Genomic DNA, 72,089 nt, shown 5'->3' on the forward strand with positions numbered 1-72,089 from the left:
TGTGTCACAATTAGAAAAATCAGCATTTACCCTCCCCTCTCACATCACTCTAGAGAATATCTTGATGGTGACATATCAGGTGACCTCAATCTGTTGACCACCCTAAGCAAAAAGTAACCCCAATCAGCGGATTTAAGCATGTTTATCCCTAATCCTAAACCCTCTCAGAAACCTATATAAGGAGGCCTTCTCTCATTCAAAACCAACACTTCACCAAGCAACGAAGCTATGACGACATTGCTCACAACGAGGAGCTATGGGTGGAGCTCTACTCTCTCTCCCTCTCTCTCTCTCCCTCTAGTATGGTACATTACTAGCCCTAAAACCTAAATAAGGAGTCTTCTCTCATGCTCCATGGCCACCATCCTCGCCATCATTCTCTAAGGTATTGATGTGTTGCTAGTAGGATCATACCTACTTGCTGGGTTGATTGTTTTTGACAAGGGATTATGCCATCCTTGGCTTGCTTCTCTATATCCTTGTTATGTATGATCAGATGCCGTTGTATTGTTAAGCTGATGTCTTGTGTATATATATACATAAGGTCCCTAAGCTTCGTTTCTATGTGTTTTGCCATATGTTTTGATGCCATCATAATGCCAGAAGTCTCACTTGCCTATGTGCACTATGTGTGAGGTCCCTAAACCTCTTAATTTAGGGTGGTGCCCCCTTTGTTTTGTTCTTTGCTTGTTTGCATGAGGCGTGGTTTGTGGAGTGTGCACGAGTACAGAGGCCACCCGATTGCACTGCTCTTTTTCCCGCTATCATTTTGGTGCCCCCACTGAGGAGGGCTACACAGACCTTCAGTCCACAAGCAATGAAGATGTGCAATCTACAACATGGACGAATGGCGTGAGGAGTTTGCAAATTGGAGAACAGAAGAGGAGGAGGCTTTAGAGGCCTTAAAAGCTTTCATCGAGGTCTTGTTACCAAGTTGCAGTGTCATTGAAATTCAAGAAGTAAGTTCTTCTACATGCCTTGTTCGTGATCGTCGCCAACGAAGGAGAGTGAGAAGAAGAGCTTGATATACCTCTCCTCTCAACCTATGAGTGCTCCAGAAACCTCCAACGCACACGAGCTTGAAATATTCTACATCAACATACACGAAGGTACTGTGACACACATTAAGGGAAGAGAAAGCATCACCAGACCTCTCTTTCCTGAGGAGCCGACTAAGAGGAGGAAGATCACCTCTACACCTAAGTGGCCCAAGGCCGTAGCGCGTGCTCAAGCGTAAGGTAACATTTGGCTTAATCTCATTAATAAGGGATTACATGACCACTACAGGCAAGAAAAAGGCTAGTGAGCAACCAACTTCAACCTCCAACTTGCAACCACGACTCTCACCCTAAATCCTCCTGAAGCAAAGAGGCGAAGGCTTGCCTACAAGATTGCCGCCCGTCTGCAAGTGCTCCTAGTGCACTTTGTGAATCCAGACACCACCAATCCCAAGCCAACCTCCTGTCCGCGTGAAGATCACTTTGGATATTTTCCAAAGTGCTTTGGAGACCGGGTGAAAAGCCTCCCTGCCCTACCTTTGCTGCTAATTTTCAAGAAGTTATCTCAATCTAAGGAAACTATCTTAGTTGATGATGTGTTGCACATTAATGGTGTCACTTTCATTCGTCATGCTGATTATGGTAATAGCATCCAATTGTTGCTTGCTAAAGGGCTCAGCATTGTACAAAGTGTTGCCATCACGCCTTACGTCTTCACAGATGCATCAGGAAGAGTCGAAGTGATCCGAGGTGCTGACCTTCTGTGGCTGATCAGGCTCATTGGTCCCAAGGTGGTGCAACTAAGCTAGGCTCTTGTGTGTAAGTATGGATGCCAATAATGAGAATGATGATCCCCGCATGTTTCCTTTTCATTTTGTGCGTCATATCCGTGTGAATATTTGTATTGATAGAAAAATATTTTATCAGCAAAGAATAGCCCTGTTGTTTGGAGCCGAGAGACTTGGGGAAATCTTACGCTCTCCTCATCCTGTCATTCTACCCTTACTAGACTATTACCATTCCTTTGATGTGTCGATCTTCATCCTATTTTGAGCTAAGTTGTGCTAAAGCTCCAAATTGTAATTACCATACTCTATTTTAAAATAAATTGGAGCTGTTTGTGTAATTGTTTACTCTCTCACTTGTGGCCTTCCCTAATTTTTATGGTAAGCCTGGGGAGGTTGCTCCAGACTTTTTGGATAATTTGGAAATGGCCTTTCTGGCATCAGGAAGGGATGACGAAGCTACTAAGTTAAGGGCCTTTCCTTTGGTCTTGAGGGAAGGTGCAAAATTATGGTATCAAACTTTGGCACCTGAAGAAAGAAGAGACTGGGAGTCCTTAAAGATGGCCTTCATCCAAGAATTTCGCCGCCATGAGCCTCCAGAGGAGATATGAAGACAGCTCTTAGAGCTACACCAAACATCACCCAATGACTATAGAAGCTATGAAGGAAAGTTTTCCAACCTGTGGGAGAAATGGTGTGCATCACTAGGTGAAGGAGAAAGGGCGCCAGAATGCCTAAAGAAGGACTGTTTCCTGGCAGGGCTTTACCCCATCCTTCGAGAAAAGGTAAAAGGTAAATTCCCAGATACCTTTGATAAAGCTATGACTTATGCAAGGGAGAAGGATAGGAAGTTAAAATTCCAAGCTCAACTACAAGGGGGAATGGAGCCTCCACCGCTAGCTCAACCTACGGCAAGGGTAGTAGCAGGGATAGGAGCAACAGACCAAGAGTCCTCTCAACAAGAATTACTTCAACAAATCACCAATCAACTAGAGAGCCTGTCCATCAATCTGGTGCAAGGTGTAAGGGCTCCCCAGCCAGGAAATGAACGAAATAGACAAGAAGGACAAAGGCAAGCACGTGAGTACATTTGCTACAACTGTGGAGAGGTAGGTCACGGCATATATTATTGCCCTCGTCCACGACGCTATCAAGGAAATGGTAATCAAAGACGGCCTCCTCGCCAGCAAGTCACTCCTCCTCGAGCTAGGCCACTAAATGGACAAAATGCACACGTGGCTCCACCAATCCAAATATTGAGACCCCCTCCTCCACCACCACAAGCACCAGCAGAGATCCCTCCACTACCATCGGAAGGGGAGGACAGGGCTGTCTCTGTCATAAGTCTTGACAATGGTAAGGATAAAGGGAAAGAAAAAATGGAGGAAGTTGTTGCCATGCCAATAAAGAGAGTTAGGAGACAAAGAACTGATGAAATGGAAGCTTCAGAGCCGGATAAAGGGAATGAGGGTTCCTCCCAAGTGATAGGAGACAAGAAAAGGAAGAGTAGGTCAAGGAGGCACATAGGAGTAGGAGACTTTCCACTTGGGGTGGGATCCATACCTTACGACCTGGTAGCAGATGTGAGTAAGCAAGGACCAAAGATTTCATGGCAGCAACTCCTCCACCTTTCCCCAAAGATGCGTAGAACCTGGTCTAAGATGGTCAGCACCAGGAGGGCTAAGGCAAAGTTAGTTGGGTCTATTAGTGCAAGAGGCATGAAGGATATCGTGCCAGTCATTGATGCAGAGATTAAGAGTCAGCGAGTCTCCAATGTGTACGTAGATGGTGGAGCCGAGATTTGTGTTATGATAGAGAAATTAATGCACAGGTTGGGTTTGGAAGTAAACGAGCAAACTTCCTTACAAGCTAAGATGGCAAATAATGTAAGGGTGGCTTGTGTGGGAAAGGTTAATGGAGTGAAGGTTTCAGCTTTTGGTGTGTCAATCTCAATTGATGCTTATGTGATCCCAACTAAGGGGGAGGGCTATCCGCTAATCCTTGGAAGACCTTGGCTTATGGCTATGAAAGCTAGGCAAGATTGGGAAACAGGTTCCCTTGAGTTGCGACCAAATCATAAGGTAGGTGGCAAGCAACAAAAAATTGTGTATGACATGAAGCAGGGTAGACAACAAGACCTAGAGATGGAGACTTCTATGGATGAATGGAGCACAAGCAGCTGCTCTTCATCTGAGGATGAGTCATCTGAGGAGGATCCTAGCTCTTTGGAAGTCATGGGTATAATACTGCGAAACCCAGAAGGAGAAGGTGGTCAAGACTCTCTAAACAAGGAAGAAGCCGCAGGCTTAGAGGAGATGCTAGCTAAGGACCTACTAGAAGAAGAGAGAGAACCCTATTTGCAGGTACTAAAGAAGCATGTTGGCCTCTTTATAACTGATTACGAGCACATTAAAGGAGTGACGGTAACCCAACACCATATCCAATTAAAGGAAGGTGCCGTCAACCTTGTTGGTGATGAGGTATTTGCACAGGTTGAAGCTCTAGTAGGTCATGTTTCTGAGTATAAAGAGATGCTTGTGGAGACGTTTACAGAGGGTTTGGATACAGGTTTGAAAAGTGATCAAGTTTGCTTGGCTATACAGCAAGTGGAGGCAAATGGCAGGGTCTTGCTATGTTATGTGATGCTATGGATACATGTGTTATTGGAGGTTGCTTTACATATATTTTTGTGTCAATGGCGAGGTTTTTTTGAAGTGGACTATACCATGGAGGGTTCTATAGCAGATGGTAGGATAGCTGCTTATGATTCAGGTTTCTCAAGTGATGGCAAGTATGCTTATAGTGGACATGAAGGATTATGGATGCAGGGTGACGAAGCTCCGTGCTATAAAGAGCTGGAAGGGTGGCCTGTCTATTGGCCTACAAGTGCAAAGGAAGGCTTGGATATACATGTTTTACAGGTTGATGGCAATGAGCAATGCTTTACTTTTGATCCAGGTGGATTCTACACCATGCGTGGGGGAGCTTTGAGCTTTCCATTTGACCCTGGAGGGTGATGCAGTAGCAGATGCTTTTTTCTCTATCTCTATCCTATCTATATAGCCACTATACTATCATTTTTCTTATGCAGTCTATAGCTCTATGTTATATAATTCTCTCTATACAGTCATCTTTTACCTAAATAATACTATGGTTGAGCATGAATGCTCAACGAGGGGTTGGGCAAAAAAATTTTAAAAAAAATAATTAAAAAAAAGAGAAGAAAAAAAGAAAAAAAAAGAATGCTACCAGTGAAAGCGGATATTGACAATGGATGGGGTATGGCTTTCAAGGGTCTAGGAGACCAGTTGTTAGTCATGGATGGATACAATTATTCATCAGAAAGGACTAAACAGGGTGCATTAGCCAAGAAAGCAGTAACATGGCAAATTCAATTGGTACCAGGTGGGTAAGTATTCAAGAGAACCCTATTGTAGCACAACCTACAGCTAGAGGCATCAAATACCTCTAGCTTAAGGGGGAGGGCTATATGATGCATGGTTTTTAGGACCCCTTCTGAAGATGCAATAAAGGCACAGTCAGTTGTTGGGGAGATGAGGATACTCTAGTCCAAGGGATCTCGAAAGAGAAGAAAAATCTACTTCACAAGCACCAAAGAGTAAAAAGTGCCATGGACAGAAGATACGTGGGAACGAGCTCTTATGCATGCCTACAACCTATATCTTACAGAATAGCCCATTCTAGGTGTGAATTTCTAGTGAAATTTACACGAGGATGTTCGTGTGGACTCACAGCACAGCATACTCAGTTTTCACTTTTTTACCGACAGTAAATATTTTTTACCACAATAACTATTTTTCACCTACATGGTAAATACAAATCACTTTTTACCTACACTAATTTTTTTACCCATGGTAAATATTTTTTACTGCACCATAAGTATTTGGTAGGTAACAGTTCACTGTTACTAGAAGCAGTGATTGGGCATCAACAATGCAGTTACAGGAGGAGAAAAGGGGAAAATCTTATGGTAAAGGTGAGTCAACAGGGATAAAGACTTTTGAGTTGAAAAGAGACATGCTGATCTTTTCAAAGAACACATGTCAAAAGAAGCCATGGTTGAGGATTTTTTGAGAATTTGATATTCAGGAGGACCCAGCAGGTCCCCCCCTAACATGTGCAGAACCTCCAATTTCAACAGCCACCTTACCTGCTCTTAAATGTTGATCAAGGCCTTATCCCCATGTGTCACAATTAGAAAAATCAGCATTTACCCTCCCCTCTCACATCACTCTAGAGAATATCTTGATGGTGACATATCAGGTGACCTCAATCTGTTGACCACCCTAAGCAAAAAGTAACCCCAATCAGCGGATTTAAGCATGTTTATCCCTAATCCTAAACCCTCTCAGAAACCTATATAAGGAGGCCTTCTCTCATTCAAAACCAACACTTCACCAAGCAACGAAGCTATGACGACATTGCTCACAACGAGGAGCTATGGGTGGAGCTCTACTCTCTCTCCCTCTCTCTCTCTCCCTCTAGTATGGTACATTACTAGCCCTAAAACCTAAATAAGGAGTCTTCTCTCATGCTCCATGGCCACCATCCTCGCCATCATTCTCTAAGGTATTGATGTGTTGCTAGTAGGATCATACCTACTTGCTGGGTTGATTGTTTTTGACAAGGGATTATGCCATCCTTGGCTTGCTTCTCTATATCCTTGTTATGTATGATCCGATGCCGTTGTATTGTTAAGCTGATGTCTTGTGTATATATATGCTACATAAGGTCCCTAAGCTTCGTTTCTATGTGTTTTGCCATATGTTTTGATGCCATCACAATGCCAGAAGTCTCACTTGCCTATGTGCACTATGTGTGAGGTCCCTAAACCTCTTAATTTAGGGTGGTGCCCCCTTTGTTTTGTTCTTTGCTTGTTTGCATGAGGCGTGGTTTGTGGAGTGTGCATGAGTACAGAGGCCACCCGACTGCACTACTCTTTTTCCCGCCATCAGAGCTCTCTCCCTTGATCTCGAATCCAAGAGCTCTCTCCCTTGACCTTCAATCGAACCAAAGCAAGTGCGAGCTCTCTCTCTCAACCTCCAGACCAAGCCAAGGGCGAGCTTTCTCTCTCAATCTCTAATCCATGCAAGGGCAAGCTCTCTCTCTATCGACCTCAGCAAGGCTTAAGCAAAGGCTTTGCAACCAAGGCACCCAAGGAGACTATTTCTCATCGGCTTAGGCAAGGAGGGATCAAAAATTTCTTGTCAGCAGTCATAGGAAAAGAAATAATCTCCGACATAGACAGTGATTGAAGACAAATCCAACAGATGGAATCATTACAATAGGATTTTCCTCGTCAGCAGGCAAATTAGTTTAATTATCTCTTTTTTATGAATTGCGGAGCCGTCAACGGCTCGGAGTGATCTGTAATGGGAGTTTAAGCTCCTTAACTGTCCTTACCATTATTTAATAGTGTCGTTAACGACACTTCTTCTTGATTGCGTATCAGTTTCGTCGGTGTTACTAATTTTCAAGCAAGGTTTGTGCGTTAACAGTATTACCGAGTTATTAATTGCTGCTGTATCGTACGGTGCAATAATTTTTTTTCTCTCAATTTTTCCACAGCCAGCAGCCCGGTGCTGACCTGGCTCAAGTTTCGAACACTTATCCCCCGACAGCGCACTTCCATATTACAATTCCTGTTGTTAGTAGCACTACCATGGCAAATCTCAAGCCTTATGGAGCTTAATCCTCACAATTCCGACCACGAGTATTGATATCCCGCTTTTGTCACGCCTTGAGAGAGAGAGAGAGAGAGAGAGAGAGAGAGAGAGAGAGAGAGAGAGAGAGAGAGAGAGAGAGAGAGAGAGAGAGAGAGAGAGACTTCCTGTTTTCTCATCTACGAAAGAGAGAGCTTGAGTCCCGGTTTTACTCTTATGCTTGTTTCCTCTAGTTGATCATGAGAGAGAGAGCAAAGTTCCTTCCTTGAGCTTCTTGCCCTAACCTTGCTTCAATAGGTCGAGAGAGAGGTAGCCTTAAAGTCCTCACTATCGAGAGATCGAGCTTCCCCATACTTATGGCCTAATCAACTTATAAAGGCTCTAATGGCGGGCATAAGTGAAAATTTTACAGTCTTGATCTAATTCGAGAGCATTAAACTCTCTTGAGTTCATTAGTGTCATTAACGAAAAACATTTGTAATCGAATTCCACTTCGGCTAATCATTAGCAGCTTAAACCATTCCGGTTGTCAATTTTTAAGCATTTAAAGTGTCATCAGAGTCTTTTGCTTGTGTTGTGCATCTTGTCTCTCTTATTTCCCACAGAGAATAGCCCGGTGCTGACCCGGCTCACCTCGCAAACCCATTATCCTCCGACAACGCACATTTTCTCGATAACATCGCCTCTTATATCTCTTACTCTTCTTGTCTAATTTTTGATTACGGCTGATCTCTAGTGAAGAGTCACTAGATGAATCGCTACTCGTGTCTTGTGCTCTCCTAGATAGATTTTCATCTAGGGTACCACTAGGACCTAAATGCTTTGTCCCCACATTTTCACTAAGATTTAACTCAGATTCTTCGTCCTCATAGTCAATTTCAATTGATGATTCTGACTCCGAATTGTGTGGGCTATAGTCTTGTGAGACGCTACTGGTTCCAATGTCAGTCAAGCCTTCATCTTTGTAGGTCAACAGAAGCTATATGCATTGCTTCTATCATATTTAAAGGTATGAGTAGTGGCATTTCATCCCCGTCAGGTGTTACCCAGGTCGTCCCCCTATTTCCCAGGTAGAACATCCATATAAGGAGAATCTTCCCCAACATCAGTGTCCACTTTACATGTGTAACAATAAAGCAATGGGGCCCAGTGAATTGCGGTGTCAGATCTATGATCAATTATAAATCTCTTGCCTAGAGGATGTGCTCAACCAGTTACAAGATCCACTTGAATGACAGGATCTTGCAACTGCAAGTAGACATGGTTTTTAGACCAGTCATGCACCATTTTTTTCTTCCCTCATGAAAGGACGTCCTAAGATCATCTCAAATGACATAGTGTGCTTGGAGAAATCCATAACAATGAAGGTATTTCTTATTTTGTGTCCAAAGACCTCGATCTTGAGATCTTCTAGCATCCCAATAAGTTTCACAATAGACCCATTGTGTTGGGAAGAAGAAGGGGGAGACCGGTTGCTTAAACTATTCTACACATGCTCACAAACATCACCATCAACCTGTCTACCTCTTTTCCCAATTTCCAAGAGCACACACACACACACACTTAGACTATGACACACACACAGAGAACATAGAATGGACATAGACAAGATTGTAAGAGTGTGTAAGAGAATTGTAAGGGATAGAGACTTGATTAGAGAGTATACAGCAAATAGAGCATAGCATAAGAGAGTAGAGATGAGAATCTGCAAGAGGAAGGCATAAATCTAGCCTCAAACTCCACGGCACCTATTCTTGTGGAGTTTGGTATTTAGTATATTATTTGTGAGTTTAAGGTGCCAAAATTTGAGGGCCCTCTTTTACAACCACTTCACTTTTGTAAATGAGTGAAGCTCATTAGTTCTTGCATGTCCCATAAGGATAAGTTCCTACTACAATTATTTACAGAGCCATAGTGGCTTATTGAAATGAAAATCTAAAATATTAGGCAAGTATAAAACGGCCATGAGTTATTGCATGTGCCTCTTCGTCAACTCCCTGCATTCCACTCTACAAAATCATCATCAACTCAATCAAAAAAATCAAATAGACAGCAAATAATTTACCATTATGCTAGCTATCCCAATTGCAGCTAACCACTATAACAGGAGGGTGCCCAGTCTCATAACATCCCTCCCACCAGGGATAGCAAATGTCCTCAGTTGCTCAATAGAGAAATCAATTGGACTCTACTCACACAAGTATTGGAATGAAACCTTTTAATGCTCTTTATGGTCAAGAATGTTTAGCATCAGTGACTACCACAAAGAATGGTCTTTGAAAATCAGGCAGTTGCAATACAGGTGCATTAGTCAAAGCATGTTTAAGTGCATCAAATGAGCTTTCTTGTAAATCAATGCATTCATAAGGTGTGTTTTTCTTCAACAGGAGAGTTCAATAATGAGATTTGTAAGCAAAATTATGAACAACTGTAATAACTACAAAGACCGATGAAAGAATGTAGCTCATGCAAGTTTTTTGGTCTAGGCCATGACTGAATGGCTTCAATTTCTTGGGGTCTACAAGTATTCCCTTATCCGATACAATGTGTCCCAAATATTCAATTTCAGATTGAAAAAATGAACTCCTTTCAGGATTCAAATACAAGTGATTTTATGCAAGCACATCAAATACACGTATTAAGTGCTCTTTAATTCTATTCATCATGCGTGTGAATGTGGCTAGTGCATTTGTCAAACCAAATGGCATGACAAGAAATTCATAGTGTCCAGTTTGTGTTCTGAAAGCAGTTTTGCAGACATCATGTTCAAACATTTTGACTTGATGATACCCTGATTTAAGGTCAATTTTTCTAAAGATGTGCTCCTTTCAATTTGTCTAACAGATCATCCACTCTAGGAATAGGAAACCTATCCTTGATGGTGATCTTCTTTAAAGCCCTGTAGTCGATACACATACGAAAGGTTCCATTTTTCTTCTTGACAAGAAGTATTGGAGCTCCGTATGGTGAACTTCTAGGTCGGATTAGGCCTCAGTCAAGTAAATCAGTGTTTTGAGTTTGTATCTTCCTATGTGCGGTTGGATTCACACAATGATAAGGTGCTCTACAAGGAGGTTCACTATCCGATATAATATCTATTTTGTGATCTTCTGGGCGTGATGGTGGAATTCTAGGTGGCAAATCATGCATGAAAGAATCTTTAAATTGTGAGAGAAAGTCATCGTGTATAGAGTTGCGTGAAGTTTCAGTTTCAGCAAAAATTTGATTTACCAACACTAGATATGTTTTTCCCTGTTTTTTCTGAATTGCTCTTTTGGCTTGAGTGTGAGAGAGGAGTGGAAATTTTTTATGTGCTAGTGTTGCTTGGATGGAGAAATTTTAAATATTATGAGTGAGAGACATAGTAAGTGTTTTATAATTAATCAACGGGTCAAATTCATGACGAAATGGCATTCCCAAAATCATATCAAGACCATGCAATGGTGCTACGAGAAATGTATGGTAAATTTACCAATGCAAACTTCAACAATGACTTGGGTTTTACAGTTAAAATATTGATTATTAAAAACAATTTTAACCTTGTGAGATGATGAGATTTCAGAGAGAGATAGTTGTTGTGCCAAGCGTGTAGAAGTGAAATCATGGCTACTACCATCATCTAACAGAATGGTGACACTTTCACCCTTAACAATGCCTTGCACTTTAAAGAAAGTGTGAGGAGATATAAGAGTACTTGAGGATGGGTTTTCATCGTTATCATAATCAGGATCATATCCCTCACCGTAATTAGCTTCCACTTCATTGTCGTCGGGATTAGCATCTTTGATGAGGTTAAGAGTAGCACCGTTTAGGCGGTTGTTGTTGAAGGGTTTTTGGCTTGGATTTCTATTGACTCCATTGGAGTGGCTATTGGATTGACCATTACCCTTAGCACGACCATTTGGGCACTTATCTGCATAGTGACCATATTGAAAACATTTAAAAGACTTCACCTTTTTGTTACCATTAGAGTTTGTAGCACTCACTCATTGGCACATTTGCCTTTAAGTGGGAGGTTGTTGGGATAGAGCTGATGTGCCTTTGCCCGAGACCAAATGTTCTATGTCCGGCCACCCACTCTGTGTGTACATACTCTACCTTATTCTTCATTTACCAAAAAGAATAAGGGGCTCCTCTTCTTCTCGAGACATCTACTTCATCCACACAACAGAGTGCACTTCTCCTCTTACCTCTCTCGCACTGCACCATGCACACATGCATCCGAGCACACTCACTCTTTCAGAGATCACACAATAAGTTTCAGACTGCTTGGAATGCTGTTGGAAAAAGTGCTTTTGACTCATTGAACAAAGGCTAAAACATGTATGCTTATGGTCATATGTAGGCCAAATGTGGTGTTCTTATGAAACTTAGTGTGCATGCAAGCCATCAGAGACATGTACGATGTCTCTTGGAACACATTGATTGCAAGATATGCCCAACATGGTTGCGCCAAGGTAGCTTTGGGCTGCTTTAACTGCATGTGAAGGAATACCTTTCGCCAATTACAATCACTTATGCTTGCACCTTGGAGACATGTGGCCTTGTGCAAGACCTTCACATCAGGTGAGAGAATTCATGATGATATTGCTAGTCAAATATGTTGCAGAAACATGTTATGCGTGGCAATGCTTTGGTCAATATGTATGCCAATTGTGGTGCCCTTACAAAAGCACATAAATATCTTTGATGCATTCTTTGTTCAAAACGTATTCTCTCAGAATTCATTCATCGTAGGATATGCCCAACATGATTGTGGCAAGGAAACTCTAGGCGGTTGATTGTAGGATATGCCCAACATGGCTGTGGCATCGGGCTATTTCAACCAAATGCAAAGGGATGGCCTTTCTCCAAATGCAATCCCTTATGCTTGCACCTTGAAGACATGTGGCCTTACACAAGACCTTCACATGGGTTGAGAGAATTCATGATAACATTGCTAGTCTGGTATGTTGGAGGAATAATTTGTGCTTGACAATGCTTTGCTCTATATGCATGCAAAATGCGGAATTCTTACAAAAGTACATATAGTTCTTGATGATATTTGTGTCTTAAATTTCATCTCTTTGCAATGTGTTGATTGAAGGATATACCCAACATGGATGTGGCAAAGAAGTTCTCGGCTATTTTAACTAGATGCGAGGATGGCCGTTCTCCAAATGTAATCACCTATGATTGCAAAAGACCAAAAGGTAGGGTAAGATCTTCTATCGATGAAAAGATGCGATGAGGATCTAATCCCTCTAGCATGAATCAACATTCAGCAGGTCACAAGGGTCGTTTTCACCATGTGCGAAGGATTTCGTTTCTTCAAATGTAGTCATCGATGCTTGCATCTTGAAGGCATGTGTCTATACACAAGACGTTCACACGAGTGAAAGAATTCATGATAAGATAAGGGCCATATGCATGACATTCACACGGGTGAAAGAATTCATGATAAGATAAGGGCCATATGCACGACGTTCACACAGGTGAAAGAATGCATGATAAGATAAGGGCATGTTGGAGAAACATGTTGTGCTTGGAAATGCTTTGGTCAATATGTATGTCATATGTGGGGCCCTTGTGAAAGCACATCAAGTTCTTGATGAGTTTTCTACTCAAAATTTTCTCTTTTGGAAATGCGATGATCACAAGATATGTCAAACCTCGTAGTGGCAAGGAAGCTCCGAGATGAATTTATTGAATGCAAAGGGAAGGCCTTTCACCACTTGGGATATCTTATGCTTGCACCTTGAAAACATATACCTTATAGAAGACCTTCACATCGATGAGAGAATTCGCAATAACATTGCTAGTGAGGGGCTGTTGGAGAAACATGTTGTGCTTGGCAACGCATTGTTCAATCGTATGCAAACTTTGGTAGCCTTACAAAAGTACATACAATTTTTTTAAGGGCTTTCTATCTTAAATGTGGTCTCCAGGAATTTGTTGATTGCACGATATGTCTAACATGGTTGTGGCAAGGACTTGAATATGAAATTACAATGCTGTCAAAAAGCAACTTATGCATGCTTTTATGATGCTTTGATGGGCATCAAAAGGCAATATGAGGTCGCATAAAGCAAGCACAGGGAGAGCGCATGGCACCAAGAAAGTCTCCCCCTTGATTGGTAGCACCCTTGAGGGCTTCAAAGTTGATGAGATTTAGGAGTCATGTGTAAGATTCTGAGTCGCGCTTAGTAGTGAAGTGAAAGTACATACCTCTAAAAGTCAAGTCTAGAGACCAGCTTACTGAACCTCTTTGATGCAAACTATCTACATTCTCTCCAAAAGCCTAGGCTTGGGCTTGCGATTTCATGTAATATCACAAGTAAAGACAACCAGTACACCCCATAGCTTATTTCTCAGCCTGAACATATGCAACAACCACTTTGTTAAGATAAAAAGCTCCAAGCATTCACCATGATGATGCCAAGAAAAATGACAACGACCACTCGAATCATGATGTTGTGATGGGCATTAAAAGGTAGCATGAGATGAAAAGCTCCCAATGAAGATGATGATGACCACTCCAATGATGATGTTGTGTTGGCCGTCAAAAGCCAGTGCAAAGAGGGGTGCAAGGCCATCGTAAAGCAAGCACAACAAGACACAGAAGGTGTGCACAGCACTAGGGAAGTCTCCCCCCTTGATTGGTAGCGCCCTCAAGGGCTTCAGAGGTGATGAGCTTTAGGAGTACTTATTTACAATGAAAAGCTCCCAACATTGATCATGATGATGCTGACCAATTCAATGATGATATTGCTGTTGTGTACAAAAACGGGTACGACAACAAGGATTGGATGCCTATATCTCAGTGCAATAAGAACCACAATGTCTAGTACCATATGGATACACACGTCTCCAATTATCGTGCTTTTCATGATAGCATGCCTACACCGGATATTGATAATGCTAAGAGCCAAGATGATCATCTTTACTTGTTTCTGGCTAACAATGTTTATTACGATGATCACATTAATTATGCTAGGAATGTGAGTAATGATGGATGCTTTCAATTCCGTGACTTATGTCAACAGGAAAAGAAAATCTTCACAAAGCAAACAAAGAGGCAGCTGGAGGTGGGTGCATCTTAATGTGCATCATAATTCGACGTCCTGCAAGAACAAAAAATCAAGAAAAAACCCAAGGTGTCTCATAGGAAAGAGCATAGAACTGGCAGTTGGGTGAGTTCAATATTCCAACATGAGAAAGATAGCTGTAACCAGTTGTTCAAGGAACAAACTAAGTCACTGAAGTGATTTGCAATTCTTGAAGGGTCTTAGAGCCTCAACACTTCATTACTACCACCATAGCCTAGTTCTCCTCCAATTTTTTCAACAAGAGTCCTAGAGGAGAAATGGCCTGTGGTCGGAAGGAGATGATGAGTGTGGTGGGGGTGTTGCTAGAGTGCTCAAAACCACTACACTTGCCCACCTAATTTGGACAGGTCCGCATGTCACCTCTTTGGCAGTAGTTATGTTTTCAATAGAAGACAATTGGTAGTGATTGAGATATATAAACTTTGCAATTTATAAGATAGCCCATGGAAACAACGTACTTCACTACATTCAGTGGGGCTTTTGAACCAAGAACTCATCACTACAATAAACCCTACACCGTCTATGACATACAATATAAAGTTACCTCTACTTCTCTTTAAGCTTAATCAATAACCTGTATCTTTTGTATTTGTCTTGACTCCTATTTTGTGACTGACGTAGAGGACATATATTCACAATAATGGATATTTCAACTACATGAGCATGACTCCATTCCAACAACACTGCAGGGTCCGTTATTTTTATCCAATTTTCTATGCCTATACGTTTGCTTAGCGCAACACATAAATGCTATGGGGTAGGGCACGACTTTCGTTTCTTATAAATTCTGGAGAGACCAACAGCGCACATCATGCAAAAGGGCCATACAAAAGTATGGTGGAGAGTTGGTAGGTTGCTTCCTGCTCAACCATGATATACATGAACTACCAAGCATGAAACAAAAACCACTTGTGGACACTCACGTGTCAAAACAACCAGCCCAATCTGAGTCCGAAAAAGCATGTAAGTCTGGCAGCAATGATCCCCCCTTGGGATAAAACAAGCCAAGATGTAAAGTTTTCACTAAGGTAGTGGAAAATCCTCTTGGCAGCCCACCAATGCTTAGACCCTGAGCTATGCATAAATCTGCTGACCTGTGAGACTGCAAACTGAATATCCGGCCTTGTGTTGCATACATAAATGAGGTAGCCAACAGCAGTTTGATAAAGAGTGACATCAGCAAGATCGCTAACATCATGTAGACTCAACTTTAAACCTGTTTCCATGGGAGTGGCAATAGGTTTGCAGTCAAGTCCAAACTTACATAGCAATGTCTCTATGTAAATTTTCTAACACAAGGCAATACCACCGTCACACTACTTAAATTGTATACCCAAGTAATGATGCAACAGCCCCAAATCTTTCATCTTGAAAGTCGCATTCAAATCAGCCTTAAATTCAGCAATATGTCTCTCATTTGGTCCAGTGATCAGCAAATCATCAACATAAAGAACCACAATGAGAAGTACATCACCCTCACGCTTTACATACAATGTGCTTTCTGTTGGACTGTTACGAAAGCCTCGTTTTACCAAATGAGTGTCAGCTTTCTCATACCAAGCACGAGGAGATTGCTTAAACCCATACAAAGCCTTCTTACAACTGCACACTTTGTCCTCTTGTCCTTTTATGACAAAACCGCAAGGCTACATTACATAAACTTCCTCAAATATGTCACCATTCAAGAAAGCACTAACAATGTCTTATTGATGTACATCCCAACGAAAATGAGCTGCCAATGCACATAGAAAACGCATAGTAGTCATACAACAAGTGGGAGCAAAAGTCTCTTCATAATCTATGCCTATTTGCTGTGCATAACCCTTTGCAACAAGTCGAGACTTATGGCGATCGATCTCACCATCCGGCTTGAGTTTCAACTTGTAAACCCACTTTGTACCAATGGCCTTTTTGCCAAGAGGCAAATCACAAAAAGTCCATGTGTCATTTTCTATAAGTGCATCATATTCTGATTGCATGGCAGCCATCCAATTTTTTGAATTCTGTGCTTCATCAAAAGACAGAGGCTCCTCAACATCATGTAAGCTAGACACAGCCAAAGCATAACAATCTGATGCATAAGATGCATGGTGAGAGCCTGAACAAGTACGACTAGACAAAGGTGCATCCAATTTACTGTCACGTAAAGTGTGCACCAGCAATTTTGGCATACCTCTAGTCTGCTCATTTTCAGCCCTTTCCTCATCAAGTACATCATGTACATCTGCATCAGTAAAATAGGCTGATTTGTAACATTTTCAGAAACCCCCATAGGCTGTACATTTGCCTCATTGGAACTTACGTTCGTATTTCCACCACCGAAAAGAGGCAACAAAGTGTCATAAATGTCCTGTGAGCTTACATTACTGTCTCTAGTACATGACAGCAATGGTTGAACAGAATCTTCCACAAACACTACACCCTGTGAAACCATAATACATTTTGTTTGCGGATGGTACAACCTGTAACCTTTGCTTTTAGCACTATAACCAACAAAAATACATTTGATAGCCTTATCATCCAATTTTATGCGTTGTGTTTGTGGCATGCCAAACAGCCAAAAACACGCATGTGCTCAATAGAAGGCTTTCTATCATGCCATGCTTCATATGGAGTAATGGACTGCAAAGCTTTCGTAGGACACCTATTTAGTACATAGGTGGCACACATGATGGCCTCAAGCCCAAAAGAATGCGGCAAAGCTTAACTTTTGACCATACATTGTGCCATTCCCGTAAGTGGCCTGTTTTTCCTCTCAGCAACACCATTTTGTTGAGGTGTATAAGGCACTGTACATTGGTGTTTTATCCCACATCTAACCAGAAATGCATTGAATTCATGAGACATATACTCCCCCCCTCGATCGGAATAGAGGGTTCCCATAGTACATTTCAAGACATTTTCAGCCATAGCCAAAAATTGTTTGAAGCACATAAAAACTTCGGACTTTGCTTTAAGCGGAAATACCCATGCATGCCTGGAGTAATCATCAATGAAAGTCATGAAGTAAAGGTAATTGCCCAAGGACGGAGTTTGCATGGGCCCACAAACATCACTATGCACAAGCTGCAACCTGCATGTGGCCCGAATTGAACCATCCTTTGGAAACTTAGAACGGTGCATCTTACCCAAAATATAGCCTTCACAAACATGTTTGACAGGTGCTTCAAGAGGCAGCAAAGAAGCAACCATATCAGATTTCCACAAACGCAGCAAATTGGCAAAATTCACATGACCAAAACGTGCATGCCAAAGTTTTGCATCTGAAATAGCCCTTGAATCTGCAACAGCATTTGCAAAATTTTGTCCACACTTGTCATACAAAGTGAGCTTATACAGCCCACGGCACAAAAGGCCAGATGCAACAATTTCATCAATCAAAACTAAGATCATGAACTGTACATCTGTCATCCACAAATTTGACTACAAGTCCAAGTCTAGCAAGTGCGGATACAGACAAGAGATTCTTCTTGATCCCAGGTACATAAAGTGCATCAACAAGTGTGCAGCAGCTGCCATTTGCAGCAGTAAACACAATCTTTCCAACTCCCTGAACTGGATAAGAGGCATTGTTGGCACAAGTGACTAAATTCCCATGAAGGATAGACTCAAGAGAGGTGAACAATTCATGATGTGAGGTAATGTGCTTTGTAGCACCACTGTTGAAATACCACACATGTGAATCTGCAGCAACTAACAAGCATGCATCATGGACAGCAGGATTGTAAGTGCACTCTGCGCTAAAAGCCCATTCTGCATCAACATCAGCAATGCAGTCTCCTTTCACAGAAGACTCAACAATGGCTGCATTTGTAGTGAAACCAGCATTTGCAGTGGAACCACCCTCTTTCTTCTTAGCCTCTTTGGCCTTCAACTTAGGACACAGCTTGATCAAGTGATCATTAGCTTTACAATAATGGCAACGCATTTTCTTTTTTCCCTTATCGCCAGAATTTCCAAACGAATTGCTGCCAGCAGAAGCATTAGGAACAGAATTTTTTCCACTCGCAGCAGAACCATAAGAAGTGGTTGTATTGCTGTTACCACCCTTTCTCTGAGAAGCAATAAAAGCATGTTCAACTGCACACTACCTAGTCCTGTTTTTTCTAGAAAGTGACTCTTGCAACAGCAATGTGCATAATCGATCAAACTTGACAACTCCAGGATTTCCTTGGGTCATAAGTCTCCAAGTACTAGCAAAATTTTGGTAAGAATCTGGTAAGGCATCAAGGACAGTCTACACAAGGGAACTGTCTGAAATGACTTCACCTGCAGAAATAAGTTGCTCATTGATATCCTTGACACTAGCAAGGAAAGTGTCCATATCATCTTCATCATGCATAATCTTCGACTCCAGCTCTTTATGCAGCAAAGCAATTTTAGCCTCATTGCGACTTGCATAAAGACCAACCAAAATATCCCAAGCCTGTTTTGCAGATTTTGCTGAACGGATGTGAGGAACAATGGTGCGTTTCACAGACAATGCAATCAATGCATGAGCCTGTGCATCCTTTACATCCCAATGAGATTGTTCTGCCATGGGCAAAACAACTCTAATAGTAGCAATCCTTGCAGCAAGACCTGCAACATCCTCAACATCGCCTACATCCTCAGAACCAGGACGTACATCAATGCCCTGCACAATATTCCAGACGCCCTTTGACATAAGAACGTGTTGCATCATATAAGACCACATAGGGTAATTGTCCACATCCAACCTGTCCTCAGCAGACAACAAACATCTTGAAGACATATGTGTTGTTGTCAGCCATGGTAAATGTTGCACCTGATGTGAAAACTGCGCAAAAATAGGAGAAATGAAGCGGGAGCAACACGTGCTATATAGCACAAACCGTAGAAGATTGTAAGGCACCTTTTATGCAAAAATCAGCACTGACAAAAAATATGCACAAAATGATGAAATTGCCTATGCCGACCTGCCTGTAGTGCAAACGGAGGCCGAAATGAGTCCGAATCAGAAATCTGAGCAGACTAAGCTCTACAAGCTTTCCCAAAATATTTGTCGATCTGCGAACGCTCGCCAAACCTCACTGTAATTGGAGAAAGTGAGCAGGCGTTTGCTAGAGCAGCAGCAGCAGCAGACGACGACTAAGCCCGGGAGGACGTAACCTGCTTTGATACCAATTGTTGCAATTCAGGTTGCAGAGAAACACGCACAGCTTGGAGAAGATGAAGGTAGCTCAAGGCACACAATAGAGAATGTGTTACTTAGTTTGCAATGGAAAGATAGATAGCCCTAGAGTGATGGCGTATATACAATGCTCGGGGGAAAAAACCTCCTAAAGAGGGAAAAAATGCCCTGGCGGTCCTAGTGTGTTCACACACATCACTACCGCATGTATATGGTAAAAGGTATGTATTCAATACTCAATGCACTCTGCACATGTTTACTTTGTTCTTAGGTGGGTCTACATACGTCCTTGTTTGGCAATGCATCTTATATATTGCACTCCAATGTTCTCCTTTGCATAACCGTTATGTAGCACAAGTACAGCCTTTTATCCTAGCATTTTCCTCCTCAAATATGTTTTGCACTAGGTTGTGTGATCGACAACCAAGACTCCTTACTCCCTCCGATTGTGACAACTCTCTCTCTCTCTCTCTCTCTCTCTCTCTCTCTCTCTCTCTCTCTCTCTCTCTCTCTCTCTCTCTCTCTCTCTCTCTCTCTCTCTCTCTATCTATCTATCTATCTATCTATGAGAAATAAGAGACATCGACTATGCTGGATATGGAGAGTAAATACACATGCATTTCATTTTTAAAAGTTTGTCAATGTCGTGAAATTGGACCATTTTACAGACAGCTATAGAGGTAATTGGTGATCATATACGCAATTATTTTTTAAAAATTTGTTAATGCACTTTGTAATTCGTTTCCTTCGGTGTGAGATACTTGATGTCAATCTGCGTATGTCCTGTTAGGTTCTATAGCAACGTCCACCAAGAAAGACTACTTATATCTTAAAAACATAAACTTTTAAAAAAAAATTTGCTATAGTAAGGCCAGAAAGACTAGTTACTTAGTGAGCCAAAGGCTCCTTTTGCACTATCTAGACGCACAAGCCACCACGTGGCGGTTTCTTTAAATAAATAAAAAAACACTGAATAAAAAACACTATCGTGAAAAGCTGTAAAAAATTTGATACAAGCTATTGCTTTTCAACAATAGTAGCGTAGAGTGCAGAGAGTGACGGTGTTGGCATATAATCCACATTTTCACAACGTGCTGCTCTTAAATTGTCGTGACTTTGCCTTTTGCAATGTGAACACCACCAACATCAAGGATCAACATCCTCCACCACTCTTCATGGACGAAAGGGGCCTCTTTCCTTTGCAACAAGCAGGAATTTATCACTTCACATGTGGCCACCATTGTCAAGACAGCATGAAGCTTGCCATCCACGTCTAACTGCTTCTATCTACTGTTGGTGTCACTAAGCCACAGCCCTTAAGCTCTCATTAATTCTCATGAACCCTCGACCTTTGCTCCACACCGGCTTCCACTCCTTCTCTTGGGGTCGGTCGTCGCTCTCACGTCTTCCGTCGTCCCCAGACACAGCTCCGCCACCGCCACCGCTGTCATAATAACTAATATCTAATTCTCCTAAATGATCTTCTCAGGGAAAGTACCACGGGAGAAAAAGCTAGAATATTGGTTAGGCTGGCAGACCGATCTCAGTAGGGATCCAAAGGAGGGAAAATAGGGATCCAAAGGGGGACAGTATGCAAAAGAGCAATGTGCATGAATGGTGCTATAAAGAGACTTCCAAAAGCAAAGGTTTCAAAATTTCAATTAAAAATTTCCATTGGCAAATTTTGGGAAATTTGGATGCTTGTGAGAAGACTCAAAAGTCTTCCCACATCCTTATCAAGGAGGGGGCGAGCCCTAAAGGTAGGGGAAGAGAGATAAGAAGTGAGAGAAACACACACACACTCTCCAAGATCGCTTTACACAAAGAGCATAGTGGACACATGTCAGGTTCCTAGCCCAGTTGCCCCCAATTCCCATTCAAATCCTATTGGATGGCCATAGAGGTGGACCAATGAGAATTAGGCTAGAGTAAATTTAGTCTAATTAATTTAAAAACACTTGATAAAAGAACCAATGAGAATTAAGTTCCCTAGAAGACTATTGGACGGTCTGCCAAGGGGTCCAATGAAAATTAAGCAGCCCAATGGCTTGCTTAATTCCTATTGGCCAGAACACTAAAAGGTCCAATGGGAATTTAAATGAATTAATTAAATTACTTAAGCTCTCACTAAAGGGGAAAGAGGGATACTTGTCACAAGGCTCTCCATTTGACCTCTTATTTCCTATTGGCTAAGCTTGGCATGAGCCAATTGATGGGTTCGAAGGCAATAAGCTCAAGGTGGCTTGAAGGTGAAGGCAGCCATAGCTCAGACAGCTAGAGAGAGAAGATTACACACCTTTTGAAAAGTGGACTCAATACACAAATAAGCTAGTAATACTTTTAGCATATGGTATATACAACATAGCTTGGGCTTTATTTATGCATAAAGCTGGAGTGGCTATCCGGCTGATAACTCTCCATGTGGCCCTTCTTATTAGGTTACAACTCATAGTGACGGGAGCAAAGCGAACCCCGAACCCCCGATGGCCTCTAAAACACCGGGGACCGAATGGCGCGCCTCGAGCCTGTCATGGTAAAGCAAACAGGGGGGCACCACCTAGCTTCAGCGGCTAGGACGCAAACAACACACCACCATAACAAAGTTTTCATCCAAGAGAGATGGATGCTTGGGAGTAATGATGAAGAGGAAAGGAAATGAGATCAAGTGAGAGAGAGAGAGAGAGAGAGAGAGAGAGAGAGAGAGAGAGTGAGGGAGGGGGTATAGCGGCTTAGTACTTAGGCACCACAAAAGGATGGCGAATCCGCACACCCTTCACACATACACAAGCTCACTCCAAACACAAGACTAGGTGGCGATTCCGCACACCTCACATGGGCAAAACATTGCAGGAAAACATACTCACTAAACCTCAAGCTTTATTTAGAGAATAAGGTGATGAAATGGGGAGCATAAGGTAGGGGAATGAGAAGGGAGAGAGTGGTAGATCACATGGCGGATAGGTGGGAGTTGATGGCGAAGACTCGCACGAGGGTTATGGCCATCATCCTTCATTTAGTTGCCCTTCATCTTCCATAGCCAATGGTGTAGAGGTCATGCTCAAAACAAGCATGGTGATTGCGGTGATGGTGATGGTGTGGGTGTGGGTGTGTGTGTGTGCACTAAGCACACACAGTGCATAGTGTGTTCTTTGGTGATGTTGTGTGTGTATTTAATGTGATGGTGACCCCTCTTTATATAGGGGAGGAGAGGGAAGAAATTCTAGAATTTAGAAATGAAGAAATCATTATCTACATAGGCCATGTGACTGTGGGTCCCACTTGTTTGGCTGTGTGTATATGTGCCAAAACAGCAGTCTCATGAGAGAGAGACTAAGAGAGAGAGATGGGTTGATGAAAAAAAGTGAGAGGTGACATGGAGAATAAAGTAATTACAAGAGGGGAGAGAGGGGAGTGTGTTCAGAGGTGAATCTGTGTGCAGATGTGTGTGAACACAAGAAAATCACGTAACCACTGGGTGGGGATGGGTCTGTGGGCACCTTTTTCAGTGAAACTGAGTGTGTGTGAGTGTGGGGGAGGCCATCTGGCTACAAGACAAGAGAGATTTCGAATTTTAGAGAGAGAGGGGGGTATTTGGATCATGGGAGAGTGTAGGAGAGAGAAAAGGGGGGGTGGGGTATACTGTTTTGGAAGATAGGAGAGGTGGCATGTGAGTTAGGGTGCATTATTGGTAAGGACAGGGGGTGGGGTAGCTTCAAGGGAGAGAGAAAGGAGAAAGGACAAGGGGAAGAGAGAGGGGGTTGACCTTTTGAGTGGAGGAGAGGAAAAGGGACACCCGACGAGGCAACGGTGAAGAAAAAGGAGGCAAGGTGGGGATGGGCTACCCCGCAGGCATGAGGTGGCCTATTTTACCTTTCTTATATATTAACATAATCATACTTTATTTTTTTCTTACTTTTTCCAATGCCTTTTATCACTCCCTCCATAAGAGAGGGTTTTCATGGGGTGGGGACGAGAGAAGAGGGGTATGTGAGCTTGGCTTGTGAAAAGCCCCCATCATTAGCCCTCCCCTTTTGGCTAGAGGCATTCATGTCTCTAGCTCATATGTTTCTTCTTCTACTTAGCTGTAGGATCCGATATCGAGTTGCCTTCTGAACTAGCCATTCCATTTGGCCATTGGTGAGATTTCTGGGATATTCATGAATCTGTAACAGGTCCGGGTGATAGCTTGTTCCTTGGAATAGTGTCGATTGATTAAAGGGGAAGCCCATGGCTTCCAGAACTTTGTGCCAGTGTCCTCCTGGATCCCAAGTGAAAAATAGGATCATTGTCTGCAGTGTCCGAACAATAAAATTTGCATGCCAAATTGGACCAAATTTGTAACCACCAATAGCGAGAGGGGAAATGAGCATCTTGGCTCCTGCAAAGACAGAACTGAAAATTATGATTCCCAAGAGTGTACCAAGAATCCACCATATATGGCCGCCTTGTTGGTGTGGTGAGCTCAAGTTGTCTTCAGAATCCTGCTTACTGCCATGACTAGAAAAAACTGCAAGCATATCATGCTTCTTTTGGGTGTGCTCAAACATGTCAGCTTCCTTTACTGATGCTAATAGCAAGCCACCTACCTTGCGGCTTAAATACAAGCGTAATCCACTTACCTTTCTCCAAAGAGAGGATGCACTATTTGTAAAAAATTGTACCAAATTGCGAAGGAGGTCTTCATTCTTGCATTCTATCAGGCTTTTGTCTATCCATGGCTCCTTTGCTCTTATCTCCATGCTGATCTTCTCTCTATATGTTATAGCGGCTAGCCATAGCCATAAGTCTGATGCATCCCATGCAAACACAATGCTGTGTTGTGGAGGAGTTTGGAACATCCTTAAAAGGTTGGCAGCATATTGATCATCAATCTTACTATGAACACCCTCACATAAACTGGAGGCATTACCCATCTCCAAGTTTATAACACCCTTCAGTAGACTAGAGGCATTACCCATCTCTAAGTCTATAACACTACACAATAAAGTCTTGCTCGGCTGCCAAGCCTCTGGAGAAATATCCAACTCCAAACCTTCAGTCCTACTTACCTCTTCGTTATGGTCCTTAAGTGAAATTGCCTTGATGCAAGATTCCTTTAGCTTGCTACACTGTCCTGGGTCCATGTTGGTGCACAGGCTTCTGTTTTCAAAGCCCTCCCCTTTGCTTGATATGTTGCCCACCTTCTGCAAAGCCTTGCTAGCAGGCTGGTTTTCCTCTTCTCTTGTATCTTTCATGCCCTTTGCATTCCTCTTACTCTGACGAGGCCTAATCAACACTTTACACCTTCTTACGCTTACTGCCCAATGCTGTCGATTGATCGCTTTGGTGCCTATTTCATTCAAGGTTAAAGATGTACTCACATTTGTAACACAATTTTCTTGACTTACCTCCCCACTTGGGTAGCATCTTTTGATTCTTTAACCTCTTGTTCCACTGCTTCAGTTCTTTGAATAAACTTCTCGCTTGATCCTTCTTCGGTTACCTTCATCTTGACCTCTTCTACAAGACCAATGATACTTGGTGTGCGGGTACCAATTGATGGTGGGCGTAGGATGATTGTAAGTGGTGATTGTGGTGGTGGTTGCATTGGTGACTGGAGTTGAACTGGTGTGGCTAGCTGTGGTTGCACCGCTGGTGGTGGGATTTGAACAGGTGGGATTGGTTGCCTGAGTGGCGGTGGTGTTCTTGGTGGAGAGATCTGATTCTGTCTCCCCCCTCTATTGAAATTCTGCCTCCTCGGGTGTGGGCAGTAGTACATTTCATGACCATCTTCCCCGTAGTTGTCACAGTGGTACTCTGGGTTCTGCCTTCGTTGTCCTCTTCCTTGTTCTGGGTTCCTGCCAGGTGCATGCCCTTGCTGTACCAGATGCACAGATAAACTCTCTAGTTGGGTGGTGATACGACTCAGCAGGTCTTGCTCTTCTGATGCCTCCTGCGGTTGGACTCTATGATTGGCTGTTGCAGTCACTGGGGTTGGTTGTATCGAGCTTGTTTCCTCTGACTCGTTTACTCTTGCTTGCATGCGTAGCTTCTTGTCTTTAAGGCGGGCTACTTCGACTGCCAACTCATATGTTGCAGGAAACCTTCCCTTCACCTTCTCTCTAAGAGGCGACCATAGACCAGCAATGAAACGGTCCTTCTTTAGGAAACTAGGCGCTCCTTCACCTTCCTCCAGCGAGGCAACCCATCTCTCCCATAAGTCCACAAATTTAGACTCGTAGGTGGCATACTCCAGCAGGCCTCCCTGCTTTAATTCTGTCAGTAACTGCCATAGCCTCTCCGAGGTTGTGCCTCCACCAAACCTCTTTACAAAAGCAGCCATTAACACATCCCATGCATTCTTGGTGGCCTGGGGCAATGCATTATACCAGGACTTGGCCTCTACTTTCATCAGTAGAGGAAAAATTCTAAGTCGTGAAGCGTCGTCATCTTTGTTGGAGACGATACAAGCAATGTCGAAATCATCCAAAAAGTCGGTGGTGAGATCCTCTCCCTTCTTTCCACTGAACGTGGGGAAAGAAACACTTGCCATGGTAGTGACTCAGGAAATTACAAACCTCTTTTTCTTTTTCTTTTTTTTCTTTTTTTTTTAACATTACATTAACAATAGCGGCTCATAGCAGCTTTTTTACAAGGGTGGGTGGATAGGTTAAAACAAGATAAAGATAGAAACATTAAAGGAATGATGGTAATCTAATATAGGGAGAATGATAGGGTTCGGGGAATTGAGGATTTCTCCTAGTACCGCCGCACCGAATAGGTGTACGATCTTCTGTTGGTAGAAGACTTTCCTATCTACATAGATATTCACATGCATATGCTGCAAGAATCTGAATGGGAATGTCGTTGGCCCGTTTTCCATCATGCACAGAGGATGAAATACTTACTTATACTCTTATCTTGCCAGTGTTGATGAGTCGGCACATCCACAAGAGGTCGTCGCCTTTCATGGGCTCTACCTTTCCTTCGTTGCTCAGCACGTACGGGGTGATGGCGACGCGTCTGACCACTCCCAGCCTCTTGGCTAACAACAATTGCAGGTAATTTCCGTAGTCGGCGTGTTGCATGAATTCTACTCCATTCAGTTGCAACTCGTCCCCAGCCCACTGGGTTTCTCCCGTGGTAGAGAGCTTCTTCAGGATAAGTTGTACAGGGAGAGGAGGAAGATCCTCCACTCTCTTTCCAAAACAGCGAGAGCAGTAGCTGAACCACTCTTCTCTAGGACATGGGAATCTTCTTACCACTTCTTCTTCCGGATTGTCGAAGTGGATTGGTAGCACTCGCATGCGTCGTGCAAATCGGTAGGCGACCTTTCGCCGCTTAGCTTCGGATGACCTCCTCTTTGGAAAACTGGGTACAACCCGGATTTCTGAGCTTGAAGCACTTGCTTGGCCAGATGCTTCTCCCTTCGGGGTCATGTGTTTCCAGATTGGATTATCTTCTCCTTGCCTTTGGCTCGAGCAGCCCCTTTAAGCCACTTTGGAGTTATAACTTTGACTGTAGTTTCTTTAGGGAAAAGAGGTCTCACCGTTTGCTTCCCTTCCTTGATGTGAATGACTTCTTTGCGATGAATGTCGATGTAGATGACTTCAGCCCTTTCGCTGCCTTCGTTGCTGGCACTCATTGACAGTGTGCCTTGGTTGACAACAGTGATGGCACTTCACCGACCTCCCACCTGATGCTCTCAATTTATAGTTAGAACGAGCGACACGAGATGGAGAATTTACCTCTTGAATGATGACGACACTGCAGCCTAGCAGTAGCACCTCAATGAAGGCGGCTAGTGCCTCCTTCGTCTCTTCTTCTTCCGTCCTCCAGTTAAGAAATTCCTTCAGCCATTCGTCCATGATTGATAGTGGGCGTCACTTTCAGCATTGTAAACTGAAGGTCTTAGAAAGCCCTCCTCAATGGGGGCACCAAATGACGGGAGCAAAGCGAACCCCGAACCCCCGACGGCCTCTAAAACACCGAGGACCGAATGGCGCGCCTCGAGCCTGTCATGGTAAAGCAAACAGGGGGGCACCACCTAGCTTCAGCAGCTAGGATGCAAACAACACACCACCATAACAAAGTTTTCATCCAAGAGAGATGGATGCTTGGGAGTAATGATGAAGAGGAAAGGAAATGAGATCAAGTGAGAGAGAGAGAGAGAGAGAGAGTGAGGGAGGGGGTATAGCGGCTTAGTACTTAGGCACCACAGAAGGATGGCGAATCCGCACACCCTTCACACATACACAAGCTCACTCCAAACACAAGACTAGGTGGCGATTCCGCACACCTCACATGGGCAAAACATTGCAGGAAAACATACTCACAAAACCTCAAGCTTTATTTAGAGAATAAGGTGATGAAATGGGGAGCATAAGGTAGGGGAATGAGAAGGGAGAGAGTGGTAGAGCACATGGCGGATAGGTGGGAGTTGATGGCGAAGACTCGCACGAGGGTTATGGCCATCATCCTTCATTTAGTTGCCCTTCATCTTCCATAGCCAAGGGTGTAGAGGTCATGCTCAAAACAAGCATGGTCATTGCGGTGATGGTGATGGTGATGGTGTGGGTGTGGGTGTGGGTGTGGGTGTGGGTGTTTGTGTGTGCACTAAGCACACACAGTGCATAGTGTGTTCTTTGGTGATGTTGTGTGTGTATTTAGTGTGATGGTGACCCCTCTTTATATAGGGGAGGAGGGGGAAGAAATTCTAGAATTTAGAAATGAAGAAATCATTATCTACATAGGCCATGTGACTGTGGGCCCCACTTGTCTGGCTGTGTGTATATGTGCCAAAACAGCAGTCTCATGAGAGAGAGACTAAGAGAGAGAGATGGGTTGATGAAAAAAAGTGAGAGGTGACATGGAGAATAAAGTAATTACAAGAGGGGAGAGAGGGGATTGTGTTCAGAGGTGAATCTGTGTGCAGATGTGTGTGAACACAAGAAAATCACGTAACCACTGGGTGGGGATGGGTCTGTGGGCACCTTTTTCAGTGAAACTGAGTGTGTGAGTGTGGGGGAGGCCATCTGGCTACAAGACAAGAGAGATTTCGAATTTTAGAGAGAGAGGGGGGTATTTGGATCATGGGAGAGTGTAGGAGAGAGAAAAGGGGGGGTGGGGTATACTGTTTTGGAAGATAGGAGAGGTGGCATGTGAGTTAGGGTGCATTATTGGTAAGGACAGGGGGTGGGGTAGCTTCAAGGGAGAGAGAAAGGAGAAAGGACAAGGGGAAGAGAGAGGGGGTTGACCTTTTGAGTGGAGGAGAGGAAAAGGGACACCCGACGGGGCAACGGTGAAGAAAAAGGAGGCAAGGTGGGGATGGGCTACCCCGCAGGCATGAGGTGGCCTATTTTACCTTTCTTATATATTTACATAATCATACTTTATTTTTTTCTTACTTTTTCCAATGCCTTTTATCACTCCCTCCATAAGAGGGGGTTTTCATGGGGTGGGGACGAGAGAAGAGGGGTATGTGAGCTTGGCTTGTGAAAAGCCCCCATCAATAGGACAAATGCCAATAGCAAAGAATATGCACATGCAAAGGTGTTTCCCATAGTCGTTGAAGAAGAACATGCCTATCTCAACAATCCTCCCCTTAGGCATGGACTATACTGAAGCAAGCTGGGTCGAGACTCAATGCCACATAGGCAAGCAATCACACAGACTATGGTAGTCACACAGACTAAATCATGGTCTCAAACAGACATGGTGTCACACAGACTCAATGATTCCTCCCCTTAAACATGAAAGGCGAAGGATAACCATATCTATAACTATCAGTGTCTACTCTTAGTAGCACCTCCCCTTGCTCCTAGTCGTCTTCATCATCTGATATGGTTTATTGCTGCAACCTGTGCATATTTTGTAGATGATAGCTTCACCTTTGGTTCTCTTCTTGACAAAGACATTTAGCATACATAACATCATGTGAATGATGTCAGCACGAGGGATTCTTTTGAGGAAGGTCTTACCTCCTCCAGATATAATTGGGGCAATGTCTAGTCCTCTCCTATCTCTTGTAGATATTTTTGGTAGACATAATGAAATGCAAGGCTTTGTTATCATGCCTTGAGTGCAGGAGAAAATAAAATGCATCATAAAACAAGAAGTATGCAATGCTTTTGTACAGATGCAAAATATGCTTGTGCAATGCTTTCAAAACCATTGAGACTTGAGAGAATGCGCAAAGTCAAAAGGTTTCAAAAAACTTTGAGCTCAATTGTGTGCCTTGAGTGGAAGCTTTTAGCCACACGTACTTTGAGAATTAGACTTTGAAATTTTTGAATGCCTGATGCAAGGCTATGCAATTTGTAGGGGGGTCTGAGATCGACTTGCTATCAAGTTCGCAGGCTGAACACGGGGTTGACTATGTTGGCTACAAAGGTGGGGATATAGGTTGTATTATGTTGAGGCGTGTGAGATCGAACAAGCTGTGCGTGGGTACAAGGGCTTATTTATCATAAAAGGTTACAACACATCAAAAAAATTGACTTCTGAAGAAAGTGGTGGTGCAGACAAGGAAGAACAAGGGAAGAAAAAGGCAAGAAAGAGGTCACCCTCTTCTCCATCCTCCTCATACTCTTCCTCTTCTGAAGAAAGTGATGGTGCAACTTTTAAACCACCTAAAAGAAGAGGCCATAGGAAATCCTATGCCGCATGGAAGACGTCGTCCAAGCTCAAAAAGTTCAAAGAGGGAGGAAAGAACATCTCTTTCCTTACCTACGATGGCACCTTTGGTGCTACAGACAAAGTCTTGGCCTTCATCCAACATGTGCATACTATAGACGCTTCATAGAAAAGTTCTCACAAATCATGGGACCATTACATGACCTAACAAAGAAAAAAGTTGGTATATATGGTCCACCAAGGAGAACAATGCTTTCGAAGATCTTAAAGAGAAGCTTATCTCTCAACCTGTGCTTACACTGCCGGATCTCTCAAAGCCATTTGAGGTCCAATGTGATGCTTGTGGTGATTGCCTTGGAGCTGTTTTGCTCAAGAAGGGCACACAATAGCCTATGAAAGTTGAAGGCTCGAGCCTGTTGAGCAAGCTCTAGGCAGATATGAGAAGGAACACTTAGCAGTTCTACATGCTCTAGACTCGTGGAAGTACTATTTATTGGGGACTCCTTTCATTTTGCTGACGGATCACCAAAGCCTTAAGTACTTCATGACACAAACCAAGCTCCCCGACAAACAAATGAGGTGGGAAATTTTCCTTTTACAATTTCATTTTCATATTTCTCACATTGTTGGCAAGCATAATCAAGTAGCCGATGCACTCTCAAGATGATCGAGAGTGAATGTGATATCCATAACAACTCACAAAGATCAATCTTCTATGATAGATGAGTACGCTATTGATCTCGATTTTAGAGATGTGATTTCAGCCCTTGCATTAGAGAAGAAAGAAGAACCATTTACCCTACAAGATGGTTATCTTCTCTATGGCAATAGACTATGCGTTACTAACTCACTACATGAGAAAGTAATGTATGAATCTCATGCTCCTCCTTATGCGGGGCATATAGGGATTCGGTCTACCCTAAAAGGGATAGAAACATATTTATATTCTCCTACCATGAAGGCAAACATACAAGAGTATGTTTCAAAATGTGTGGTATGCCAAAAGACGAAGTTTGATAGAGGGAAGCAACCTAGATTGCTTCAACCTTTGCCAATCCCTAACTCACCATGGGAGAGGATATCCATGGATTTTATCTTTGGATTTCCTAAGTCTATCCAAGGGAATACAGGAATATGGACGATAGTAGACAGGTTTAGCAAACAAGCACGTTTCATACGTGTCATAAAGAATATCAAAGCCCATCAAATGGCAACCCTCTTTGTATCACAAATCTTCAAGTACCACGGCTTGCTAATGTCCATAGTGTCGGATAGAGATCCTAGAATGACCAGTAATTTTTGGAAGGGTCTTTTTGAGAATTTAGGTACAAGGTTAAACTTCTCTCCGGCCTATCATCCCCAAACGGATGGCCAAAGTGAAATAGCAAACCTAACCATTCTTGATCTCCTAAAAGCTTATGTTACAAAAGTAGATCAAAAGTCCCAATGGGAGAATTACTTACCCTTAATGGAGTATGCTTACAATAACACTGTACATACGTTCACGGGAAAAGCACCTTGTGAGGTAATAGAGGGAAGATCAAAAAGTCCCTTGCTACTCAAGGTACATGGGAAGATCTTCGCTACAGATGAGTATAGCCGAGACCTACAAGAATCTTTCCAAAAGATTAAGGATGCTATCTCTATCTCACAGCAAAGGCAAAAGGCTGGTGCTAATAAGCACATAAGAGCTCAAGCCTTTAAACAAAATGATTGGGTCTTGCTTAAGTTTCCCAAGGCTCGACTAAGGCACACAACGGGCAAGAATACCATAGAACACCAAAAGTGTTGTGATAAGTTAGCAAAAAGGTACTATGGTCCCTTCCAGATTCTTAGACCAATCAATGAAATAGCCTATCAACTCAAGTTGCCCAGTCATTGGCTCATACACAATGCTTTCCATGTGAGCCTACTAAAGCCTTACAGAGGAGAGCCACCTCAAGAACCAACTATTGAAGACCCACCGGAGATCGAGGACCAAGAAGAGGTGTTGCAGCCCGAGTCCATTCTCCGACATGAAGACAAGGTATTGAGAGGCGGTAAGATTATCCGATGATATCTTATTAAGTTTAAGAACTATTCTTTTGAAGATGCTAGATGGATGCAAGTCATACAATTAAAGGATAAGCTAAACCTTGTCAATGCTTACAATGCTACCTAGAGTAAGCAATTGTAAATATGTTTAAATGAACAAAGTTTTTGTCTTATAAGGCTCTCTTTTTCTTTATTGTGCACAAATATTAAGAAGTATGCATGCTTAGGATCATGTTTGCGGAGACGACGTCTCCCGAACACCAAGTAGAGCTTGTCACTCTACTATGGAAGATTGATAGGACTGAAACACAGACATGCTTGCGATAGCTAAGGCTCTCAAGCGCCAAATGGATTAGTCATCCATTCTAGAACGGTGTGGTAGGGTAAAATAGGTATCCTCTACCCGCTAGCAAGCAGACTAATGACTAGGCTTTATCTTCTCTACCTCATAGTCGAGGACGGCTATGATTTCAAGAGAGATGTAATGTCATAATAATTAATATCCAATTCTCCTAAATGATTTTCTCATGTTAAACTGATCATTTAATAGGGGGAAGTGCCAGGGGAGAAAAAGCTAAAGTATTGGTTAGGCTGGCAGACCGGTCTCAATAGGGATCCAAAGGAGGTAAAATAGGGATCCAAAGGGGGACAGACTGCAAAAGAGCAATGTGCCTGAATGGTGCTATAAAGACAGCCTATTAAGACTTCCAAAAGCTAAGGTTTAAAAAATTCAATAAATTCCATTAGCAAATTTTGGGAAATTTGAGTGCTTGTGAGAAGACTCAAAAGTCTTCCCACATCCCTATCAAGGAGGGGGCAAGCCCTAAAGGTAGGAGAAGAAAGAGAAGAAGTGAGAGAAACACACACACGCTCTCCCAAGCTCCCTTTACACAAAGGGCATAGTGGACACATGTCAGGTTCCTAGCCCAGTTGCCCCCAATTCCCATTCAAATCCTATTGGATGGCCATAGAGGTGGACCAATGAGAATTAGGCTAGAGTAAATTTAGTCTAATTAATTTAAAAACACTTGATAAAAGAACCAATGAGAATTAAGTTCCCTAGAAGACTATTGGACGGTCTGCCAAGGGGTCCAATGAAAATTAAGCAGCCCAATGGCTTGCTTAATTCCTATTGGCCAGAACACTAAAAGGTCCAATGGGAATTTAAATGAATTAATTAAATTACTTAAGCTCTCACTAAAGGGGAAAGAGGGATACTTGTCACAAGGCTCTCCATTTGACCTCTTATTTCCTATTGGCTAAGCTTGGCATGAGCCAATGAGGGGCCGGCAACAGGAAATAGCAAGAGGGGTCGACCAAGAGAGAGAGCGGGCTGATTTTGCAAAGGTATTATCACACACACACTCACACAAACTCATGTGTGAAGTAAAGAAGACTATCTCCTTCTCAAGCTTTAATGGAAAGCTCATCATCTACTCCAAGCTTGCGAGAAGGGAGGCCTACACCAACAAGGCTTTGTGATGCAAATCCAACCAAGAGCCAAGCTCCAATACATGCTCATCTCCTCTACCATGATAATTACTAAGCTATGCTAAGCTATTAAGAGTGATTATGTGAGGAAAATTCTTCTTTCTTGTAAGAATACTTCTTCTTCCTCTAGATCTACTATCATACCCCGCTAGCTCTCACCATCTTCAAAGGTATGTGAGGTCCTGGGTCTGAGACTGTGAGGGAATTGATGTTGTGCTTTTCAAGTGTAAGCTTGGTGCTTGAAGCTTCCATCTCCATTGCACCAGCAACTTATTGAAGGAACACAAAGTATTGTATTGTAAAATGTCTCCCTTGATGGGGGAAACCTATGATACAAAGCCTTTTGGAGGGGGGATCGGCTCCATGTACATCCAATCCTCAACTCTTGTCAATAGCTTAATTTCTCTCTCTTTTTGAAGTATTGTTCACGCCTAATTCTAATGACATGTTATGCTTTTTTAATCTCTCTCCAACCAAGCACTCTTGCTGTAACATTTAATGTCCTAGTAACTTGTGTGTAGCGGAAAATAGCATAGACATAGTGAGCATTCCATTAGAATAGATTCCTAATCAGCATAGCAAGAGTGCTTGGATGGAGAGAGCAACAAAAATCATAACACCTAGCTAGAAAGGCATGAACAATACTTCAAAAGAGAGAGACATTAAGCTATTGACAACATTTGAGGACCCGATTTACATGGAGCCGGTCCCCCCTCCAAAAGACTTTGTAATATAGGTTTCCCCCATCAAGGGAGACATTTTACAATACAATTCTTTGTGTTCCTTCAATAACTTGCCGGTGCAATGAAGATGGAAGCTTCAAACACCATGCACACACTTACAAAACACAACATGTAATGGAAATGGCCTATGAACTTAGAGAATAGCGGAATTAAGAGAATTACAGTGAGAAATTTTGAGAGCATAGAGGGTGAACTTAATTGGTAGTAGCAACTTAATCATAGCACTTAATTAACTAGGCATGAGCAATACTTTTGCAAGAGAGAGTTTAGAGAATATGACAACAGTTGACGATCGGATTTATGAGGCGCCGGTCCCCCCTCCAAAACGCATTTGTATTATAGATTCTCTCATCAACAGAAACTTGGTACAAAACAATCTTTGTGTTCCTTGAGAACTCTTTGGCGGTATGAAGATGGAAGCTTCATACACCAAGCTTTTGCTTAATAGCGACAATCAATCTTAGCTTAAAAACAATCAAAAACTTGTGAGCATTATCAATCCTTGTGTTCCCTAAATCATTTGGGTGCATGAAGATGTAAACTTTTATGCATCAACTTGTGTTTAAAGCAAGAATTAATCTACCTTGCAATACAATTATTATACTTGCATGAAGTAATTAATCTACTTGCAATAAACCATTAGCCTTCTTGAAATAAGCATAGCGTAAACTTGTGGAAATCATTCACTATCCCAAGCCTCAGTCCCAAGACCTCAAACAACTTCGAAGGTGGAGAGAGTTAGCAGGGAATGAGGGTAGGGAAGAGGAAGAAGAAGTATTCCATAGGAGAAAGAAATAGTTCCTCACTTATCATCACTCTTTTTGCTTAGCATACATAATAGCATAGTAATGAAGATGGAGAAGATGGCAAGCTTAAGCATTGAAGCATAGCTCTTGGTTGGATTTGCATTCCATAGCCAAGAGTGTTGGTGTAGGCTCTCAACTTCTCAAGGAGCTTGGAGAAGGAGATGGAGCCATTGCACCTTGCATAGCACACCATGAGAGTGTTTGTGAGTACGTGTGGGTGAATATACCCCCTAAGAAACCCCCTAGCTTGCTTGGGTCGCGACCCCCCCTTGTAGCTCATGCTTGAATCTCATTGGACCCCTCCAAGCCTAGCCATTCACAAGCAGGAGGCACTACAAGCAGCAAGGGTAGACTTGGGACAAGTGTCCCCCTTTCCCCTTTGAGAGAGAGGACTTGATAAATTCAAAATCAATTAATTAAATCTCCTACATTATCACTTGACCCCTTAGGTGGCCAACCAATAGGCTTCAGGCAGACCATGAGGGCAACATGAGGAGGAACTTGACAAGTGTCCCTTTTGCTTTCTTTGTACCATGCATGCCTTGTGTGAGTGTGTGGGTGTTCTCTCTCATTCCCCCTCATGTAGGGCTCACCCCCTCCTTGTAGGGATTGATTATTTGACTTTTTGACACCTCAAGCCCCTCATGCATAGGCCCAGTTCTCACCACAAGTTTGGCCCTTAAGCACTTTAAGCTTGGGCTGAGTTCTCACCTCAAGTACAGCCCTAGCATCTCAAGCATGTCAAGCACCTCAAGCATCTTAAGCACCTCAATCATCAAGCACCTCAAGCACCTTAGTCATCAAGCATGACAAGCAGGACAAGCACCTCGAGCTGGGTCGGGTTTCCGCCTCGAGCTCAGCCCTAGCTTACCTAAGGGCAAAGGACTTTTACACACATTATTGGAGGTCTTCAAAATGAAGCTAACCCTAAGGTCTTATGCTCCATTGGTTAGCCTTGCTCTTTGATAGACCATCTCTCATTTGGGCCCCTTTTCTATTGGCCCCGTGTTGAGATAGATCTATAAGCACATCTCAATATCTTAACTCTTGTTCCTGTTTATTCTCCCACATTAAGTGATCAGTTCAATATGAGAAAATCATTTGGGTTGGTTAGATATTAGTTTTTATGACATTACCTCTCTCTTGAAATCATAGTCGTCCTCGACTATGAGGTAGAGATGGTAATGTCTCACCCATTAGTCCATTGGTCTTAGCGGGTAGAGGATCCATTTTTACCCGACGACATCATTCCAGAGTGGATGACTAATCCACTTGGTGCTTGAGAGACATTGTCTACCACAAGCATGTCTGCTCTTTAGTCCACATCAAATTTCCAAAGTAGAGTGAAAAGTTCTACTTGGTGTTGGGAGACGTAGTCACCACAAACATGATCCTAAGTATGTATATTTCTTAAAATTTATGCACAAAACATAAAAAGAGAGTCTTATAAGACAAAAACATTGATCATTTAAAATGCATTTCTTTTACATTTGCTTACTCTTCTGTGTCATTGTAAGCATCATTAACAAGGTTCATATTATCCTTAAGCTATGTTCTTTGCATGCAGTTAGCATCTTTGAAAGGATAATTCTTAACTTAAATAAGATACTGTCAGTAATCTTACCGTTTCTTAATACCTTGTGTTCTTGTTGAAGGATGAACTTGGGTTGGAGCTCGTTTGCTTCAACCTCAATCTTTGGTGCGTCTTCATTTATGGTCTTTATTGGTGGCTCTCCTTAATAAGGCTCGAATAGGCTCTCATAAAAAATAATATATATGAGCCAGTAGTTGGGCAATTTTAATTGATAAGCCATCTTATGGATGAGCTTGAAAATTTAGAAGGGGCCACAGTATCTTTGTGTTGACCTAGCATAATACCTTTAATGGCCTGTAGGATTCTTGTTGTCAAGACAAGGGTTCCGTAGGGGCAAGGCCCAAACCTAAGGACTAGGATGGTCACGGACTACGGCCAGGGGCCGGGCTAGACAGTGTGGACAGGGGATCCGTCTAGGGCAAGGGGCTAGGAGTCCGCCTATATAATGGGGGGTTGGGAGGAGGATCCTATGGTCTAGCATCCCTAGTCCTCTGACACTGGTATCAGAGCCACCCATTTTTAGCTTTTACATGTGCATGAGGCAAGAAGGAAAGGCGTGGAGAAGAGCTCTACTCAAACGGGCAAGGAGAAGCCGAGGTCTACTAGCTCGTGTGCTACAACTCTAAGCCGAAGAACAAGAACCGTGGGCAGCACCTCTTGAGGCGAGGGGAGTTGAGGGTCGACTTGCTCGAAACCCGGAGCTTTGGAGCTCTACGGGAGTGCAAGGCGGAGCTGGAGATAATCCGACCCTGTGGGCGGGCGCAGCCGAGCAACACATCGAGCCCCTTCTCCCTTGGTCTCTCTCGGTGGCTCTGCAGCACGCACCATCGCCAAGAATCGCTTGCATTTCACATTGTAGTGCCCTAAGGCCTTTGGCCTTGGGAAAATTCTTTAAGATAGGGTGCATGCCCACCCCGACACACACCCCATACAAGAGACATACGACCGCTCGGCATACACAGTTACCTCTCGGCATACACGATTTGGCAAGTCTGCAAATTTTAGCCATTTTTTAGAGCTCTGCAGGTTTTGAAAACCAGAAATTAAGGATTGAAATTCGCCAACGAAAGTTTGCATGATCGTTCATCATGTCTCCATTCGGCGACTTGCAACTTTTCAGACTGCATACGATGCAAGCAAGTTATTTAGGAAGCTCAAAATTCTTGACACCTTCAATTTTGTCGGCGATTTGAAGTTCCTCGGCAAATTCAACTCTTCACGAAGTCTACCGCGGCTTGGAATTCACCTTCTTTACGAGCGTCGACAAAATTAGCACGGTTAATCACCGGGCTCTGCTACGAGTTTATGCATTTGGTACGGCTACGAACTTTTTTGTACCCCAAGGTATTGTTTTCTCTTTTATTCGTACCACACAATTGGCCATGAGTACGGAAATTGATGATCAACATATGTTTGACTTCAAATACCTAGAGTCGGCTCCACCTATGGATGTCGTGTGGCCAGATACTCTCACGGAGGGTACCCACGTGGCAACAGGGATAGAAAATGAATACCACGGCAGTCTACCTCCCTCTCCGCAAGAATCGACACCTCCTCTTGAGAGTGTGTTTGATATTCTAGAGGATGATAGTAACTTGCCGGATGCCAGGGAGTTTGTCACTCGACAAGATTGGCAAACTTTTGAGGCCCGATTTTGCAAGCTAGTTGTACGGGTCCAAATATTGGCCACACAAGTTGAAATCTCACACAATTAATTTACAATATGCTACCCAGAATCAACTTCTCACTTGCCGACAACCCAAGAGGTTGTCTACCCACTAGTTATGACCAAAGAGGTCCAACATGCCAAGAGAATTCGGTTGTAGGAACAGATCTGGTCGTGACCCACGTGGTCAGGAAGCGACTATCACAATCTGACTTTCGACGTGCAGAAAGTCAAAAACTATGCTTTATTTGCTTAGGAACGCATCAAAAAAAGCAGCGTTCACATGTCTGACAACGTAAGCATAATGCATTAGTTCGTGATTCGACATAAACTCCAGTTTTGGTGCAGGGCACAGTAGTTATATGTCTTCATACGTGCATGTGTCTTTTTAAAGTATTTTCCGTTTTTTGAATTGGGTAGTGTTATGCCCCAATTTCTTTTCTGATATAATAATTTTTGGTACGACCAGTTTTATACTCTCTGCTTATACGATCAATTGAAAACATTATGAGGTGCATGCAAGATCAGCAAATTAGGGTGTATATGATACACATGTCACACGATTCTAAATTCCGTATTTACTTTGGACAATATTGTTTCTTGTGCAAAGCCAAATGCTTGGTCAATTTCATGTGACACAAGACTTCTAATTCGTGCTACGATTGATTTTGGCATCAAGAGCAGTGGCAACCAAGTTGGGAGCACCTACATTCATCGAGATATCAGCTCACCAAATCCCTCCCAATCTAGACTATGCCAGGCACTTATGGTTTTGGCTCTCATGTTTAAGGCCATCATTTTTTCCAAGGGCTTGAAATTCTGCATGCACGGCATGTTTGCTAAGTGGATTCTCTTCTATCGTCTTATGAAATACGCTTCCGCTATAACACTAGACACTCTGTCAAGGACAAGAAGCAAAGTGCCAATGCTAAGTCATCCTCATACAATCATGATCCCTGCAAGATAGGTAGGTCAGGATGTGTTTTGTGTTTTTCTGTTACCTCTCTCGATGAGAGAGTCATACCAAAAACTGTGGCATGCTTATAGGATAAGCTGCAAGCCAGACACATTAGCTGCACACTAGGCATAAGATGCACATGAGCATGGACACCGCATATACAAGGTAGTAACTTAAAGAATGTTCCTCATCCTAGCATGCTCTCTCTCTCTCTCTCTCTCTCTCTCTCTCTCTCTCTCTCTCTCTCTCTCTCTCTCTCTCTCTCTCTCTCTCTCTCTCTCTCTCTAAATTCTTTAAGGGAATAATGCAAAGCTTTCTGAATGATTATGAAATATGTTTTGCTTGTGAGCCAGCCTGAGCCAAGGTGCTCTCACTCTCAGCTAGAACTTGGCCAAGACGCCATTCAAATTAGTCTTATTTGGTTCGTCATTTGAACACTAATTGACATAAGGGCTATGAGCCACATAGGCTGGTTAAGAGCCGTTGTCAGATCTACGGTAAGACCCAACTGTTAGCATTCCCTGGGTGATTGTTCTCCAGCTTGAACAGATCTACCTAGTGGACTCCCCATTGATAATAATGGCCCAGCAAGAGCTTTCCATTACATATGTTTTGGGTATTTTGTAAGCACTACATGTTTTGGTGTGAAGATTGAGTTGAGTTATTTATGAACTTACACTCACATAGGCTGATCTATAACACAATGTATAGATGCAGCAAGCATTTCAAAAAGCATGGCTATCCATAAGAGCTTGGAGTCCCAACCGGCATGGATCTCCTGTTTTCTCTATAGCACTAGGCGTGCAAATAGGAGCACAGTTTTGTGGTATGACCACATATGTGATTAGTAAATCACACACTACGTGTTGATGGTCATTTTTGGACACCTTCACACTTTGTTTTTTGAGAACAATTATCTGTCAAGGGATAGTCCAAAGGTTCTTTTCAACCTTTCATCGAGGGGGTTGGTTTGGCAAGATATACACAGAGGTTTGGATTGCCAAGGCAACACCCAGGGTCACAAGTTCACTTTCTTTTTCTTCACTAATCTCTAGTGTTAGTTGCAGCAATTTTGATATGGTACGCTTACAGGTTGAGGGTTGTACTTGACTTCTGGCTAAGTATCAGGTACTTTTTACCTCCTCGTAAGTACATGTTTTTTCTTGGATTTATTTTCTTTTCCAATTAATCTTGTTTCCGTTATGTAACCGAGATGTTTGGGCTAGAAGGCTTTCGTCCAACTTGCTCTTTAGCCAAGTGACAAGGTCATGGACGAGCACAGCATTTGAGAAAATATTGTTATTTTCTCTCTTCTCTATTCCTCAAGATACCATAATGGGTTTGAATCTTGTTGAAACAATTACAGACTTACATGGTACGGTTATGTTTGGCACATGTTCTCACATGGGACACAACATGGTTTAGGAACTCAAGGAGTTCGGTTTAGCCAGTGTGGAGCAATGATAATGAGGGTCCCTCTCACTTGCATCGCGGAGTGTTCATAGTTCCCTCCACACACAAGTACAATTTATGCTTGATGGATATCGCTTTCTCTACCATCCTTATTTGAGACATATTTCACATGTTGTGAATATGAGTCTCTGGGACTGACACTGGCGCCTAATTCCTAATGATGTGTCGCAATGAAGTCCCTACGTGCTGGTCGCATCATTTATTTGACCATTTGGAGCACACCGTATCAGGAACAATTTCATTGGCCAGAAATTGTTGGGTACTTAGCACAGACTTGTTCCGATTACAAGTGTTGTGAAACCACCTTAACGGAGGGTCATTTATACATATAGCCAAGTATGCTAAGTTCATGAGAATGTCTCATGGTTGGTACCTAGGTGTGACTGGGTTGTCACATTCTGTTATCGGCCAACTTTTGTTGCCAGGATTTCTCGTATGTACCGTCGAAAGTCTCGTCATGGAATTGCGGTTTGGATAAGTTTGTGTTAAATTTTGTTATCGGCCCTAGTGTTTAACACTGGTTTATTTGGAGCGGCATGCAAATTCATGGACTTTATTCATTATACACCTTTTTGCACTACAAGTGCAATCTCTACTGCAACTTTATTATGAGTTTACACCCTGCCATACAAGATACTAGCTCAGGATGGTCTAAAATTTATGAGCTTACCCTAGTTCAACCTAGTTGGTTGTCTCCACTCCATATCACACATATGGCTGAATACTCAATGGTTGTGTCATAGTTTATCGTCAGTCGTGGAAGACTATCTGTAAGTGGTTGGGGGAAAGCACCTCACTCTTACTGTTGTTATTCATCCCGTGTTGGATGGTTAGCTTACCAGTATTTTTTGCTAAAGGATCTGCTTAAGAGCATATGTTAGCACAACGCATTCTGAATGGGCGATTCTCTCCCTATTCTAGAATTTGCTTAGGTTAGGTTTTCAACTTTGACCACCTGTTGTGGTGGGGTTGGATACCGTTTCAATAGTTTCATACGTTAAGGACTTAGTAGGTGTGCTGACAAAGTATGTTAGCATGTAACCTACATTAGGGGTGAACATGTAGTTCTATGTGTTCCAAAATGTTCATAAGTTTGATATGAGGACTCTCCCTATTCTATCCCTTCGTAGCTATGAGCTTTTCAAGATACTCGCGCAAGTTGGAAATCTTGCTCACAACTTCATGGAAAGTTAGGCCAAGGTTTTCTTGCATTATTCCAGTATCTTCAGAAAGTCTGAAACCTGGGTTTGTATTAAGACGCCTCTTAGCTGTGATAACTTGTTTAGCATTCTCAACTGAGTTCTCATGGAGTCTTCACGCTATGTTGGTTATGAGTAGGTTAACCAAGATGGTTGCAAAAGGACAACAATGTTGAAAATCAAGATGTTGCTCTTGGTTTCATTGAATCTCCTCACTGCACCAATTATCGATCATACGGACAACTGGCCCACGTATGGAACTTCATTAAAGAAAACATCAGTGTTCTTACACAGATATCACCACTTGTGTTTTTGAGGACAAAAACTCTTCCTTAAGGGGGGAGTAATGTCAAGACAAGAGTTCCGTAGGGGCAAGGCCCAAACCTAAGGACTAGGGCGGTCACGGCCTACGGCCAGGGGCCGGGCTAGATAGTGTGGACAGGGGATCCGTCTAGGTCAAGGGGCTAGGAACCCGCCTATATAATGGGGGGTTGGGAGGAAGATCCTATGGTCTAGCATCCTTAGTTCTTACATGTGTGTAATTTGCCTTAGATGAGCCTTGGGGAAATTTTGTAAGACCCAACTTTTTTTCTTTTTCTTTAAAGGATAAGGCTCTTTTGTGCCTAATGGCAGGAGCCTCTTTTGTCTAGCTAATAGATGGATATAGCCTATTTAATCTTCTAAAAAGATTTGTTTTGATCTCGGCTTATTCCGATTACACGTGCTGTGAAACCACCTTAACGGAGGGTCGTTTCTACATATAGCCAAGTATGCTAAGTTCATGAGAATGTCTCATGGTTGGTACCTAGGTGTGACTGGGTTGTCACATTCTGTTATGGTCCAACTTTTTTTGCCAAGCTTTCTCGTATGTACCGTCGAAAGTCTCGTCATGGAATTGCGGTTTGGATAAGTTTGTGTTAAATGCATGCACACTAGGTGTTATGGGCCCTAGTGTTTAACACTGGTTTATTTGGAGCGGCATGCAAATTCATATGCTTTATTCATTCTGCACCTTTTTGCACTACAAGTGCAATCTCTACTGCAATGTTATTATGAGTTTACACCCTGCCGTACAAGGTACTGGCTCAGGATGGTCTAAAATTTATGAGCTTACTCCAGTCCAACCCACTCTCAACCTAGTTGGTTGTCTCCACTCCATATCACACATATGGTTGAATACTCAATCTTTGTGTCATAGTTTATCATCGGTCGTGGAAGACTATCTGTAAGTGGTTGGGGGAAAGCACCTCACTCTTACTGCTGCTATTCATCCCGTGTTGGATGGGAAGCTTACAAGTATTTTTTGCTAAAGGATCTGCTTAAGAGCATACGTTAGCACAACACATTCTGAATGGGGGTTCTCTCCCTATTCTTGCATTTGCTTAGGTTAGGTTTTCAACTTTGACCACCTGTTGTGGTGGGGTTGGATACCGTTTCAATAGTTTCATACGTTAAGGACTTAGTAGGTGTGCTGACAAAGTATGTTAGCATGTAACCTACATTAGGGGTGAACATGTAGTTCTATGTGTTCCAAAATGTTCATAAGTATGATATGAGGACTCTCCCTATTCTATCCCTTCGTAGCTATGAGCTTTTCAAGATACTCACACGAGTTGAAAATCTGGCTCACAACTTCATGGAAAGTTAGGCCAAGGTTTTCTTGCATTATTCCAGTATCTTTAGAAAGTCTGAAACGTGGGTTTGTATTAAGACACCTCTTAGTTGTGATAACTCGTTTAGCATTCTCAACTGAGTTCTCATGGAGTCTTCACGCTATGTTGGTTATGAATCGATTAACCAAGATGGTTGCAAAAGGACAACAATGTTGAAAATCAAGATGTTGCTCTTGGTTTCATTGAATCTCCTCACTGCACCAATTATCGGTCATACGGACAATTGGCCCACGTATGGAACGTCATTAAAGAAAACATCAGTGTTCTTACACAAATATTAGCACTTGTGTTTTTGAGGACAAAAACTCTTCTTTAAGGGGGGAGTAATGTTAGGACAAGGGTTTCGTAGGGGCAAGGCCCAAACCTAAGGACTAGGGTGGTCACTGGCTACGGCCAGGGGCCGGGCTAGATAGTGTGGACAAGGGATCCGTCTAGGGCAAGGGGCTAGGAACCCGCCTATATAATGGGGGGCTGGGAGGAAGATCCTATGGTCTAGCATCCCTAATTCTTACACTTGTGTGTAATTTGCCTTAGATGAGCCTTGGGGAAGTTTAGTAAGACCCAACTTTTTTTCTTTTTCTTTAAAGGATAAGGCTCTTTTGTGCCTAATGGTAGGAACCTCTTTTGCCTAGCTAATAGATGGATATAGCCTGTTTAATCTTCTAAAAAGATTTGTTTTGATCTCGGCTATACTCCTTTGCAATAAAGATCTTCCCAGGTACCTTAAGCTACAAGGGACTTTTGGATCTTCCGTCTTTAGCCTCGAAAGGTATTTTCCCCTTAGAAGTATGTTCACCTTATTAGAGACATATTGTTGTTAGGGTAAGTACTTCTCCCATTATGAGCATTGATCTACTTTGAATCACAGGCTTTTAGTAGATCAAGGATTAGATCAAGGATCATTACTTTTGTGATTTTCCTTTTGGCCATCCGTTGGAATAGTAGGCCGACATAAGAGGGTTACTCTAGTTCTAATAGAGACTCTATCAAAAATTAGCCGTCATGGTAGGATTTCTATCCGACACAGTTAGATGTTGGCAAGCCATGGTCCCTCTATCATACTTCATCTTCTGGTATACCATACATTTTGAAACATACTATTGTATGTTCTCGTTTCTTGGTAAGCCAATACAAGTATGTTTTACTCCTAGCAGAGTAAATTCAAATTCCTCTTTGCCCCGCATATGGGACGAGCATGGGAAATGAGGAAGATATAGCCTATTGAGGTATGGAAGATGAACCATCCTCTAACGTGAGTGGTTGATTTTTCTTCCATTTGTAAAGGCTATTATCATATCCCTAAAGTCTGTGTAAGAAGCATATTTAACTAACATAAAAGATAGTTCATTGTAAGTTGCTATTGATACCCTATCTACCCTTGGCCATCGTGAAAGTACATCAGCTACATGATTGTGCTTGCCAGCAATGTGAGCAATGTAAAAATTAAATTGCAAAAAGAAACTCGCCCACCTCATTTCTTTATCGGATAGCTTGGTTTGCATCATGGATGAAGTCCTCAAGAAGTACTTCCATGTGTCTAGGGCATGTAGAACAGCTCGTAGCTCCTTTTGTATATTTCCAACATTCGTTCATTGGATTTGAGTCTTTGAATCTCGTATGCTATGGTATTCCCTTCGTGAAGCAAAGTTTTGATCGAAGGCAATCATCCAAGCATTAAATTGAACCTCAAATAGTTTTGAGAGATCCCGTAGTGTAAGCATAAGTTGAGAGATAAGTTTCTCTTCGAACTTTTTGAAAGTATTTTGCTCTCTTTGCAGTCCATGCATACTTAACGTACTTTTTCGTTAAGTCGTGTATTGGACCTGCTATAAGCATGAATTTTTACGATGACGCATCTCTAGTATGCACTCATACCTTTAGAGCTTCGCAACTCATGTAGACTCCTTGGATTAGGCCATCTTTTTATTACCTCTACCGTTTGTGGATCCATATAGATACCACCTTTAGAGATAATGTGACCTAAATATTGAATCTGTTGAAAATTTCACTTTTCTTTTGGTTAAAAGAAAGCCTAATCTCTCTCAAAACTTACCAGTTCATGCTATTTCCTTTTGAACTCCTCTTGTGGAGCTTATAAAGCTCAATAAGGAGGCTTATTAGGCAGTGAGCTTCGTGGTAGAAGCTCCATTGCATGGCCATTGTCCCCTCATTGTGGAGATAGCTCATGGGAGTATCATCAATAAATATATTTTGGAATCCATTTAGGAATTTAGACAACTCTAATTCCTCTTGATTCCCGTCTTTTTTATTGTTACTGGTTGAAACATTAAATTCATTTACAGACTTTCTAACAGAAATCATGTATATGACAATATAGATTTTCATTAACTTGTGAAAATCATGCATATTTATAAGGGATAGGATGCTACCCGACTCATAAACATGTATGTACATATCTCCTAGCGTAGGAAAAACGAAAGCCTTTTGCTATGAGCATCCTCTTTTGGAGTTTCCAGCATAGAAACTCAAGGCGGCTCGTTGCGTGCATTTCTTTGGGGACAAGCACGATAGACATTCCCTTGATGTCCACACTTGTAGCATTTGTTATCATTACGATAACACTCTACCTCTGTTGGAGAGAGTCTATTCTTACCTTTGTAGACTCCTTTCTCCTTAGCTTTGTTATCCTTGTTTCTAGAGTTGCCTTTGGAGGAAGTTTGAGCATTATTCCTCCCTCTAGGCTCATTTTGATCCTTCACTTCCATGGGCTTAGAGTTTCTCTTAACCCCTTGTTGGAAATTGCTATGAGAGGGCGACCATAGTATGGTGTATGACCGCCGATATGGTACTAGGCCTTTGCGAGTTAATATACTCGGCCATCTCTTCAGCAAGACCCGCATAGAGTTCTTGCTTTTGCTCCCCAAAGTCTACCTTTTTGTAGACAGTGGCTTTGAGAAGTAAATCCCAAAACATATCTACATACTTCTAGATAGACTCATAGGGAGAGAGTTTCAAGCTTTGCCATTCCGTGAGGACATTGTCTTTAGCGTTGCTTGCCAAAAATTGTTTCATGATGGAGGCTCTTAAAGCCTTCCATGTCCTTAGAGCTTTTCTTTGGGCTCGTAGGCTAGCTCACCATTGACAAGTGGAGCTGTGGAAATGCATAGATACCTGACGCAGTTTAGAGGACTCTGTGAAGCCCTCATCATCAAAGGCCACATCAAACTGTTGGATGAAGGCGAAGATCTTGTCCGTAGCACCAAAGGTGCCATCATAGATAAGGAAAATGGTGTTCTTTCCTCCCTCCTTGAACTTCTTCAGCTTCTTGGACCTTCTCCATACCGGATAGGACTTGCGATGGCCTATCCTCTTGGTCTCTTTGAGAGAAGAGCCGCTACCTTCATTGCAATATGAGGAAGGTGATGAAGATGGAGAAGAGGGTGACCTCTTTCTCTCCTTTTCCTTCTGTTGGTACCTCTCTTTCTTTTTGTGATAACGAGGAGGAGGACTTTGCGGTGATCTTTCCCTCTTGGTGGGAGTTGGAGATCGTTGAAGCCGCCGTCTTCTTGGAGCCACATCTCGGAAGTATTGGGAGACTCACTTCTTTCTCCTTCCCTTGGTGAAGGCTCTATAGTAGAGACTTCACCTCTCTTCTTGGATGGAGGTAAGCCCGCTAGTAAACGTTTAAGCGCTTCGTATGGGTTCTCCTCTTCTCTCATCTTAGAGAGCCCTCTCTTGGAAATATCTCGAAGAGACTTCTCAGGTGCTCTCTCTTTTGGGGGAGTCTAGAGAATCCCATAACTATGAAGTTGTTGGAAAACATCACCTTGTAGGGTTGGGTTTCCCATAGCTTGTTGCAACTTAGAAACAAGACACTTGATAAACATGGGAGCATCATCATTAGCACCTTCATGTGCAAAATCAAAGTTATCAATGTTCATTCTACTCTCTTGATTATTGTCATCCATGTTAACAAAATTTATGTATGTACTTAGTGTATGCTTTGGCAATTCAACCTTAGTGGCCACTCCTCTTAGCCTTTGAAAATCAACTCTTAAGTATCTACACCCACGGCTCGTAATGGTTAATTATAGAGAGTAGAGGAGTAGGTCTAACGTAGCAGAGTTGCCGAGGGCTAGCTCCTTTCGGACTTCTTATGGCTCAATAATGGTAAAGCCATAGGCAAGTCTAAAAAGACTCCATTATTAAGTCCAAAGCTCCCGAGGTGTGCACCATATCCCACATAGTGGGCTCAACAAAACCGATAAAAGGATCCCATTTCCACTTACCCTAATATAATTAACAACATCAACCATTTATAGGCTGCTTAAGGACCTCTCTTCTTAAGCAAGAAAAGAGAAACCACATGCTCTAATACCAATGTAATGGAAATGGCCTATGAACTTAGATAATAGTGAAATTAAGAGAATTAGAGTATAGCAACTTTGAGAGCATAGAGGGTGAACTTAATTCGTAGTAGCAACTTAATCATAGCACTTAATTAACTAGGCATGAGCAATACTTTTGCAAGAGAGAGAGTTTAGAGAATATGACAACAGTTGAGGACCGGATTTATGAGGAGCCGGTCCCCCCTCCAAAACGCATTTGTATTATAGATTCTCTCATCAAGAGAGACTTGGTACAAAACAATCTTTGTGTTCCATGAGACCTCTTTGGCGGTATGAAGATGGAAGCTTCATACACCAAGCTTTTGCTTAATAGCAACAATCAATCTTAGATTGAAAATAATCAAGAGCTTGTGAGCATTATCAATCCTTGTGTTCCCTAAATCATTTGGGTGCATGAAGAGGTGAACTTTTATGCATCAACTTGTGTTTAAAGCAAGAATTAATCTACCTTGCAATACAATTATTATACTTGCATGAAGTAATTAATCTACTTGCAATAAACCATTAGCCTTCTTGAAATAAGCATAACATAAACTTGTGGAAAGCATTGACTATCCCAAGCCTCAGTCCCAAGACCTCAAACAACTTCGAAGGTGGAGAGAGCTAGCAGGGAATGAGGGTAGGGAAGAGGAAGAAGAAGTATTCCATAGGAGAAAGAAATAGTTCCTCACTTATCATCACTCTTTTTGCTTAGCACACATAATAGCATAGTAATGAAGATGGAGAAGATGGCAAGCTTAAGCATTGAAGCATAGCTCTTGGTTGGATTTGCATTCCATAGCCAAGAGTGGTTGTGTAGGCTCTCAACTTCTCAAGGAGCTTGGAGAAGGACATGGAGCCATTGCACCTTGCATAGCACACCATGAGAGTGTTTGTGAGTACGTGTGGGTGAGTATACCCCCTAAGCAATCCCCTAGCTTGCTTGGGTCGAACCCCCCTTGCAGCTCATTGGACCCCTCCAGGCCTAGCCAATCACAAGCAGGAGGCACTACAAGCACCAAGGGTAGAATTGGGACAAGTGTCCCCCTTTCCCCTTTGAGAGAGAGGACTTGATAAATTCAAAATTAATTAATTAAATCTCCTAAATTATCATTTGACCCCTTGGGTTGCCAACCAATAGGCTTCAGGCACACCATGAGGGCAACATGAGGAGGAACTTGACAAGTGTCCCTTTTGCTTTCTTTGTACCATGCATGCCTTGTTTGAGTGTGTGAGTGTTCTCTCTCATCCCCCCTCATGTAGGGCTCGCCCCCTCCTTGTAGGGATTGATTATTTGACTTTTTGACACCTGAAGCCCCTCTTGCATAGGCCCAGTTCCCACCACAAGCTTGGCCCTTAAGCACTTTAAGCTTGGGCTGGGTTCTCACCTCAAGTACAGCCCTAGCATCTCAAGTATGTCAAGCATCTCAATCATCAAGCACCTCAAGCATCTCAAGCACCTCAATCATCAAGAACCTCAAGCACCTTAGTCATCAAGCATGACAAGCAGGACAAGCACCTCGAGCTGGGTTGGGTTCCCGCCTCAAGCTCTCTAGCTTACCTAAGGTCAAAGGACTTTTACACACATTATTGGAGGTCTTCAATGAAGCTAACGCTAAGGTCTTATGCTCCATTGGTTAGGCTTGATCTTTGATAGACCATCTCTCATTTGGGCCCCTTTTCTATTGGCCCCGTGTTGAGATAGATCTATAAGCACATCTCAATATCTTAAGTCTTGTTCCCGTTTATTCTCCCACATTAAGTGATCAGTTTAATATGAGAAAATCATTTGGGTTGGTTAGATATTAGTTTTTATGACATTACCTCTCTCTTGAAATCATAGTCATCCTCGACTATGAGGTAGAGATGGCAAAGTCTCACCCATTAGTCCATTGTTCTTAGCGGGTAGAGGATCCATTTTTACCCGACAACATCGTTCCTGAGTGGATGACTAATCCACTTGGTGCTTGAGAGACATTGTCTACCACAAGCATGTCCCCTTTCCCCTTTCCCCTTTGTCTACCACTAGTGTCCCCCTTTCCCCTATGAGAGAGAGGACTTGATAAATTCAAAATCAATTAATTAAATCTCCTAAATTATCATTTGACCCCTTGGGTGGCCAACCAATAGGCTTCAGGCACACCATGAGGGCAACATGAGGAGGAACTTGACAAGTGTCCCTTTTGCTTTCTTTGTACCATGCATGCCTTGTGTGAGTGTGTGGGTGTTCTCTCTCATTCCCCCTCATGTAGGGCTCGCCCCCTCCTTGTAGGGATTGAATATTTGACTTTTTTGACACCTCAAACCCCTCTTGCATAGTCCCAGTTCCCACCACAATCTTGGTCCTTAGGCACTTTAAGCTTGTGTTGGGTTCTCACCTCAAGTACAACCCTAGCATCTTGAGCATGTCAAGCACCTCAAGCATCTCAAGCACCTCAATCATCGAGCACCTTAGGCACCTTAGTCATCAAGCATGACAAGCAAGACAAGCACCTCGAGCTGGGTCGGATTCCCGCCTCAAGCTCAGCCCTAGCTTATCTAAGGTCAAAGGACTTTTACACACATTATTGGAGGTCTTCAATGAAGCTAACCCTAAGGTCTTATGCTCCATTGGTTAGCCTTGCTCTTTGATAGACCATCTCTCATTTGGGCCCCTTTTCTATTGGCCCCGTGTTGAGATAGATCTATAAGCACATCTCAATATCTTAACCCTTGTTCTCGTTTATTCTCCCACATTAAGTGATCAGTTTAATATGAGAAAATCATTTGGGTTGGTTAGATATTAGTTTTTAGGACACAACATCAATTCCCTCATGATCTGAAACCCAAGACCTCACACACCTTCGAAGATGGTGAGAGCTATCGGGATATGAGAGTAGATTGAGAGGAAGAAGGAGTAGTCTTACAAGAAAGAAGTATATCTCCTCTCATAATCACTCATAATAGCTTATCATAGCTTACTAATTAGCATGGTGGAGGAGATGAGAATGCATTGAAGCTTGGCTCTTGGTTGGATTTGCATCACAAAGCCGAGAGTTGTTGGTGTAGGCCTCTCTTCTCACAAGCTTGGAGTAGATAATGAGCTTTCCATTAAATCTTGAGAAGGGGAGAGAGAGAGAGAGAGAGTCTTCTTGCTTCATACATGAGATTGTGTGAGTGAGTGTGTGTGTGTGTGTGTGTGTGATAATGCCTTGCCAAAATCAGCCCCCTCTCTCTCTTGGTCGACCCCTCTTGCAATTTACTCATGCTGGCACCCCATTGGACCCTGCAAAGCTTAGCCAATCATAATTGAGAAGCATAAGTGATAGCCTTGTGACATGTGTCCCCCTTTTTCCTTTTGTGAGAGCTTTAGGTAATTAAATAATGCAATTAAACTCTCATTAGACCCCTTTGTCTTCTGGCCAATAGGAATCAGGCAATCCATTGGGATGTTGAATGCTCATTGGACCCCTTGGGAGACTGTCCAATAGTCTTCTAGAGAGCTTAACTCTTATTGGTTCTTCTATCAAGTGTTTTTAAATGAATTAAACTAGATTTGCTGCGGGCTGATTCTCATTGGTCCGCCTCTATGGCCATCCAATAGGATTTGAATGCACCTTGTGGGCAATTGGGCTAGGGAGCTGACATGTGTCCACTATGCCCTTTGTGTAAAGGGACTTGCATGAGTGTGTGTGTGTGTGTGTGTGTGTGTGTGTGTGTGTGTGTGTGTGTGTGTGTGTGTGTGTGTGTTTCTCTCTCATCCCCTACTAAAAGGGCTCGCCCCCTCCTCTTTAGGAGTCTTTGAAGACTTTTTGCACACTTCAAAGCATCCAATTTTCCTAAGGAATGACCATTGGACTTAACCTTTGAATTTTGGAACCTTAGCATTTTGGAAGTCCTAATGGGCTGAACCTTAGGTCTTTGAAGCCCATTGCTTGCACGTCGTTCTTTTGCAGATGGTCCCCCTTTGAATCCCTATTTTCCCACCTTTGGATCTCTATTGTGACCAGTCTGCTAGCCTTACCAATAATTTAGCTTTTTCTCCCCTGGTACTTCCCCATATTAAATGATCAGTTTAACATGAGAAAATCATTTAGAAGAATTAGATATTAGTTATTATGACATTACCTCTCTCTTGAAATCATAGTCATCCTCGAATATGGGGTAGAGAAGATAAAGCCTGTTCATTAGTCCTTTTTCTAGTGGGTAGAGGATCCCTATGTTACCCTACGACATTGTTCCAGAATGGATGACTAATCCATTTGGCGTTTGAGAGCCTAAGCTGCCACAAGCATGTCTGCACATTAGTCCTATCAATCTTCCATAGTAGAGTGACAAGCTCTACTTGGTGTTTGGGAGACGTCGTCTCCGCAAACTTGATCCTAAGCATGCATACTACTTAACCTTTGTGCACAAATAACAAAAAGAGAGTCTTATAAGACAAAAAAATTGTTCATTTTAAACATTTGTACATTTGCTTACTCTATGGAAGCATTGTAAGCATTGACAAGGTTTAGATTATCCTTTAATTGTATGCCTTGCATCCATCTAGCATCTTCAAAAGGATAATTCTTAAACTTAATAAGATATCGTCGGATAATCTTACAGCCTCTTAATACCTTGTCTTCATGTCGGAGAATGGACTCGGGCTGCAGCATCTCTTCTTGGTCCTTCATCTCCCCTGGGTCTTCAATAGTTGGTTCTTGAGGTGGCTCTCCTTTGTAAGGCTTCAGTAGGCTCACATGGAAATTGATTGGTCGAAGAATCTAAAAGGGACCATAGTACCTTTTTGGAAACTTAGCATAGTACTTTTGGTGTCCCATTGGGGTGTGCCTAATTGAGCCTTGGGAAATTTAAGCAAGACCCAATCATTTTCTTTAAAGGCTTGGACTCTTCTGTGCTTATCAGCAACAACAGCCTTTTGCCTTTGCTGTGAGGTAGAGATAGCATCCTTAATCTTTTGGAAATATTCTTGTAGGTCTCTGCTATACTCATCTAAAGCGAACATCTTCCCGTGTACTTTAAGTAGCAAGGACCTTTTGGATCTTCCCTCAATTACCTCGAAAGGTGCTTTTCCCGTGGAAGTATGTACAGTGTTATTGTAGGCATACTGCAGTAAGGGTAATAGTTCTCCCATTGGGACCTTTGATCTACTTTCGTTACGTAGGCTTATAGTAGATCAAGAATTGTTAGGTTAGCTATTTTACTTTGTCCATCCGTTTGCGGGTAATAGGCCAAAGAGAAGTTTAGCCTTGTCCTTGATGGGTTGCAGAGGATGTTGCTGGTGAGGTGCCATGGCGAGAAAGGTGGTGCAGCAGAATGAGAAAGAGAGAGAGAGAGAGAGAGGGGGGGGGGAGGGGGGATTCGACACATCAAGAAAAATAATACGCTATTGTATTATGATGAAAGCCTTTACATATATAGCTTGCCATGCAAAATTGGCATGCAAAGTGAACTTTGAACTTAATCTTATCTGCATGCCTTGAGACTTGTTCTCACGGGCTTGGAAACCTAACTGAAACCTAACAATCCCCCCCTCAAGCCCGAACTAGACAGACCCTATCATGATACCTCGAGTTTTTGGTGTACTCATCAACCATGAGTTTTAGGTTCTCTCACAACCAAGGAGTTCTCCTGTATCCATAACTTGGTGTGTTAACCCTCATGCACATTCCTATCACCTACGACGGACGCCATATTATTTATTTAGTAGAGTCAGGTACCGGGCTTGTCAGTCCAATAGGAAAAGGGTAAGAGTGATTGCCGATGAGAGGTGCACTCTAACTGGAACATTCAAGGGATTAGTTGGCTAAGCATGGGCGCCCAAGTGTGAATGGGGCGAGCTCATATAAAAGTCAACTAAACCTAAAATTCACTCATTCTCTCATTTGTGCAATTGAAGAGTGCTCTTGCTCCATCTCCATCTTCTTCGTCTTCATCTCCTTGTGTGTGTGTATGCGTGAGAGAGAGTGTGTGTGTGTGTGTGTGTGCGGTCGAGCATTGCAACGACGGCGATGAAGTGGTGGAGCACGGCATAGTGGCGTCTCCCTCTTCTTCGCGGCGAGGAATCCTCCACAACAGCAAGCGTAGAGCGGTGAGTGGCACACCATCATCATCTTTGAGCTTACTAGTTTAGGCTAGTTGCGTGCTTGGAGCCATTTGTGGCTCGCACACAGTGTATCGGCAAGTCCCTTGCATTGACACGTGCGACAGACGCGCACATTTTTGGTGCCGTTGCCGGGGCAATGCCTTGCATTAAGCTTGAGTAGCACTCTATGCTACTTTGTGGTCCATTTTGAATTGTAGGAAAGGTAGAGAAGAAAGGTGTGTGTGTTGAGAAGGAGTTAGTTTTGCTGCTGTGTATTGTTTTGTTAAAGGTACTGTGTTTTTTTGGTAATAAGGTGTCGAAAGGTACTGTGTTTTCTCTGTGATAAGGTGTTAGGATTAAGGTAGTAGATCCATAATTTTGGTTTTGTGTAAAGTACAGTAAGTAGTTCTGTTAGCTAAGGAGTTGCTGTAGTAGTGTGTTAGTGTGTAACAGTAGCTGTATTAGTTGTAAGTAGGTAGGTTAGGTGTGTGTGTGCTCGCGCGCACAGCGCGGCCGTGGCGACCTTATCCACTTTTAAAAATAAATAAACGTAGGATGGGATCGAGAATATCCCCCAGACCCAACCCCAAGCCCATGCTCCGGCTCAGGCCTCAGTCCCCCTTTAAAATTATGTATTTTAGCCTCACACGTAGGTTAAAATCGACCTTTTTGAGTACCAACGGAGCTTCGGGTAACCGAACGCTGTGTTGTAAAGCACACCACGACCCCCTAAGCGATAAGCTTGTTTCGAGCTATCACACGCTCTAATCCAAAAATTGATCATTAAAAAACATAAAAGAACAGAGAAAGAGATGCCTGAAAAAGTAAGCGGTTAACCTTCGAGGTTATTCACCACCGCTTGTAGGGTGTGAAAGGCACATGCATATGCGCTCTGGTCATGTGCTAGAGACGGAGCAACTAGAGAGAATTTCGACTTACGCGAGTTCTTCTCATTATCCACCTACCTTATGTTCCGGGCCCTCGGTGGGGACCCAAGGTAGTACAAACAAAGACCCAAACATAGCGGCTAGAGACTGTTGCTCTGACTACGATTTCATGGAGAGTTACCCAATGTCTAATCCTGATAGCTCAAGCCAAGACATGCATGCCATGGGCCCACGGTCCGAGCCGAGCGTGCTTAGTCGCTTGAAGGAAACCTTTAGTAGAGCCACTCGCTCCGAGCATGGAGCTAGCGATGTAAATGAGGGGGGTGGAGAAGTCAATTCTCCATTCATGACCAACATAGACCCTATGCCTTTAGAGAGTGTGCATGTGAATACTCCATTCACTGCACCCCCTGACTCTTCAGAGTTATTCCCCTCTAAGGTCATATTACCTGATGGTAGAAGCATTGCCGAAGTGCAAGAGGTTGAGCGATATATCATTGCGGCTAGGAAAAAGGAAATTGAGAGCTTACGCAAGGCAGAGCAACGAAGAGAGTTAAAAGCAAAAGCCCCTATGTCAATATCCTTGCTAGGAGAGCAATCGAGTGTGTCTGACTTAGCAACCACTAAGGGCCAACCCACAGAGAGCAACATTGCATCTAGCTCAAAGGACACCCCTAGCACCTCAAGCCTAGATGGAGCGTTCTTAAATGAGAACTGGGAGTACGAAATAAAAATGGAAACCCTAACCAACCTACACACAGGTCACACCTATCACGTGGGTTGGTTAGTTGTCCTACAATCCACAACAGGTGCTACTAGTGTGGAGGATCAACAACAAAGAGTTTGTGAGGTCATCCATAGGGTTATTCAGCTAGAGAGACAGAACAAGGGGATCCACATGCCTTCAACGGGTCTCATGAGATTCTTGTATACATGGAAGGCTAAACAACCGACCTTATTGCATGGAGACTCCCTCGGTAAGTCCGATGGATCCTCCATATGTTGTTTCGCCATGGGTCTCAGTGCAATCTGAGCCCACAAATGATAGCTTTACCTTTCCAAGTCTAGCTCATCTTTCCCTTGATGAGACCACCGCTACCATGCTTATACCAATGATGGGCATGCCAAGAAACACGCCATGGACCTCATTTGTTAGTAAAACACCACTACATGGTAGCTCAATGCCTGCAACAGTACCTATAAGTGTGTACCAATCGTAGACACCCATAGGTCCTCGTAATCGTGTAGTCCCTACCCCTCCCATTGTTTCAACTACCTATGCTCCACAACCACAACACCCTAGTTCTTATTTCCATGGGACCATACCGTCTAGCATTAGCATGTCACATCCGACGTCTATTATGCCTAGGGCCACACATATGAAGTTTGGACCACCACATGGCACAACACTGTACCAAACGTGGAACCCAAGGGCTTCTTATGCGCCAAGCCCAATGCCAATACCTACTCCACATGTAATCTCTGGAGCGCCTTTCACCCACGGTGCCTGCTCACTTAGGTGACTTGGCAACATTTGCTCAAGCTATCGGTCAATCTATCGCTGAGAATATGCGTAACACGCCTGATAGAGAGCCTAGAAGTAAGGCAGTACAAATAGCCAAGCTCACACAAAAATTTAGTGTAGACGGGGATGTGAGAAAGCATATCGAAGTGTTTGAACAAATATGCGATTCTTTAGGAGAACACAATGACCTGCATAAGAGTAATGCTTTAAGACTAACCCTAAGTGGAAAGGTTGGGGATTGGTATAGAACCTAAGGGTGGAAGAAAAAACGATTTACCCTACTCTTAGGAGACTGTTCTTGAAAGAATACATACGAGAGGGAGTGCTTTGGGGTGTAGCCTCTCAGCTCCAAAAAGCCCAACGAGAGGAAGGAGAGTCGATGAGAGACTTTATTAGTCGCTTAAAGCATTTGAATTCTCGTTGTAATCCAAATGAGCGCTTCAATAATAATCAATTGCTTGATAGATTCATTAGGGGATAACGACATGAGGATATCTACAATGGCCTAGTCATTAGAGGTATCACCACTTGGGAAGCAGTTGCCACCAATGCGATCCAATTGGAGGATAATTTAATAATTCAGGGAGAAAGAGTGTCTGTTGCCTAAATCTATTAGCTCGCAAGCATCAGGGCATCAGCCAATGACCCTAAAGCCTATTTCTAAGGAGCCAAAGATATCTGAGATGACTTTAGCAGATCTCACCAAGGCTATTCAAGAGAGTCTTAGAGACAATCGTGCTCCACAAAACAAACATATGTAGAAGGGAGCAATAACGGTGCTCAATATGCTATGGATCGCATAGTACCAGTGAAAGCCCTACTTCTAGAGTAAAATTCAATGGGAACTGCAATGCCTGTGGGAGGTATGGTCATCAAGCTAAGGATTGCATAGTATTTAAGCGTGCGATGGCCAATAGACCAACCTTAGCATGGACAGATACACCTCGAGTGCTTGCATTTTTGCCGGCCCCACCTCTTGAACAAACAGCACAACACATGGTCCCTAGGGCCCAAAATGTTGTTCAAACAACATCCTTACCACCTCCAGTGCTAGTACCGCAACCACCACATCCGAGAATCACTTCTGTGAATTAAGTGGGTTGTGAGTCATCTATTGCTTGTTTGGAAGGCAGTGAGGAAGATATAGATCCTAATATTGCCTTTGGGATGGATGTGCTTGAAGAAAGTCCACAATACTACATGGGGGACTATTCGGGAGAAGTCAAACTAGTCTATCAAGTAGCTGCTCTTGCGGCAAGAGGCCAAAATATCAATTACACTGTTAAGAGACCACCTCTTCAATGCTATGAGTGTGGAGGTCCACATCGTGTAGCCGAGTGTCCTATTAGTCTACAAAAGAACGCCACACTAATGCAAACCAATCAAGCGAGCACGTCTACAATGCCGATACTCATGTGTAATCGATGTGGCATAGATCATTTGATTGCCCAATGTCCAAATATTCCAAATGCACCGAAGATCACACCATTAAACTTTATTGAGGTTACCGAGGAGCCATCACAAAGTACAGCTGTGGTACCAGTAAACGTACTCACACGATCGATGCTCCAAAAACAAAATTATATTCTTGAGCAAAGAGACACGGCATCAATTTCCCAATCTCCAAAAAAAAAAAAAAACGAAGGAAGAGATCGCAAAAAGAAGCGAAGTCAGACCCCAGTTCAAAGACCAACATAGGGACTAGTGACGACCCCGTATATATGAACGACGCTAAAGAGGATTCTGATTCAGGTGAAACCATGGAGATTAAAACGACCACTAAGATAGAAACCAACAAGGAAGATCTTCATGAGCCACAATGGCTAAGATCCAAGAAGAAAATAGGAACTTATCCAAACCCTACAGAGAAGATCGAGCGAGTCAAGCAATTAAGGAGTTTGGTAGAAGATACCCAAAGGGATCTAGAACCAACACCTAGGCAGATCCAGATTATAGACACCGTGTTCCCTACGCAACAACAACCTCACGAAGTCCATAGACCCTTAGCCATACCTAGTGTCATCCAAGAAGAAAGTGACTTAAAGTCATGGGAAAGTGGGCGCACTCACGTCTTGATGGAAAGAATGTTTACAGAGGGACTACCTGATGGAAAGAATGTTTACAGAGGGAATACCTGATCCTATCAAAGAAATGAAGATCCCATCTTCCCCACGTCAAGGGGCTAAAGCCTAAAAGGTGCCGTTAAACATTGCCAAATTGATGGATTTCATGTCTTCAGAAGTTAGAACCACCATCATGTCCAAACTATATAAAGACCCTGAGCTAGTATCAGCTCTTTGAGCCTTCCTCAATGGAGAACTAAAATTTGGGCTACCACAATTTGCACAGATGGATGGAGCTGGGGAGATGCCAATAGAGGAGGAACACTTAGATCCACAACCCAACTTAGATGAGAACCTTGTTATAGAAATACATGTTAACAAGTTGGGACAATACTTTGAGGGCGATGAATCCAATGCGACCATACCAATCACTACTAAGGGATTAAATGTGAAGAGAATCCTTGATGGTGGTGCTAGGGTTAGCATTGTGACTAAACATTGCTGGGAAACTATGGGAAGACTTCACCTTGCGACCACACCCATAGTAGTAAAGATGGCCAATGGATCTATTGTTGAACCTATTGGGATGCTAGAAGATCTCAAGATCAAGGTCTTTGGAAATAAAATAAGAGTTACCTTCATTGTTATGGATTTCTCCAAGCACACTATGGCATTTGAGATGATCTTAGAACGTCCTTTCATGAGGGAAGCAAAAATGGTGCTTGACTGGTCTAAAAATCATGTCTACTTGCAGTTCCAAGATTCTTTCATTCGAGTGGATCTTGTAACTGGTCGAGCACATCCCCTAGGAAACAGGTTTATAATTGATCATAGATCTGACACCACAGTTCACTCGGCCCCATTGCAGTATTGTAACACATGTAAAACGGACACTGATGTTGGGGAAGGTTCTCCTTATATGGATGTACAACCTGGGATGACTGAGTCTGACAATGTGGATTGGGTCCACCTAGCAGCAACCATAGACACTTGGGGAAACAGGGGGACAACCTGGGTAACACGTGAAAGGGATGAAATACCATCACTCGTACCCTTAAATATGCTACAAGCAATGCATATAGCTTCTGACAAGACTCATCCTAATATAATGAAGAAACATACAAGTGAGTCCCTAAAGCTTCTTTAACGACCATAGCTAGTGCTAAAAGACAGAAGCCTGGTAAGAGACGTCCCACTCGCTCCAAGAAATGTAAGGAAACGTGGCATTGGATTCCTAAACGACTATTGGAAGCCCAAGGCTACTATCAAGGAAATGATCAAATCTGGGTGCCAAAATGTAAATTGTGCTCTTACCTGACAACTGATCCATGTGAGCCCAATCCTATAGCTCCAAAACGAATTGAAGATCACGGAAAGGAAAAAATCACGAAATGCTACACACCCGCTCTAGAGCTAGTTTGGGTTCCAAGGAAAAACCAATCTATTCACCCTAGCTCAGGAACAGGGAGGTCAAATGAAACTTCTTGCTCTTCATGTAGTTCCTGTACAAAAATCGAAGCTTCAACACAACCTCCACCTACCATTGTACATATCCATACAAATAAGGAAGAGTTTGCACCTCCCGTTGTAAGTTCACCACCTACAACAACGTTGCAAATAAAATCATGGGAGAGTACCTTACCACGCTTGCAACTAGATGAAATGCATAGGGTGGTCGAAAATTATTGGTCAAAGTCTTCACCCATAACAACTTGAAACAATTGGTTTCAAGAGGTGACGACATCATTCCAAAAGGTATGATCTACCCAAGGAAGGGGGGAGTGTTTGTTGCTGACATCCATCATTCACTTATTTCCCTCTTATCCTTCTTTCCCTGACCTCTCAATCATAAATCTTAGGGAATGTATATATAAAGCCTTATACTCACAAAAAAGACAAAAAAGTAAAGAGCAAGAGCAATTAGCAAATGAGTATGCACAATAAAAGTCATAACATTGACCCGAACCTACACATTCACATCCGATACACTAAAACAGAAACCTTTGTCATAAAACACCTTTGATCCTCATCACTCAAGTGATGGAGAGTAGGTAGGATTAGTACGATAGGAGTGTTTTTGTTTTAGAGTTTAGCGATTAGCAAAGTTCTTTATTCCCACTGATCTGCCTCCTAGAGGTATTCTTTGTGTTTCCTCATGTGTACAGGAACGTGTTGCTGTGGTTAGGATTTGGACCTTCATGGAATCTTTCTCTCATCCACTTTTCAAATCAAGCGCGATCATCAACACAAACAGGTGTTTCTTATATATTAGCATTGCCCCTTATCTTTTCTGCATCCATGTTTGTCTGCTTTAATTGTGATTGGTAGCATAATATTCAACGCATTTGCTTAGTATCAAACATTAAATTCAATGTAATTTTTGCCATAATCACTTGTCTAGGTTTAAAAATCAAGCAGTCCGGCTAAGCTAGTTTGACCAAGCTAGGTGTTAGTCGAGATCTTCTCTTAATACCATGGGGAACGCCTTCCTAATAATCTATGGTTACTTAGGTTCTTAATCCGATTTAGGCAGCATTGTGTGCAATGTACTAGGGCTTTCTAGTGTGCTTAGTCCCTATTGACCTTTAACTTAAGTATTATAAAGGGAGTTTACTAGTGTGATGAGCTTGGGGAGGGTAACAATGTTATATGACCCCCCAAAGTTACAAAATTAAAATGCTAAAAACGAACAAACAAAAAAATCAAAGTGCCACAATGTAAAATCTTAAGCTAGAAGAGAAACCTCATCTTGATTTGGTACTCCACTCACATGTATCGCCTATGGTACTAGAGCCCTAAAGGTTCCCAATGTGGGCGCTTTTCCTTGAAAAGCAAAAAACCCAAGGCATACAAAATAAGCACACACGTCAAAATTGGAACAATGTGAAAAGACTTTGGGGGGTCAAAGAAAAGGAAATAAGTCAAGCGATGATTTCATGAGCAATTTCGTTTATCATAGCTTAACTACAAGGTCTTCTAGGTATAGCCTCTAGTCATCCCTCGGACATGAAAACTTGGCTCTCGCGATTAAACAACTTAATTGACCAGAGAAAATTGAGAAGTTTACCCATGGTATTAATAATCGATCTTTAGTGCCTTTCGATCGTTAAATTAGCGACCCCGAACTTGTTTAGTTTTTTACCTTCCCAACTGTTTATGCGTTTGATTATATTACAATTTAATGTTTATTGCTGGCAAATGGTTCAAATTTTTGTTACCAATCAATTTGTCTGTTTACAAGTGCATATGCTTTTTAATTGTATATGAGAATGCAATTACTGTGCCAATCTTGTTTGATTTTGCAGTGACTGAAGAAGGCTAAGGACATTCATCTCAAATGCTCTTCCACCTCGACCAACGAGCTTCAACTCAATAGCTTCCGAGGACAGAACTACATTAGGAAGGGGGGCATGTTAACCCTCACGCACATTCCTATCACCTAAGACAGACGCCGTATTATTTATTTGGTAGAGTCAGGTACCGGACTTGTCGGTCCAATAGGAAAAGGGTAAGAGTGATCGCCGATGAGAGATGCACTCTAACTGGAACATTCAAGGGATTAGTTGGCTAAGCATGGGCGCCCAAGTGTGAATGGGGCGAGCTCATATAAAAGTCAACTAAACTGAAAATTCGCTCATTCTCTCATTTGTGCAATTGAAGAGTGCTCTTGATCCATCTCCATCTTCTTCTTCTTCATCTCCTTGTGTGTGTGTGTGTGTGTGTGTGTGTGTGTGAGAGAGAGAGAGAGAGAGAGTACGATCGAGCATTGCGACGACGGCACGGTGGCAATGAAGCGGTTGAGCGCGGCGTAGCGGTGTCTTCCTCTTCTTCACGGCAAGGAATCCTCCACGACAGCAAGCATAGAGCAGTGAGTGACACACCATCGTCATCTTTGAGCTTACTAGTTTAGGCTAGTTGCATGCTTGGAGCCATTTGTGGCTCGCACACAGTGTATCGGCAAGTCCCTTGCATTGACACGTGCGACAGACGCGCACATGATGCTATGATAGGAAACCTCCCCTTGAACAGATAGGGTGTAGGTCAAAATTTAGCGACCAATGATTGGAGTTTTTGGTTCACTACCAAACCTTGGGTTTAAGGTGTACCCAGTAACCTCACGAGAAGAGAGACAAGAAATGTGATGAGCACAAGTAGTTTTGGGAGGTCTTACCACTTATGTTTGGTTCACTGCCAAACCTTGGGTTTAAGGTGTACCCAGTAACCTCACGAGAAGCGAGACAGAAAATGTGATGAGCACAAGTAGTTTTGGGAGGTCTTACCACTTATGTGTGGCAGTGTCTATATCCCGTACAATTTCTTTGACATGATGACAACTGACAAGCATGACAATAACTGACAACTGATAATGTAAAAAGGGGCTTTGGTAGAAAGTATACGATTTTCTAGACAAAGACATAACAAATCTATGACACCGAACATATAAAAATAGTTTGGGTACTCTGCATGTGTTGATGTACCGAGTGTTTGGGGTAGATCTTCATGTTCTGCATCACTTTGCCTCATTGCTAGTTGTCGGGACTCATTCCATCTGCCCTAAGATCCTCCAACCTTTTGACAAGTTCAGTGATGACATCGGCTCTAAGCTCCTCTATCTGCTCATTGCCCAATAAACCTATTGGTAACTCCCTATGTATTTGTTGGATCCTTTTCACCAAATCAATAGGCTTTGCCTTCTTCCAGATGTCCAAAGCTTCTCGTATATGTTGAATTTGTGATTGTGTGTATTTTCATAAGAACGGTGTATGAAAGGAGCTTTGGAAGAGACTAAGGGTTGAGCTAGAGGACGCCCAGAAGAAGTATCTAGGTCTCAACAACTGCAAAACGTAGAGGGTTGCCATTAGGTTGCGTGTGCACACCAGTACCATGGCCGTCTTAATGGAGCATCAAGCTCAGAACTGGAGGGTGTGACTCTCCACTAGCTTAAAGGGTTAATTAAGTTGGCTAATTTAAAAGAATGTGGGAAATAAAAAACCAGTTGACGGGTTTCTGTAGCAGACAGTGTGCGATGGCAAACTCTCTTTTGTGTAGCTTGTAGAGGCCGAGTTGGAGGGTCCGTCGGTGTCAACAGTTCATCAGCATGCTAGGGTGCTTTGTTTGATTGTGTGTGCTCGGTTTGCTGCAGGTCGTCATGATTGTGCCCCCCTCTTCAAGCGGCCACTCCCGCGAAGCGTCTCGAGCACAAGCCCTCGAGGCTCTGATACCAGATGATGGGTTGCAGCTATGGGGGATGCCGCCAGTGAGGGGCCATGGCGAGAAAGGTGGTGCAACACAGAGAGAGAGAGAGAGAGAGAGAGAGAGAGAGAGAGAGAGAGAGAGAGAGAGAGAGAGAGAGAGAGACGATTCGACACAACAAGAAAATAGTACGCTATTGTATTATGATGAAAGCCTTTACATATATAGCTTGCCATGCAAAGTTGGCATGCAAAGTGAACTTTGAACTTAATCTTATTTGCATGCCTTGAGACTTGTTCTCACGGGCTTGGAAACCTAACAGTCCCTAAATTCTCAAAGAGACCCTTCCAAGAATTACTAGTCATTCTAGGATCTCTATCCGACACTATGGACATCGGCAAGCCATGGTACTTGAAGATTTGTGATATGAAGAGGGTTGCCATTTGATGGGCTTTGATAGTCTTTTTGACAGGTATAAAATGACCTTGTTTGCTGAACCTGTCTACTATCATCCATATTCTCGTATTCCCATGGATAGACTTAGGCAATCCAAAGATAAAATCCATGGATATGTTCTCCCATGGTGAATTAGGAATTGGCAAAGGTTGAAGCAATCCAGGTTGCTTCCCTCTATCAAACTTCGTCTTTTGGCATACCACACATTTAGAACATACACTTGCACATTTGCTTTCATGCAGACCAATAGAAATATGTTTCAATCCCTTTTAGGGTAGACTGAATCCCTCTTAGCCGCACATAAGGAGGAGCATGAGATTCATACATTACTTTCTCACATAGTGAGTTAGTAACGCATAGTCTATTGCCATAGAGAAGATAACCATCTTGTAAAGTAAATGGTTTCTCTTTCTTCCCTAGTGCAAGGGCTGAAATCACATCTCTAAAATTGGGATCAATAGCGTACTCATCTATCATAGAAGATAGATCATTGTGAGTTGCCATGGAAACCACATTCACTCTCGGCCGTCTTGAGAGTGCATCAGCTACTTGATTATGTTTGCCAGCAATGTGAGCAATATGAAAATGAAATTGCAAAAGAAAATTTGCCCACCTCATTTGTTTATTGGAGAGCTTGGTCTACGTCATGAAGTACTTAAGACTTTGGTGATCCGTTCGAAGAATGAAAGGAGTCCCCAATAAATAGTGCTTCCATGAGTCTAAGGCACGTAGAACTGCGAGGAGTTCCTTTTCATATATGCCTAGAGCTTGCTCAACAGGGTCGAGCCTTCGACTTTCATAGGCTATGGCGTGCCCTTCTTGGAGCAAAACAGCTCCAAGGCAATCACCACAAGCGTCACATTGGACCTTAAATGGTTTTGAGAGATCCGACAGTGTAAGCACAGGTTGAGAGATAAGATTTTCTTTAAGCTTTTTGAAAGCATTTTGCTCCTTGATAGACCATGTATACCTAACATTTTTCTTTATTAGGTCATGTAATGGTCCCGTGATTTGTGAGAACTTTTCTATGAAGCGTCTATAATATGCACACATACCTATGAAGCTTCTTAGTTCATGAAGATTCCTTGGATTAGGCCATCCTTTTATTACCTCTAGCTTTGATGCATCCATTTGGATGCCATCTTAAGAGATAATGTGATCTAAATATTGAATCTCTTGTAAGAAAAAACTCACTTTTCTTTCGGTTAATATAAAGTTTATTCTCTCGTAAGACTTGAAATATTACATGGAGGTGTTGCTTGTGTTCGCCTAGTGAATTAGAGTAGATGATAATATTATGGAAGAACACTCGTAAAGGTTCGGTGAGGCCTGAATAGCTTCTCCATCAAGCAATTGAATGTGGCTGGTGCATTGGTCAAGCCAAAAGTCATGACAATGTATTCATAAAGATGAAATGTAGCGCGAAATGCGGTCTTTACAATGTCTTGATTAACTATCCTTATTTGATGGGGTAGCCTCTTTTTAGGTCAATCCTACTGAAGTAGGTCGACCCTTGCAGCTTATCAAATATGTCTTCTACCCGTGGAACGGGAAACCTATTTTTGATAGTGATCCTGTTTAGTGCTCTATAGTCAACACACATACTATATGTGCCTTCTTTCTTTTGCACTAATAACACGGGTGAGCAAAATGGAGATGAGCTAGGCCTAACCATGCCCTTCTCAGCTAACTCATGCACTTGCCACATAATCTCCTCTTGTTGAGCTTGAGAAACTCTATAAGGAGTTTTATTAGGCGATGAACTTCTTGGTAGAAGTTCAATTGCATGGTCATCATTGCCTTGTTTAGGAGGTAGTTCACAAGGGATGTCATCAATAAAAACATCTTGAAATCCCTTGAGAAAATTGGATAACTCTAGTTCCTTGTGATTATTTATATTTTCTTTTGCTAAAGCATTAGGTTCATTTTGAGAATCTTTAACAAAAATCATGTACACGGAAATAGAGCTCTTTATTGACTTATTGAAAGCTTGTGTATGTACAATGGGTATGGTGTTACCCAACTCCTTGGCATCTATGTACATATCTTTTTCCCTAAACCTAAAGTAGATTTTCCTTTCAGGGAATATAACATTGGCATCCATGCAATCAAACCATGGTGCCCCTAGGATTACATCCTCGTGCTTGAGAGGAGAGATAAAGAAGTCCTCTTTGTCCACATAGTTTTGGACATGGAGCCTCAATTTCCTGATTAAGGGAGTGACTAAAGCTTCTTGCCCCTTGAAAGCACCATCGGCGGGTAGGACATCTCCCACCTCATAGGCTTGGATGCCTAGCTTGGTGGCCAACTCTGTGGATATGAAATTGTGAGTAGAACCAGGTCAAAGAGAATAAAAGCATCATGTTCTCTTACCTTTCCCCAAGCATGGCATAGAGGAGATCCTTTGTTGGTGATTTTCCTCTTCTTGGATTTCGACCAAGGTAGCTCGAGGAGGCTCATGGCGGATGTTCTTTTGGGGCAAGCACGATATGCATGCCTGCATTTGAAACAACGGTTATCCTTGCGATAACGCTCAAGCTCTTCTAGAAAGAGTTTGTTTTTGTCTTTGTAAACTCCCTTCTCCTTAGCTTTGTTCTTATTGGAATTGCCCTTAGGAGACTTTTGGACATTGTCCTTCCCCTTAGGCTCATTGGAACCCTTGTTTTCCGTGGGCTTAAAATTTCTCTTAGCCCCTATTTGGAAATTGATTTTTGAAGCCACCATGGTATGGTGTATGACCGCAGATATGGTGCGTGGCCTTTGGGATTTGACATACTCTGCCATATCTTCAGTTAAGCCCACACAAAATTGTTGTTTTTGCTCTCCAAAATCCATATTTTTGAAGACAGTGGCTTTGAGATGTAAGTCCCAAAACTTGTCTACATATTTGTGAATGGATTCGTAGGGAGAGAGCTTCAAGATTCACCATTCGGTGAGTACTTTGTCTTTGGCATCGGTGGCCAAAAACTGCTTCATGATGGAAGCTCTTATGGTAGACTTTTGAAAATGTATAGCTACATGATGGCGTAGCTTAGACGACTCCGTGAAGCCCTCATCTCCAAACGCCGCATCGAATTATTGGGTAAAAGCCAAGACTTTGTCCGTAGCACCAAAGGTGCCATCGTAGGTAAGGAAAGAGATGTTTTTTCCTCCCTCTTTGAACTTCTTGAGCTTGGACGACCTCTTCCATGCGGCATAGGATTTCCTATGGCCTCTTCTTTTTGGTGGTTCAAAAGTTGCACCATCGCTTTCTTCAGAAGATGAAGAATTTGAGGAAGATGGAGAAGAGTGTGGCTTCTTTCTCGCCTTTTTCTTGCCTTGTTCCTCCTTGTCTACACCATCACTTTCTTCATAAGAGGAAGAGGATGAAGAAGATGGAGAAGAGGGTTGACCTCTTTCTCGCCTTTTTCTTCTCTTGTTTTCTGTCATCCCTCTTTGAATTATGGTATGGAGAAGTGTGCGATGATGGTCTTCTCCGTTTAGGAGGTGATGGAGAGCGTTTTGCCCGCCGTCTTCGTGGAGCCATCTCCGCCGAGGTGGCAGGAGACTCACTTCTTTCTCGTTCTTTTGGTGGGGTCTCTTGAGTTATCCTTTGAGAAGGAGATGCGTCATCAAGAAGTAAATTTTTGAGCCCTTTGTATGGATCCTCTTCTTCTTCCCAAATCGGAGAGAGGGCTCTTTTAGAAGTCTCACTAGGAGGCTTCCTAGTGAGACTTCCTAGGTACTCTCTCTTCATGGTGGGGAGTTTGGAGAATCTCATGAGAACAAAGTTGCCGTTGCACTTCACTTTGGAGGGATGGATTGCCCATGGCTTGTTGAAGCCTAGAAACAAGGTAGTTAACAAGCATAGGGGCATCATTAGTAGCCTGCTCATTAGAAAAATCAAACCTATCAACATTAATTTCACTATTAAGACCATAGCTCTCGACGGTGATGCCTCGTTATCTGCACGAAGTAGGCGCACTGCAAGGATGAAAAATCCCTACTCTACTTACTCAATTGCAATTAGTAATACCAACCATTTATAGTTAGCTTGAGGACCTTTCTTCTTGAGCAAGAAAAGAGAAACCTTGTGCTCTAATACCAATGTAACATTTAATGGCCTAGTAACTTGTGTGTAGCAGAAAATAGCATAGACATAATGAGCATTTCATTAGAATAGATTCCTAATGAGCATAGCAAGAGTGCTTGGATGGAGAGAGCAAAAAAAAGCATAACACCTAGTTAGAAAGGCATGAACAATACTTCAAAAGAGGGAGACATTAAGCTATTGACAATAGTTGAGGGCCGGACTTACATGGAGCCGATCCCCCCTCCAAAATGCTTTGTAGTATAGGTTTTCCCCATCAAGGGAGACATTTTACAATAAAATTCTTTGTGTTCCTTCAATAACTTGCCGGTGCAATGAAGATGGAAGCTTCAAGCACCATGCACACACTTATAAAACACAACATCAATTCCCTCGCGGTCTCAGACCCAAGACCTCACACACCTTCGAAGATGGTGAGAGCTAGCGGGGTATGAGAGTAGATTGAGAGGAAGAAGGAGTAGTCTTACGAGAAAGAAGTATATCTCCTCTCATAATCACTCATGATAGCTTAGCATAGCTTAGTAATTAGCATGGTAGATGTAAGAACTAGGGGAACTAGACATAGGATCCTCCTCCCAACCTCCCAGTATATAGGCGGGCTCCTAGCCCCTTGCCCTAGATGGATCCCCTGTCCACACTGTCTAGCCCGGCCCCTGGCCGAAGTCCATGATTGCCCTAGCCCTTAGGTTTGACCCTTGTCCTGACATTACTCCCCCCTTAAGGAAGATTTTTTGTCCTCGAAAACACAAGTAGTAATATATTGTTAAGAATATTGATGTTTTCTTTATTGACGTCCCATACTACATGGGCCAATTGTCTGAATGTCCGATAATTGGTGTAGTAAGGAGGTTCAATGAAACCAAGAGCAACATCTCGATTTTCAACATTGTTGTCCTTTTTGCAACCACTTGTATCGAATGGGTAACTCCATTTGTAACTTACTTGAGTACTTGAAAGGAGTAACCACAACTAAGAGTTATCCAAAGATATAACCAGTTTTCAGATCTTCTCAAGATACTGGAATACTGCAACAAATCCTTGGCGTAACTTTTGTTGCAGTTGTGAGCCAAATTTCCTACTCGAGTGAGTATCTTGAAAAGTTCATAGCTATTGAGGGATAGAATAGGGAGTGTCCTCACATCAGACTTCTGAATAGTTTGGAACACAAAGAACTACATGTTCATCCCTAATGAAGGTTACTTGCCAACATACTTTGTCAGCACATCCTTGACTTATGAAACTATTGAAACCATATCCAACCCCACCACAACAGGTGTTCAAAGTTGAAAACCTTACTTAAGCAAATTCTAGAATAGGGAGGGAATCACCTATTCAGAAATGCGTTGTGCTAACGTATGCTCTTAGCACATCCTTTAGCAAAAAATACTTGTAAGTTGCCCATCCAACAAGGGATGAATAGCAGCAGTAAGAGTGAGGTGCTTTTCCCCAATCACTTACAAACAGTCGTCCACAACTGTCGATAAACTAGGACTCAATCATTGACTATTCAGCCATATATTTGATATGGAGTGGAGACAACCAACTAGGTTGAAAGCGGGTTGGACTGGAGAATCTCATAGGGTTTAGACCATCCAACCACAGACACCCATCCTGAGCCAGTACCTTGTATGGCAGGGTGTAAGCTCATAATAAATCTACAGTAAAGATTGCACTTGCAGTGCAAAAAGGTGCAGAAAGAATAAAGTCCATGAATTTGTATGCCGCTCCAAATAAATCAGTGTTAAACACTAGGGCCCATAGCACCTAGCATGCATGCATTTAACACAAACTTATCCAAACCGCAATTCCATGATGAGACTTTCTACGGTGCATTCGGGAACGCCTGGCAACAAAAGTTGTACATAACTGAATGTGACAACCCAGTCACACCTAGATACCAACCATGAGACATTCTCATGAGCGTAGCATACTAGGCTATATGTAAAAACAACCCTCCATTAAGGTGGTTTCACCCCACTTGTAAGTGGAACAAGTCTGTACTTAGTACCCGACAATTTATGGCCATTGAAACTGTTCCTGATACGGTGTGCTCCAAATGGTCTAATACATAGATGCGACCAACACATGGGACCTCGTCGCGACACATCATTAGGAATTAGGTGCCAGTGTCAGTCCCAGAGACGCATATTCTCCACATGTGGAATATGTCTCGAATAAGAATTCTGGCAAAAGAACATCCTTCAAGTACGAAATGTACTTGTGTGTGGAGTTAACTACAAACACTCTGCGACGCGAGTGAGAGGGACCCTCATTATCATTGCTCCACACATGGCGAAATTAAACTCCTTGAGTTCCTAGAGCATGTTGTATCCCATGTGACAACATGTGCCAAATCGAACCCAGCAAGTGGGTTCATAACAACATAATGTATTTTGGACACTATGGCCCAAAATACTTTGTTCCGACATGCCCTTGGCATGGCTCAGAAATATTCAAGCAGATTTATACGACTTGAAGAAACCAAGCAAAGCATACTAAAAAAATGGAGTACACCATATCAATAGATGCGTACGTGGAGATTTGAACTTAATGGTCACTTACCCGTATTCAAATGCAGAAGATTTGAACTTAATGGTCACTTACCCGTATTCAAATGCAGAAGATTTGAACTTAATGGTCACTTACCCGTATTCAAATGCAGAAGAGCACGTCGCCCACTTGAGAAAAAACCAAGCACATTGCACTGGAAACCCTGGGTATTGCCTTCGCAATTCAAACCCGTTGGTTAGAATCTACGTAGTCAAACCCCTTGGTAAGACCCTTTATAGAAAATGCTCAACAAGCAGGTAACGGTAACCAACATAGTCAACCGTGTACAGAATGATTGGAATCAATTTAAAAAGTTGAATTTGTCTATTGCCCCGTGGTAGATGACGAGCTTCTTTCCTTGAAAGTAGAACTGGAATAGATCAAACTATGATCCTCAATGCAGATGGGATGATTTAGTAAACACCTGCTGGGTCTTACCCCAAAATTGTACTTCCATAGACACTCGTAGTGTTATAGAAAGAGCAAGATATCCACGCAAGTGAAATGCCCAGCTCTTATGGACAGCCATGATTTTTGAAATTCTTGTTGCATCTATACGTCGTTTTATAGATCAACCTATGTGAGTGTAAGTTCATTCAAAACTCAACTCCATCGTCGCACCAAAACATGTAGTGCATACGAAATATCCAAAAGATCTGTAATGGCAAGACTCTTGCTTGGTCAGTAACATCAATGGGAACTCCCAGGGATAGATCTGTTCAAGCTGGAGAACAATCACCCAAGAAATACCAGCCTTGGGTCTTACCCCAGGTCTAACAATGGCTCTTAGCCTGTGTAGCTCATAGCCCTTATGTGAATAACAAATTAGTGTTCAATGGAGAAACTGATGAAGACGAAGTGGAGTGGCGTCTTGACCACTTACTAGCTGAGAGTGAGAGCACCTTGACTCAAGCTGACTCACGAGCAAAACATGTATCGAAATATTTTAAA

Source organism: Adiantum capillus-veneris, chromosome 6 (genome assembly GCF_014529385.1).
Source record: "Adiantum capillus-veneris isolate H3 chromosome 6, ASM1452938v2, whole genome shotgun sequence".
NCBI classification, from domain to species: domain Eukaryota; kingdom Viridiplantae; phylum Streptophyta; class Polypodiopsida; order Polypodiales; family Pteridaceae; genus Adiantum; species Adiantum capillus-veneris.